Source organism: Tasmannia lanceolata, unplaced genomic scaffold (genome assembly GCF_043159265.1).
Source record: "Tasmannia lanceolata isolate RefF3 unplaced genomic scaffold, GAP_Taslan_0.1 ptg000018l, whole genome shotgun sequence".
NCBI classification, from domain to species: domain Eukaryota; kingdom Viridiplantae; phylum Streptophyta; class Magnoliopsida; order Canellales; family Winteraceae; genus Tasmannia; species Tasmannia lanceolata.
In genome coordinates, this window is record NW_027518695.1 from 20,843,687 (window position 1) to 20,915,775 (window position 72,089).

The 72,089-nt window shown below is 39.4% G+C and overlaps 2 protein-coding genes and 1 pseudogene across 2 annotated transcripts; 2 read left to right on the plus strand and 1 right to left on the minus strand.

Annotated features, from left to right (window-relative positions):
• The first annotated feature begins 5,940 nt into the window (after nt 1-5,940).
• LOC143850174 (WRKY transcription factor SUSIBA2-like) lies at nt 5,941-50,532 on the plus strand (annotated as a pseudogene).
• A 5,016-nt stretch (nt 50,533-55,548) lies between these two features.
• Nucleotides 55,549-57,241, minus strand: LOC143849370 (uncharacterized). Its single transcript, XM_077358376.1, has 2 exons — nt 56,997-57,241; nt 55,549-56,175 (listed from the first exon to the last, which is right to left on the minus strand). Exons 1-2 carry the CDS (start codon nt 57,199-57,201, stop codon nt 55,574-55,576), a joined length of 807 nt encoding a protein of 268 aa, XP_077214491.1. The 5' UTR covers nt 57,202-57,241; the 3' UTR covers nt 55,549-55,573.
• Nucleotides 57,242-66,321: 9,080 nt separating this feature from the next.
• On the plus strand, nt 66,322-68,860 carry LOC143851737 (uncharacterized). Its single transcript, XM_077361226.1, has 5 exons — nt 66,322-66,665; nt 66,808-66,946; nt 67,032-67,148; nt 67,229-67,328; nt 68,238-68,860. The coding sequence occupies exons 1-5, from the start codon at nt 66,577-66,579 to the stop codon at nt 68,300-68,302; spliced, it is 510 nt and encodes a 169-aa protein (XP_077217341.1). The 5' UTR covers nt 66,322-66,576; the 3' UTR covers nt 68,303-68,860.
• The last annotated feature ends 3,229 nt before the right edge of the window (nt 68,861-72,089 follow it).

Consider the following 72,089-nt stretch of genomic DNA (forward strand, 5'->3'; position numbering starts at 1 on the left):
ATTATGCGCTCTTACTCCCCCCCAAAGTCTTAACAGTTAAGTACATAGCTAGTGGGGTTGCAGCCGTGTGCTTTTGTCAAACAAAACCTAGGCTTGCAGGACAGCAGCCATATTTATTTATTTTTTTATCAAAACTGTTGTGGCAATTATCTTAACTACATAGGAATTAAACCATAAGTAAGAAAAGAGCTGCTCAAAACTGAACTGTATATATGTGCAATGAGTCACGCAAGAGCTGAACTACATACCAACAGGGATGCAAAATTAAATTGAGAATACACCAAGTCTATTTCAACAAGGATCAGAAACTTCTGAAATAAATAATAATAATAAAAAAATACAAATATATATATATATATATATATATATATATATATATATATATGAACTAAACCCACTAGACCCTAAGACAAGTGAACAACACTGTGTGAAACTAAATAATACTTTAAAACCTTATTCAAAAATCCAAGCAAGCAGATTAGAATGGGAACCATGAGATGGTCAATCCAAACAATAACACCATATAATTTAGGCTCTCTGACAAATACTTCGAATGGACAATTCATAATGAAAATAAGGCCTAATTCCTAAAGATGAGCGAAACAAATCCAACTGTATGACTCCAACCTTTATTTCTATGAATTAAGACCGATAGCGACTTTAACAAGAGAAGGATCAACAGAAATGTAGAAATATTTATTTCAATAAATCCTGAACATTTTAGGATTGGCAGAAAAATCATGCAGTCTAATAATTCAAACACTTACACTCTTGACATGGGGTAGAAACCATCTAATAAATTCCTGAGACAAATTTTTAAGGAAGATAATTCCAACAGGAAGCATACATGGATTTAAAGGCTACAAAAGGACAGATTACAGCATGCACCATTTTGCTAATTTCAAGATGTATACGAAACAAGACGACCTAGTGCATTTATTATCACAATCCTTCAATCAGTGGGGGGTCTACCAACAGATATATTTATTAAAACATGCTCATAGAGATAACAAGCCTAAAGAAAATATTATAAAGAATGGGATCTACTAGCAGATTATCATTGAAATTTAAAGGCTAGGATCAAAAGAAAATTTTGCCTCTATCAATTTTGTAGTTAGATGGCAAGTGATCCAATGAAACACAAACATAGCAACAACCCATTGCAAGAGAAGTAAACCATCAAATTATCATTTCAAACGACTTTTAAACTTTAAAAATGCATGGCTTATACATGTACCCATGTCTGTAATCAATTTGAATAGTAAAGGGAGTCATACACTACTCATCTTTTCTCAAATGAGAACAATCAAGAACTGAGATATCCAAATAACAACAGAGTCTTCTAAAGTGCTTTGCAAAACAAATGGTAACTCAATTGAGGAATAATAAACAGATGTATAGCAATATCCAGCCCGAGACAACTATGGGTGCTCTTAAAAACAAACAAGGATATGAAATCAAACAATTCATGCATTTTCATCCTTGACATGGAGCAATTACAATAATTAGCAGGCAACAACAAAAGCATTACTCATGAAATAGCCCAATCTCGTCAGTTTCATCATGAAAAACACAGGGATCTAAAAACAGCTGAAGAAAAATATAGTGTAAAACCCTCTAAACTACCCTCAACAGATACTCATAAATCATCACGGATTAGATCGATCACTGTGATCTATAAAACACATTACATTTCTAAGAAATCATTTAGAACAATCAAGCTTATCCAGATCCAAAGAAAACTCTTTACAAGCCTACTCAATCTAAGCCATAATACTTAGATCTGAGGTTTTGGATAGAATCAATTGTAAATTGAAGAATCAAAGAAGAAAAACAATAGATTCAAAGATTCAGAAGTAGCAAACAACAAATTCGATGTTTGATAACTCCCAAATCGCAGAGGTAATGAAGGTTAGGGCATGAAATCAACAGATCTGAGATCAAAAGTTACAAACTAGAGTTTCCGAAGAAGCATATAATAGATCTGAAATTTTTTTTGTATATATTGGTTGAGAGAATAAGAGATCTAGGGTTATAGTGCTTGAATCAAAGGTTCCTATGAAAATCCTAGGGTTTTTCTATCTTGGATCTTTGAAAATTTGAAACACATGTTAAAAATCTTAAAGAGGAGCAAAACTACCAGAAACAAATAGGAGAGAAAAAAAAATATAGCTAGCCGGAGCTCCAGTGAATCGATCGGAGATGGCAACCGTATTAGAAAATGGGAGAAAATTAAGGATTTAAAGAAACTCAAAGAAGTATGAAGAAGATTCTACCGGCAATTAATCGGAGAATGAAAGATCTACCGGAGGAATTGGCCGGAGAAGATGAGCTCGCCGATCGAATAATTGCTGGAGAAAAACAAGCAACGGATTTCCCCCAAATTTCTCTCTCTCTCTCTCTCTCTCTCTAAGCGAAAGAACAAAAAAAATAAAAAATGAGCGCCTCTTCCTTCTGATCTTTTTTATATACCCATATAATGGTTCGGATATTGGCACACCTACAATTGATAAGCGCACAGAATTTTGATGAGCGCGCGAATCAGCTCCGTCCCAGACGAGCTGATTCACCCCCCTTACTTCGGTTGATTCTCAATCGCAGATAATTCACCCCCCTTTATGATTGCAATACACTTTACTGTGACGCTCGTCTTATTTGTAATTTCTGAGCAGATTTTGCTGAAATTTTACAGAGACCTATGGGAGACCTTAAGCTACCTCAGGATTCAATTTGGGATCTCAACTCACTGATTTGACGAGGTTTCGCACAAACACTACGAACTTGAGTCCGGTCAAAATGGGGTGTCTACAAGGACGAATTGGATGATGCCCCCGTAGCACCACAAGTAAATCAAGGAAATCTTGAAGATGTGCAGACACATCTCCGTACCCTCCGTCTAGAATTTTCTAGATTTGACGGATCCGATCCAGCCGGATGGGTTTTTAGTGCTGAACAATTTCAAAGGTTCAATAAAATACCCGATGAGCGTATGGTAGATTTGGCATCGATCCACCTTACTGGGGATGCAATACCATGGTTTTGTTGGATGGAGAAGACCATGGGTGTAATGGCATGGTCACAATTCAAGCATGCTTTATGTGCTCGGTTTGGACCGCCTGGAAGCGACGATCTAGGAGGAGCACTATCAAAATTAGAACAAACGGTATCTGTTTGGGAATATCAGTCGGAGTTTGAGCGATTGGTCAACCGAACCTCACGATTACCCGAATGATTCTTAATTGAATGTTTTATTTCGGGCCTTCGTGACGATATTCGGGCCGGCGTTAAAATGTTTCAACCGATTACTCTCCAGCATGCATCCCAACTAGCCTTGTTACATGAGGAATTATCTCTAGCTAGTGGTCGATACTCGCGCCCCCCACTACCAAATCCATCGACGTCTACTTCTACGGCGGTTGCCCTCATGAAGGAAGGACCATTACCAGCAAAAAAATTAACACCTACCGAAATGCTCGAGCGGCGAAAGAAAGGGTTATGCTATAATTGCAATGAGAAGTATAGCCCACTCCATCAATGTTGAGGACAGTTGGCGATATTAGAAGGATTTGGATTTGAAAACGAGGAAGAAGAAGTAATAAAAGTAAAAGGATCTTAGTCCTTGAGGACAAGGACTCTTAAGAGGAAGGGAATGTTACGTACCCAAGATTAGTTGGAAGATCTTCTTGATTTCCTTAGTAGTAGATTTCCTTATTTCTTGCTATAGCTAGGATATTCCCCTTAATATTAGTTTCTTTTTATTATTATCTTGTTTCCTAAGTATCCTTTAGGATTTGGGAAGTTTGGATTGTTTCCTAAATAGTAGAAATGCTAATTCTATAAGTATGTAATCTCTCTCTTTTTAACATATGAAAGGAAAAGCAAGGACTGTTTTAGGAGATTTGGCCATCTCGAAGAGGCCTACATTGTTTCTTTCTCTCTTATTTTTACTTTTATCCAAGGGGTCGTATATGACATAGACTTAGATCTTATCTTCTTCATATTACTGATTTTGTTCAAATATTGAAATTCTTAGTGGCCTTTCTTCATGTCCGCATAAGCAATTTGGGGAAGGCTTTGGAAATACGTTTTTCCTTGAAACCTTATGCTAGTTTCCTCCTTCTGTGATGTTGGAGTCAGATGAGGAATCCTTCTCCGAATATGTTGGGAGGTCTTCTTTCAATTTTCTAGGAACCCTTTTAGTATGGGTTGGTTCTTTTATGCTAGGAGTTCCTTCCTCTAGCCTTTCGAGGGTCAAAATCAATTACCCATCTTGGTGAAGAACTATATGGGCCTTGTTGACCCCTTTTGTCCTCCTCAATTGAAGGAGTGTCTGTCTCATCAGTGACATAGTCTAAGGTTGTGAAGTTGTTTGCTTGGCAGTTTTGGTGCCGGTGATATATCTTTTCCAATGCTCTTTGAGATGGGCTGAGTGGTTTAGCCACTTCTCTCTCAAGATTATTTTCCTTATTTTTTTAAGTGTATCTACTGTCATAGTTTATATCTTTTTACTTCGCGCCACTCCATCTAGGGCTTGGGGATGTGGCTATAGTCCTTACAAGTGATGCTAGACTTGGGCTTCCAATCATATTCTAATGGCTCCATCTGGGTGCCTAAGGGCGTATTTATATGGATGGTATCATGTAGGATTTTTCCGATTGTGATCTCAACACAAAGTTTAGCATATTTTAGTCTTGTGCAATTTGTTATCTAGGTATCCATATAGAGGGGCCTTTCTATAGCACTAGCCAACTTGCTGAGGCCACGGGGTCCAATACTTCAAGAGGAGACCAAGGAATCGGATCCAGACTGGGATGGTACTGAGCTTTCAACCGTTCAATGGGATTGTCTGGTGTCCACCTTTGTAAGATCAATGTTGTCCCATTATAGTTGTGGTTTGGAGCTTTAAGAACTTGAACACAATCATCTGGGTTTGTAGCCAATCTGTAATGCAAATAGCTGAAGCTCTCCAAGTAGAATCCATTTACTTGATAGATGATCTCTTATGGCCTTGAAATACGCCCTTTGCCCTTTCAAATATCCCAATAAGTAATAGTTCACCCATTTTTCCTTGGTTCTCTAAAATCATCCTATTCAAAATTGATTGTCATCCTCTCCGTTGGTGCTATATACCCTGTTCGTCTGAGATTATGAAAACCGATTGTGAGGGCCAGACCGATTATTGGACTCAAATTTGAATTTTGAATCTAATTTTTAGACCAATATTCTTGTTCAAGTCCGGGTCTCATCCAAGTCGATTCCCTTTTTACCTTGATTGAGTTCTTGTCTTGAGTCCTTGTTTTGCCCTACCAAGTCAATCAAAAGTCCTTTGACTCGCCCAAGTTAATGAACCACGTCAACCATTGACTCACTTTAGACGAGCCCCTTTCACCTTGGCCGAGTTCTCGTTGAGTCTGAGTTTTGAAATACTGGGTATGAGAAACTCTAGGTTGTTACGTGAGAGAGAGAAAAAGGAAGAATAAAGGAGAGCAAGTGGAAGAAAATAAGGAGATTTACACTTTATAGTTATTAAGGTTGAAGAGAAAGGAAAATAGGATAAAGGGAGTGACAAAAACATTAGATAAATGTAGAGGATCTTGGAAGAAGAGAAGATCGAAAAACTATGTAGGAGAAAGATGGAGAGTAAATGGTTGGCTGTTGATTTTGATCAAATGGTTCTTAGACCCTGTAAAATGTGTTGTACATATGAAAATGAGATGAAAGTAGAGAAGAGAAAAGAAATCATGTTGGGAGTCTAAACTCAGTTTCTTCATTTTGTTCGAGCAGGTATGCCCGGACAACATTAAGAAACTCAGATATATATGCATATAATATATGTTCCCTCAAAGGAATGGTGTTGCCAGCAGTAAATCTCCCAAATAGCTAATGCCGACTGCTGATGCAATTTCTTGTTCTAATTGTATTTTCTTTATAATTACCTCAATGGCTAGTGAACCTACTGAAGTTATTTCTGATGAATCACGGCAGAGGCAGGTCTCAGACAGTGGGATCCAAGCATCACAATCTGATCCTAAAGGACCAAATCCTTTGATCGTCGGTGAGAAATCATCAGAAGATGGGTATAATTGGCCAAAATATGGGCAGAAATACATTAAGGGCCCGTTTGAATCCCCCTTGGATTTGGATTTGGAGGTGAATTTGGATTTCCAAAATCCATAGATTTGAAATCAAGAATTTTAAAATTCACAAATTTATAAATAATGTCGTTTGAATGACCACGTATAGATTTGGATTTCAAATCTAAATTAATTTTTTTTGTTAGGATGCTCTTTGGATTTGAATTTGAAATCTAACAAAACCAAAAGGCCCTAAAATAATTGATATAGGGGCATTTCAACCATTTTCCATGATCCAGGGATATTCTAGTCATTTTACCCTATATGGGGGTATTCTGATAATTTTTTATGTCATAAGGGTGTTTTCGTCACTTTCCATGACTCAGGGTTTTTGGTCATTTTCACCCGGTATAGGTGTATTCCGGTCATTTGGCATGACCTAAGGGTGTTCTAGTCTTTTTATCTCATGAGGGTATTTTTAGTCATTTTAGTCATTTTTTATGAGCCATAAGTCATTTTTACTTGATATAGGGGTATTTCGATAATTTTTCCTGATCTTGGGGTATTTTAGTCATTTTACCCTATATGAGGGTATTTTGATCATTTTTATGTCATAAGGGTATTTTAGTCATTTTGCATTACTCGGGGGTATTTTGTCATTTTTACGCATAGGGGTATTTCTAGTCATTGTACCTAATATGTCATATTTTTATCATTTTTATCTCATGATGGTATTTTTAGTCATTTTTATGAGACATGGGTCATTTTTACTTGATCTAGGGGTATTTTAGTAATTTTTCATGATATTGGGGTATTCTAGTCATTTTACCCTGTATGAGGTTATTTTGATCATTTTTATGTCATAAGGGTATTTTAGTCATTTTGCACGACTCGGGGTATTTTGTCATTTTTACCTAGGATAGGGGTATTTCGGCCATTTTGCCTGAGTCGGGGGTTTTCTAGTCATTTTACCTAATACAATGTATTTTGAGCAGTTTTTAATGTCATGTGGGTACTTAAGTCATTTAACACTTTTTTGATATATTTTGGTCATTTTAACCCCTTACGGGTCAGATTTAGATTTATAAATAACCTCTAGCAGAAAGGATTTATAAATCCAAAAAATTACACTTACACGAGGAATTTGTAAATCTTGTGGATTTCACTCAAATCCAAATCCAAATGTCATAACGGCTTGCCAAACGCCGAATTTGGATTTAAAAATCCAAATTCACCTCCAAATCCAAATCCAATGGGTATCCAAACGGGCCCTAAAGGAAGTGGATTTCCACAGAGCTATTACAAATGTACACATCCTAACTGCCAAGTGAAAAAGCAATTGGAACACTCACATGATGGGCAAATTACAGAGGCTTTATATAAGGATCAGCATGACCATCCTAAACCTCAACCTAGTCGTCGATTAGTGGTCGGTGCAATCCTTCAAAGAACTGATGGGTTTTCTTCTTTAATCAGTGCAGAAGGTATTGTATATTGTTCCACCGATGATGATATTTTTATGTTTGTAAATCCTATTTAAAAATGAAAATTTGGAAGATTTTCACGTGCTATTCTTTACAGAGAACCCATCAAATGCAAATGCCCAGATTGCTCACATTATTGATCCAAATGGTGCCTCTGAGCTTTCTCCTTTCTCAGTAAGTGATGATGATATGGAAGGTGCATGTGGACGATCCAACCAGATTGGTGATGATGTTGTTGATGATGATGATCCAGAGTCAAAGCGAAGGTGCCTTGATATGAATTTACTTGTATGAAGTATGAACTTTACATATAAACAGGTGCATCCATAAATGCTAACTTTTATTCTACTCTCAAATAAAATTGCATGTAGGAAGAAAGATATTGGTGGTATGGATGTTATGGTAAAGTAACCCGATGTACTGTTGTACAAACAATGAGTGAGGTCGATATCCTGGATGATGGGTTTCGTTGGAGTAAATATGGGCAGAAAGTGGTGAAATGAAATCCTAATCCTAGGTATCTGTTACTACTTGGGCTCAGACAACTAATAGGCAGAAGTGATTGCATGTCTTATTGATTTTGTCCTCTTACTCTTACCCTTTCCTGGGATGATACTTAGATCATGAGACAGGCTCACAGGCCTCCTCCATATATTGACTACAGACACGATAGTAACTCTGAACTCTTCCTTCGTCTTTATCTGTAATTTTCAGTACTTGTTGGACTGACTTTGTTTTCTTGTCTTAGATTTAGTTGCTTTATGGTAACAAGTAAAGCTCTTGCCAGTGTGCTGATCCCATTAACTATGTAGAATCTGGTCACCTAAAATGCCCTACTTAGAAGGCAACTTCTATGGTTCATAAATTATGCGGGCACGTCATTCACTGTTGTAGACACCCCATTTTGACCGTGCCCTTTACCTCCATGTTTTGTGCTTAACTTTTTCAGATCAGTGTGTTAGGACCTTAAATTACACCCTAGGCTAGCTTAGGGTCCCACCAAGGTCCCTGTAAAATTTTGTCAAGATCCGAGCGCGTTTGCCTATTAAACGAGACGAGGTAAGTGTCGTGTTGCAGGTTTATAAGGGTAGCGTTTTAGCCAGAAAAGGGGGTGCGCTGGAACCTAAAAAGCCAGTTCAAATTTGCCATAATGGGCTGTCCAGGGAGATATAGAGGTATGCGGATTAGTGTGTAACAGAATTAGTTAGGGGAGGATCTTAGGAAGCATCTTAGGTGGTTAGGATTTCTTTGATCTTAACCCTTGAATCAAAAGGTGATTTGAAGGGTTAAGATCAAAGGGAGAGAAGATATTTTTTGCAAATTTTTTCCCCCTATTTTCTACTTGGGCCGCCTCTTATAGAATAATAGTTGTCCTAAATTTGCCAAGGGGGCTGTCCTGGAAGGTTTGGGGGTGCAAATATATCATTTCTCTTTTTCTTCTTGGGCACCCCCCCTGTGTGTTAAAAGGTATTAAAAATACGCTGACGGTGGCTGTCTCAGAGGAAAAGGGGGGGTAGAATTTTTGGTGTTTTCATCTTAATAAAACCCCAATCGATTAGGGTTTTGAAGAGGAGAAAAAAAGAAAAATTCTCTCATTTGCAGAGAGAGAGAGAGAGAGAGAGGAAGAAGCTGATCACCTCCTCCACCTACAAACTCCGGCAACCTCACCGGAATCCGACTCCCCCACCTACCACCTCCATTGATTCCAGCAATCTTGCCGGAATCCGATCCAAAACCCTCTTCACCATCTAATCTCCGACCATCACCACTAGCTTCGGCCAACCCATTTCCGCCGGCCAACTCCATTAAATCTGGTCTGTCACCTTCATCCTTCTCAGCCACACTCCCAAACCCATCTCCAACCTCTACCACCATCAAACCCAAAACCCATTTTCTGGAAAAACAGAGAGGGGGAAGAGAAGACCCATCTCCACCATCATCACATCACAGCCACCATCTCTTCTCCTCCATTCGACCACCATCAAACCCATTTTGATTTTTTTCCCCATTAGCAGCCATCACCATCTTCCACCTCAGAACCCACCACCTTCTTCCATTCCCAACTCCACCAACTCCGGCCAATACTCCATCTCCGATCCCACCACCATCTTCTCCGGTGAGAAAACCCCTTTTCAACCTTCTTCCACCTCCTCTGTAACTCCGGCCGGCCATCTCCATCAAATCCGCGGCCAAAACCCTGTTCACCTCCAACCACCACCATCAACCTCCATTTATTCCGACCACCACCCTAAATCCGATCAAACCCCTCCCCATCTCCTCCACCGAGCCACCATTCTCATAAAAAACATTTCATTGTTTATCACCACCATCACAGCCACCATCAAAACCCATCTCCTACGATTCAACCCCATCTCCGACCACCCTGCTCGAGAGAGATTTGAGCAGAGAGATATTGAGAAAGAGGGAAATTGAGACAGTTGCAGAGAGGGTAATTGAGCTAGGGTTTGGATATGGAATAGGGAAGAGAAGAGAGAGAGAGAGGGTTCAGCTGGGGTTTCCAAATCCATTGAAGAGAAGGAGTCGAGATCCCATCTTGAGCATTCTGTGGTGCCGTGAAACCCCAACTCCAACCGCTCTTCAGTCTACTTTTGCACCCCAACTCTGGTGGTGTGGACCCCGATCCGGGAGCGAGGCGGCGGGGGACGAGCCCCACACGCTAAGTCTCACTGGATCATCCACGTGAATGGAGAGCTCTACCAAGGAACTCTCGAAAGAAGTGCCTCTCACAGCATGAGTGGCGATACAAAGGGAGATATCTCTCGATTCGGGGACTAGCCCAGATTCGAGGCGTACCTTAAACAAAGAAGAGTCGTCATCCAAGGAAGTGGGCCAAGGATCCCATACTATGCTCTGTTGCAACGGATAACCAGAGATATAAAAGAGGGTTCGTGCCTGGTTACGAATTCGGAAGGTCTGAAGAGCACCTCATCCGCCCAAGTGCAAGCACCTGGTCTCTTATGCCATTTGTTATTGATTTTGAAGAGTTTTGAGCGAAAGTCATATGAAATGGGAACATATATCTCTGAGAAGACGTCTACCTAATCATGCATGTCTCAGAGATGAATAATAAGCACACATAAAAGAAATGAAAGATGTGTCACCTAAGCAAAACTAGGTTATAAGTGACACATCTTTCATTTCTTTTATGTGTGCTTATTATTCATCTCTGAGACATGCATGATTAGGTAGACGTCTTCTCAGAGATATATGTTCCCATTTCATATGACTTTCGCTCAAAATTCTTCAAAATCAATAACAAATGGCATAAGAGACCAGGTGCTTGCACTTGGGCGGATGAGGTGCTCTTCAGACCTTCCGAATTCGTAACCAGGCACGAACCCTCTTTTATATCTCTGGTTATCCGTTGCAACAGAGCATAGTATGGGATCCTTGGCCCACTTCCTTGGATGGCGACTCTTCTTTGTTTAAGGTACGCCTCGAATCTGGGCTAGTCCCCGAATCGAGAGGTATCTCCCTTTGTATCGCCACTCATGCTGTGAGAGGCACTTCTTTCGAGAGTTCCTTGGTAGAGCTCTCTATTCACGTGGATGATCCAGTGAGACTTAGCGTGTGGGGCTCGTCCCCCGCCGCCTCGCTCCTGGATCGGGGTCCACAGGCTGGCGACTCCACTGGGGATATTCTTTCGAGATATTGCCTAACTCTGTTAAAATGCCATTTGTTATTAATTTTGAAGAATTTTGAACTAAAGTCATTATCAATGGGAATTTAATCGATTAGAATCCAGGGGCACCAAATAGGTGTTTAAAACAAGGGATTCACACACTGCATAGCATACATCATGTTTATTTTATTTTTTCTTTTATTGATTTTTATTATTATTGGCTCCACGGGATAGATATAATGCGTGCCTCATGGGATATCACTATCCAGATGGTACTGTTGTATCTATTACCAAGCTATGCGCCAGTGCTGCAGTCGTAAACACTCGGTGTACTTGTGTTTACAGCAGCCGGTGAGCAATGAAGCATACTGTATATAACACTCGGTGTACTTGTGTTATATACTTAAAGTATGGATCATATGCATAGTACCCGATATATTGAGTCCGGAGCTCTACTTTCATTTTACATATATTATGTACTTGGATATATTTGTTGATTTAGTAAAACCCAATTAGGATCTGCATGTGCTTATATATATATATATTGCATTCATATAAGGACGAACATATGTGTTGCTTACACATGTGGAGCCTAGAGTTAGGGCCCTTATCCTATTTTTAGACTAGGGTAGCTCATTTTATGTGGCTACAGACGCAGTCCTAGTACACTCACATGTCTGTCATGAGTCGAGACTCTCTCGACTCCACTAGATTAGAATTAGGGCTGGTGCCCCTGGTTATGGTGTATATATGTATGTACACCTATTTATTGATTATTAGATTAGGGCTTACTCCTTTGTAATGTTTCCTATCAAATCCAATCAGTCATATTATTTGAGATTTAGATATGGCCGGTAACTTCTACTTGTCGTCGTTATGGCCATGGTCTATTTCTTTTGATCATAGATTTGATTCATAACTTTGTATCATTGATCCTTATTCCATATATTTAGATTAGGGCCTATTTCTTAGTTAGGTTTTCCTTCTTAATCTAATCAATTCTTTCTATTTATCCATTCTGTGGATAATCATTAGATTATTGGCTTTTTTATCCATAATCTATCCCTTGATCTATTGTTCATAATGTTGATCCATGTTTTCCATCGTGTATTTATATTATTAGATTAGGGTTACTTCTTAGTTTGGGTTTCCTTCCTAATCTAATCAATTATCGCTATCTATTCATTTTTTTAGATTATGATCAGATCGATGACTTCTAATCATCATTCCTATGGTCACGGTCCATCCTTCGATCTTTTGGTTGCAAATCCAACCCATCTCTAAATGTCGTCATTCATGGTCAGTCCCTCACATCCCTCTGATGACCATATTCTGTTTTCCACTCATGAGCCTATCTTGCCACCATCATTTGAGTGCAAGTATCCTTGCTGGGAGTCATATACTACCGAGTTTATCCATATACCCTTATGATGACTTGTGGGGTCCCTTTGTGTGTCCATCATGCTGCCGAATTTTACCCAACGCATTTTCAGTGTGATCGCCATCTTTTGGAGTTATTGAAAAATCATGTGTTTATCTTACCATAACCATTCTTACAATTGTTATGCTGTTGGTTCTTACCTCAGGAGAGATGTGCTTGTAGTATCTCTTGTTTCAACTTGTGTATAACATTCAACGAGATTGCCTCATACTAAAGTTAGTGTTTGTCATTTCCATGACGGGAGTCAGACCTAACTGACTTCACCCATTTGTTGAACCAGTTTCCTTTCATTTCACCTAGCCAGGTCAATAGGACCTACACCAGGGTTGAACCCCTAGTTATGGACATCACGGAGGAAGGAGTGCCACCCATCACCTTTCAGTGCCAGTGCATTACTGACGAAGAAGTGTCCTGTTTTGTTAGGTTTGTCTTTCATTGAGTGTAAACCAACTTTTCTCTCTCAAAGTTGGTAAGTCTCATTGTGTCGATAGAAAAAAAAAAGAAAGTGTGTCATGTCTGTCAGTGTTCCTCATCTACAGTCAGTGTTTTATTTTCTGTCAAGCAGATGTAAAGCCTATAGAGGCATTCCAAGAATCATTAATGTACTTGGAGTTTTCAATTCAATAAAGCATTTGCTTTTGTATCTTCAATGTCTAATGATTCACTCTTAGATCTAATGTTTAAAATAACTAAAGACACCCTTCTCGGATGAGAATGCAGACGAAATTCCCCTTGAGATCTGAAACATGATCAAACGAGAGGAAGAGCGTCGAGCATAGCCACTCAAAGAAGAAATCAAAGCTGTTGATAGTGGTATTGAAATCCGAAACTCGGGAAAGATGGATTGGCAAAACTTTATCTCCTGAGGAGAGCGAGGAATTGATAAACCTATTTAGAGGGGTTTGAGGTAGTCTTGCTTGATCCTATAAGGATAAACTGGGTGAATGCCTTGTTATGATGAAAAGCAAGACTCCATCAGCTTTAGACATTTAGTCAAAAGCAAAGAATTCAAGAGAGTGAAGCATCAGACCTCAAATGAAGCTGATGAGAACATTGAGAGAAGGTTTTCAGATGCAAAGTTGTATTCATAGAACTTGATCCCTAAGAAGAGCACTCGGGTTGTACATCTTAGTGGGATTTCAAGTCATTGTATTCAGAGAGTAGGGACAATTTTTATGTCCAAAAGAAAAAGCACATCTAAAAGAAACAAGAGCATGAGAAAGACAAGAAGGAGAAGTGAAGGTGTCCCTAAGACAACTCATTTGGAATATCAAAGACCCAGATGAGGGAGTCTGTGAGACGGATTGTATATGAGAATTGTCTTCAGTATTTGGAGACTAATGATAGTTGAAGAATCTCGAACATAAAGTTCGAGATTTCCGAGATGAGAGTGGAGCACCATGGTTGAAGTCTTGCCCAAGAGTACCGCCAGACTCCTCGATGAAAAAAAAAAAATTCAAAGTCTTGAACCTTAAACATTCAAAAGCTTGTACATCAAAACACCAGGAGGCCATCCTTGGACGTTTGAGCCTTTATAGCCAAAATCCCAATGTTTAAAAAAAAAAAAAACATCCTTTTGTGAGCCCTTTGACCCAACATTTTAAAACCAAACAATTCTTTCAACCACATTATAAACCAGGGGCATTTTATGCACCCGAACTACGCGGACCTGATCCCCAACTCTTCGGGGGTACGTAGGCAACTTGATCAACTCAGGTTCAGTCAAATCCTTGGGGATAAAAGCTAAATCATCCCCCTTTCAAAATTTTGAAGCTAAAAAGCTAAACCATTCTTTGTTAAACCTAAAGCGAACTACGCGGATCTGATCCTCCATTTTTTGGGATACGTAGGTAGTCTGGCAAGACCAAATTCGATCCAAATCGTTTGAACTTCCGATATCCAACCCTTTTGAACCCGAGCCTACCTATAAAGTTCTTCTGGTGAAACGAGCAAAGGTTCAAGGCAATTGAAAAACAAAAAACAGAAAGAAATAAAAGGAATGAGAGTCTGAAGACCCACTAGGTTGAAAATCCGAAAGGGCGGCCTAGATAAAGTCATGTATTTGCTAAGTCGATAACCAAAGAAGCCGGCTTATGCAAAATGAGGGTAGCAGTCCACTGGATTGAAAACTTGAAGAGGCAATCCAGTCATAGGAGAAGACTTCCCAAAAAGTGAGCTGATAAGACATGGAAGGAGTTCCTCGATTATGGAGAACTCTGAAGTTTGAATAGTGTGAGAATTCCAGGCAAACGCTGAGGCAAATGGTTTGCTAGACCAGAAACTTGGAATGCAATAATCATGAGCTCTTACCAGAGGAAACTTGAAGAGATGAAGAAGCAATCACTACACAAGGCAGGGTCTTGGAATCCAAGTAGTGTCAGTGAGATTTACTTTGACACCTTTATAAACTAGGGGCATTGAAACTGAGCAATCCGAAGGGGGAAAATAACCATGACGGAAATCCTGATGGAGGAAATTAGTGCCTCTTGACATGGTTTTCGAAATTATTTTGAGAGCGGCTAGCCTTACCATTTAAAAATACACATCAGGTCTAAGGGTGAATCAAAAGTGAGTCAAATCCCTTGAATAATGTACATCTTCTTTGATAGAGTCTTGGAAGTCTGTTCCTCATTCTTATCCATTTTCCTTTCAAGGTCCAAAGTTGTCTGGCACTGGGAGAATGGGTGTATACTTTCCAAAGTGAAAAAAAAAATTTCTTAGAATAGACCCTGGTTTAGGTCCCAGAGAAAAGCGAGAAATATCCTGTTCAGACATGGCGAAGATGTCAAGTTTCAAGCAGTAGGTGGTGGAAAGAGTGAACCTCAAATAATAGTCAATGAAAAGAGAAATTTTCTGGCTCAACCATCATCCTATCTTTATTCCAAAGAAAGAACCCATGCAAATTCAAATTTCCTTACCTATCCTGGTTCCGTTCCCTTAAGACTCTTGTCATGGAATCACAATACACTAGAGGCATCTTTTATGACTTGCGTCATAAAAGATATCGAACGCACAAAGGCAATCAGTGCCAATATTTTCAACAAGTTGAGATAAGAGAGATACGAGCACGTCTTAAGCCAAATCTCTGAACTCTTCAAATGAGCCCTCTTTCTAAAAGAGTCAATTTCCAAAGAAAATCAATTTCCCCAGTAGAGTCTAGAATTTGTTCCCACAATTTTCAAACCTCAACATACTGCTTTTCACCTGTCAAAGAAGGGCTAATATCCAAATCCCTGCAAGTTATCTGAGTCCAATTCTCAGCAAGGAACTCGTACTCCCAATTTCCTCGGCAAGAGGCAATCAGTCAGAAAAAATCATTCGAATTCAATCAATTCTGAGCAATACCCGTTGGTTCCCAAGGCTCTTCGTGGTCTACTATTCAGGTATACCATGGACCCTTGCTTCTTGAGTGGCTCTTCGTGATCTGCCTTCTACGATGTATCATGGACCCGCTATCCTTGTCACTTCTTGGCTCTTCATAGCTTATGGCTATAGACCCTTGATTCCTGATTTTCTAACCTACCAACCACCTCAATATCTTTCTTGTGAGGCTCTTCGTGGTTTATTACCATAGACCCTCGATTCCCGTTTACCAAATTCTCCCTGAGAGCATCCACCCCGAGTGAAGAAACCATTTTCTCCCTGAGAGCATCCACCCCGAGTGAAGAAACCAAATTCTCCCTGAGAGCATCCACCCCGAGTGAAGAAACCAAATTCTCCTTGAGAGCATCCACCCCGAGTGAAGAAACCATTTTCTCCCTGAGAGCATTCACCTCGAGTGAAAATACTAAAAATTCTCCCTGGGAGCATCCACCTCGAGTGAAAATATCATATTCTCCCTGAGAGCATTCACTCCGAGTGAAGAAACCGAATTATCCCAGAAAGCATTCGCTCCAAGCGTAAAATCATCTTGTCTCCTGAAAGTATTCGCTCCAAGCGTAGAACTCAAATTCTTTCTGAAAGCATTCGCTCCAAGCGTAAAATCAATTGTTCTCTTTGAAAGCTTTCGCTCTAAGCGTAAAATCAATTTGTCTATTTTGAAAAAGCAGTCGCTCTAAGCGTAAAACCAAAATTCTTCCCGAAATCATTCGCTCCAAGCGTAGAACCAAAATTCTTTCTAAAAGTATTCGCTCCAAGCGTAGAATCCAAATTCTTCCTGAAAGCATTCGCTCAAAGCGTAGAACCCAAATTCTTCCTGAAAGCATTCGCTCCAAGCGTAAAATCAATTTTGTCTATTTGAAAGCATTCGCTCCAAGCGAAAAATCAATTTTGTCTCTTTGAAAGCATTCCCTCCAAGTGTAAAATCAATTTTGTCTCGTTGAAAGCATTCGCTCCAAGCGTAGAATCCAAATTCTTTCTGAAAGCATTCGCTCCAAGCGTAGAACCCAAATTCTTTTTGGAAGCATTCGTCCTGAGCGTAAAACCAAATTCTTTTCAAGAGCATTCGTCCTGAGCGTAAAACCAAATTCTCCTTGAGAGCATTCGTCCCGAGCGTAGAAAGAACCAAAGTCTCTCTGAGAGCATCTCTGAGAGCATCAAGCAAATAATCAAAATCCTATTCCATTCAAGACCCACGAGGCATCACTTCCTTCCACCAATTCGATCTTTCCGAAATCATTTCCTTTATTCCTCTCCAATCAATTTTGGGCCAGTCAAAATGTGTTGTCTGTTCAACTTTGACATTCGCGCGACAAGCACGCTCTGCCAAAGAGGGGCATCTGTAGACACCCCATTTTGACCGTGCCCTAATCCTTCCGATTTTGCTCAAAACCCCACCAAATCAGCGAGCTAGAGTCCCAAACTTCACCCTAAGCTAGGTTAGGGTCCCATCGGAGTCCCCGCAAAATTTCGTCGAATTCCGAGCGCGTTTGCCTAGCGAAGATATAAAGGGGCAGATTATATGTCATTTCTTTTTGGAACCCCTATTCTTGCTCGGACTACCTTAAGAGAAAAATTGACTATGAAATGCATTAGAGGGGGTTGTCCCAAGTCAAAGAGGGGGGGAGTATTAATATATCATTTCTCTTTATATAAGAATCGAAGTAAAAAAAAAAGGGGAGGATTTTCGTTTGGGTTTCTCTTGAGAAACCAAAGCAGATCTGAGAGAGGGAGCGAGAGAGAGAGGAGCTAGGGTTCCTAAGCAAGGCTCATCTTCTCCGGGCGGCTAGTACGGGAACTAGATCAGAGCCAAGTTTCAGGAGGTAATCTGTGCAGAGCATGGCATAGATGCTCCATGGAGAAGAGGATTTTTCTCATTTTCGTTTGCAGAAAGAGAGAGAGAAGGGCAAAAATCCGAAACCTTATTTCCGATCCTTCTTCTCCGCTCAAGCTCCGGTTGAGCTCAGATCCTTTTCCTCTCTAGCTTCAGAACCTCTAAACCCTGGATCTGAACCTTACCGGAGCTCCGGCCGGCATCAACATCAACAGATCTAGACTCGGGTTTCTTCTCTGGTTCTGATGGCCGATCCTCCAACGGTGCCCGGCGATCCGTCCTCGCTTTTAAACCGATCCTCTGCAAGCTCTGGCAACATCTGCAACATCCGATCATATCCTTCTTTCTTCTTCTTCTCCGGTAAGCTCGCCTCATTTTCCGGTCATCAAGCTCCGGCCATTCCTTTGTGCTGTGAATTAATTGGAGAATATCTCAGTTGCTTACGGATCTCATTTCTAACGGGAAAGATCTGAGTAAAATATCTAAGAAAGAGAGCGAGAGATCTGTAGAGAAGAAAGTTGAGGAAAAGAAGGGGTTTGATTTAGGAGATTTGATTCAGATCAAGGGTTATAATAATGAAATTGCAAGGGGAGAAGAAGGAAGCACAATCGCTTTCTTTAAGAATTTCGGTCATTTATCTTCAGCTCCGGTGACTTCGCCGGAATCCGTTGACTCCGGCAATTTCACCTATACACCTTCCATCAATTCAAACCCTAGCTCTAATCATCTTAAACTCAAGGTAGCTTTGTTTAAATCTGAGCCATTCTATTGGAGATCTCCAATTTTGAAAAGAGAAGATCATCATTTCCGGTTGGGATCCGTTTGATTTTGTCGGCTCCGGGCGAAAATTCAGAAAAGCTGAAAGAGAAGAAATCTCTGCAAATCCTCGGTCGATCTAATCAATACAGGTTCGATGATTTCTATTAGAATCAGAACATCAAGTAATTTGGATGGATACAAGAATGATGGATTCGTAGAAGTTCTAGCTGTTTAGCAAAGCCCTGAGAATCCTAACTGGTTCCAGGGAACAGCTGATGCTGTAAGACAGTATTTGTGGTTATTTGAAGAACAAAATGTTATGGAATTCCTCGTTCTTGCTGGAGATCATTTATATCGAATGGAATATGAGAGGTTTATTCAAGTACATAGAGAAACTGATGCAGATATCACTGTGGTTGCTCTGCCAATGGATGAAAAACATGCCACTGCATTTGGTCTGATGAAAATCGATGAAGAAGGTCGCATAATTGAATTTGCAGAGAAACCAAAAGGGGAGCATTTGAAAGCAATGAAGGTTGATATTACCATTTTAGGCCTTGATGATGCGAGAGCAAAAGAAATACCTTATATCGCTAGTATGGGATAAGGAGAATAACACTCTGATTTGAAGGTCGAAGGTGATCCAAACAATCCGGATTCAGGTAAGTTTAATTTTGCCTTTGTTGTTCATGAATACCTTAGAATTTATATAATCTATTAAAGATTCCAAGTAAACCAATTTACCCACGGTGTGTATAATTTTATTAGCATTTTGATATCTTCTCCAATTCAGTTTCCAATAAAAGAAAATTGTGGTTAAAATGGTAATGCCTTAGGGTATAAATTCCAGTTATTGGTCATTGCTGTTCAACCAAGATAACCGTGGCCAGTCATGTACATTTTAATGCATTTCTTAGTCATTAAGAGATTATGGTTGCTAATAATGTATGTTTGGTTGTTGTTTTATTCCTGTGTACCTTCTTTTATTCATCTATTTGCATAAGGAAATGATATTAGTTGTGTCACATTTTTCAAATGGTATATAATTAGTTGATTTTTTTTTTGGGGGAACATGGAATTTAGGATAATTTTTCTTTAGCTGCATGTTAAATGGTCCAAATGCAGCAGTTTTGAATTTAAAGTTTTTTGTTATCACTAGAACAGGTTGTTATGGTTGTCATTTATGTTGAAAATTTGTTTAGCCCTTGACATGTTTTTAATTGTCTATCCCCTTTCTCATTATGAAGGGGCGATAGCCCAAGCCCATCTTAAAGGGGAGAATTACTAAGTCTCAGTAATACCCTCTCCCTTCTCTTTCTTTCTATAGAGACTTCTTAGCCCTTTTCTTGTAGGGCGATGAAGGTGATAGCCCAAGCCCATCCTAGGAGACTTGCCCAGTCTTGCTAGTATTTTTCTCTATCTCATCTCTGTGCCTAGGAGACTTGCCTAGTCTCGTTAGCAATTTTCTCTATCCGGTGTTCTCCCAAAACCAAACGACACACAAAGAGGGGGTTTAGCAAGAGAATGAGACTGGGTAAGTCTCTTAGACACAGAGGTAGGATAGAGACTCTGAGTTATTTTCAGATATATCTCGGTTTCGAGCCCTGGCTCTGGATCATGATGTATCTCTTTCTTTTTATATCGTCACTCATGCTATGTTGTGAGGGTGACACCTGTTTCGAGAGTTCCTTGGTAGAGCTCTCCTTCACATTGTGGAGATCTAGAGGATGTAGGGACTCATTTCCTCATCATCCTCGGATCGGGTTCCACAGGCTAGCGACTCTGTTGGGGAGTTCTTGAAACATTGCCTAACTCTATAAAAATGCCATTTTTTACTAACTTTGGAGGAATTTGGGTTAAAATCATTTTAAATGGGAACCTTTTCGCTTAGAATCCAGGGGCACCAGATAAGTGCGTAATTAAAACAAGGGATTCACACACTACACATCATGCATTATCATATTTTTTATTTCTTTCATTGTTTTTCATTATTGGCACCACGGGATAGATTCAATGCGTGCCCGACTGGGATGTCATCACCCTGATGGTACTGTTGAATCTATTTCCAAGCTATGCGCCGGTGCTGTAGCCGTAGACATTGGGCGTACTTTTGTCTACAGTAGCCGATGAGCAATGAAGCATACTATGTATAACATTGGGCGTACTTTTGTTATACATATTAAGTATGGTTCATACGCATAGTGCCCGATAGATTGAGTTCGGAGCCCTACTTTGTTTTATATTATGTATATACTTACTGACTTAGTGAAACCCAACTAGGAAGTACCCATGTTTATATAAGTATATTGCATTCATATAGGGTCGAACATGTGTTGCTCACACATGTGGAGCCTAGAGTTAGGAGCCTTGACCCCTTTGTAGATTAGGGTAGTTCATTTTATATGGCTACAACACGGTTTTAGCACACTCATCAGTCTGTCTTGAGTCGAGACTTCCTTGACTCCGCGACTTCCTTGACTCCGCTAGATTAGAATTAGGGCTGGTGCCCCTGGTTAGGATATATGTGTATGTATATATACTGATTATGTAAATTAGGGTTCTCCTCTTAGTTAGAGTTCCTTATTCATTTCAATTGGTTATATCATTTTTCTGTTCAGATCTAGATCTAGTCAGTGGCTTTTGCTTGCCATTTTTTGACCGAGTTTTATCCTTTGATCTGTAGATTATAGGATTGGACCCATGACCGCTATCCTTTAGAGTTAGTTAAACCATGAGTTCACCTTACTTTGACCTTCTTGTATAGCTGTTATGCTGCCGGATTTTACCTGGAGCATTTTGAGCATGGCTGCTATTATTCAAAGTCAGGGATAAACCATGAGTTTGTTGTATCGTGATCCTTTTGTTTATTCCTATTTATCCATTTGTGGATTATCATCAGATTCTTGACTTTAGTCATAATCTATTTTTTTGATCTTTTGTACATATAATTGATTCATATTTTCCGTCATGGATTTACCCTTCTTATACCATGATCATTGATGGATTAGCTAAATCTCGCCTATCTGTCGCAAGTGCATGATTATTGCTGAGGTCTAAACTCATTTAGATTAGGGGTGTTTATCATTCCTAACTTTTTCATACCCCAAAAGAGAGCAGTCATATTCCAAAAAGACTTAAAGGGATAAATTGAAGATTCCTTGAGATCCTGTTGGGGTAGGTCATGTTATCAATACCTACCTTTCTTTGACCTTCATAGATTGACCTTCCTATTTTGTAATTCAAACATGTTCAGGATTATTCTTGTCTCTATTTGTAGAGGATATTTTATCCCCATTATCATTCATTTAACCTAGTGTTTTAACCTCCATTTCAGGATTCTAAAGAGTGCAAATCATTATTCCTAAAAAGACAATCCTAGCCAAACCTGCTTGGTCTAGACCATCTTCGGTATCTAGACTCATTTGATTCTCCCACTTCATCGAGAATACCTTTACTCTCTTTGTCTTAACTGTTTGAATTACCAGAGGTTCGTCCAATGGCTGACCCAGTTGATCCTATGATAGCCATTCAGGAGATGCTAAAAAATCTTACTCGCGACATGGCGAGCATGAAGGAGGAGATTACCCATATGAAAATTCAGAATACTGACAAGGCCCCCAATTCTAGAGGGCCAATACCCCAATCTCCTCCAGTTGCGTCTCCAGATTCGAACAGACCAACCGTTTCACCATTTGAAATCAATTTAGAAGATGAGCAATATGCTGAAGAATATTGTGTACCTGTGGTCAGTAAAGAGAAAGGGATGTATGACAAGTTAGAGAAGGAGATGTACGGCAAGTTCAGAAAGTTGGCTCAAGATGTAGAGAATATGAAATTTCAGGGACCAAAGAAGTTCGATATTTCTGAGTTTATGATACCTCCTGAGGCTATTCTGCCACCCAAATTCAAAACCCCTGACTATGATAAATATGATGGGACTGGGTGTCCTCGGGGTCATGTAGGATGGTTCATAAAGCTTTCCCAGCAACATACACTCAACCCCGAGCAGATGGCACAACTATTCCCCGTGTCCCTTGTGGGAATCGCAAAACAGTGGTTCTTGCGCTTGAAACCCGAAGAAGTCAGAACTATGGAGGCTATAGCAAACAAACTGTAAGCCCAAGGGTCTACTCTCCTATCTTGTTTTGATGATTCTAAACATAATTGATTGTGTTTTTGAATACTAATCAATTTGCTTTGAAGTGTTGTGTTTAAGATATGATTGATCATTGATGAAACCAACACACTACATGGTCATGCTTGAAGATGTACCCAACAAGAGTCAAAGGAGCTAAGTGGAGCTCACATCAGCTCTCAAGCAAGCATACAAAGATGGAAGATCAATTGAAGACCAAGACTAAAGAGAAGTTGAAAGTTGCATAGGTATCATTGTACATCTCCTCTCTTTAGATTTTCAAGTCAAGGCAAAGTGTTTTAAAAAATAGTTTTCAAAAACACTTAAGAACTTAAAATGGATTAGTGAATGGTTATGTGGTGGACCAACATGTTGGGACCCTCATAAACATTTCAAAATAATCATAGGAGTTGAGTTCCAAAAGCCAAAAATCAAACAAGCAATAAAAAGTCAAAAACTGCTGATTTTTAGGCTTCTCGGAACTCCGAGATTTTTCTCGGAGCTCCGAGCTCAGAACTCCGAGAGTTCCCTCGGAACTCCGAGAAAAGGTCCAGTAGCTTCTGGACATTTTCTCGGAACTCCGAGAAATTTCTCGGAACTCCGAGAAATGGTCCAGTAGAAATTTTATTTCTTCTGGCCATTGACTCGGAACTCCGAGAATATTTCTCTGAACTCCGAGAATTTCTCGGAGCTCCGAGAACCCCGTGACAGCTCAAAATATAGCCGTTGGGATTTGAATAAATTTGTGATTTTTGATATTTCCACCCCCAAACGGTCATATTCTTTGGAGAGGCTATATATACAACATATAGAGGATTCATTTCCTCTCTCTTGATGATTTGAAAACCTCCTTGAGCATTAAAGAAAACTTGCAATCCATTTATGCTTAAGATTTTGTTTTCTTCCCAAACTTGCCTTGCACTTGCAAATTTCTTGAGTTGGGATACTTAGAGCTTTCACTTGCAACTACCATCATTGAAGAGCAACCAAGGGTCTACAAAGAGCATCAAGCTTTCAAGAAGAAGCCAAGCTATTCAATCTTCATTTCTTGTAAAGGTGGCTAGGGCATCCTACCTTAATACCCTAGGGAGCACCGCTTAGAACTCGGCGGAGAAGGAGAGTCTTTTGTAAATGTGTAAGGGCATCCTTATTTAATATCCCTTGGAAGTGTAACCGCCTCGGAGCCGGGCATCGTGGAGGTCTCCAATAGTGGAAATCCTTAAGGACGATCTTAAGAAGAGTGGAGTAGGGCTTTGCCCGAACCACTATATATCGGTGTGTCATCTCTCATTTTTGTATTTTCATTCTTGTTTTTGGTTTGGTATATCTTTTGTTTTCAATCTTACTTGCACTAACCAAAAACCTAATTTAAAGAAGAAAAATTCTAACTAGGTTCACAAGTAATTTTCAAAAGGGATAATTTAGTGTTAAAATTCAATTCACCCCCCCTCTTGTTTATTTCAATTGATATCAGAGCCTCGTCTCTAATTTTTTTTTAAAAAAACTCTAACCGGTCTAGAGTAAAGATTCTAAAATGGCAAACCATCCTTAACACCATGAAGGTTACTCAAACACTAGGCCACCCTATTTTGATGGAACAAACTAGGTTTTTGGAAAACTAAGATGAAAATCTTTTTAACCCAAGATTATCAAATGTGGAGAGCAATTAACAATGAATACACATTACCCACAAGAAATCTAAATGATTGGACCGAAGCCGAACAACAAGCTTCAAATTATAATGCCAAAGCTATGAATTCCCTTATTTGTGCTCTATCTCCCGGAGAATTCAATAGAGTATCAAATTTGAATTCGGCTAAGGAAATTTGGGATACCTTAGAGGTCACCCATGAAGGAACCAATCAAGTCAAAGAATCTAAAATGAATCATCTTTTTCAGCAATATGAACTCTTTCAAATGACACCCGATGAAACAATTGCCGACATGTACACTAGATTCACCAATCTTGTAAATGGACTAAGGGGTCTTGGAAAATAATTTTCTAATAAAGATTTAGTGACCAAAATCCTTAGGTCCCTATGTGGACCCCGATCCGAGGACGAGTGAGGGAACGGGTCCCCCACACCCTCTGGATCATCCACGTGTGAAGGAGAGCTCTGCCAAGGAACTCTCGAAACGGATGCCACCCTCATAGCATAGCACGAGTGGCGATGTAAAAAGAAAGAGATATGTCTCGATCCGGAGCCAAGGCTCGAAACCAAGACATACCTGAAATAAACTCAGAGTCGCCATCCATGGATATGCCATGGAACCCTAAAATTAAATCCTCTGTGCAATGGATAACCAGAAATATATATGGGTTCGTGCCTGGTTACGAATGGGGAAGGTCTGAGAGCACCCCCAATTCGTCCGAGTGCAAGCACTTGGTCTCTTATGCCATTTTTAGTAACTCCAAAGAAGTTTGAATAAAAATCATGTGAAATGGGAACAATCCTCAGGAGTCGTCTACCTAAGCATGCATTTCCTGAGGATAAAGATAATAAGCACACATAAAATAAAATGAAAGATGTGTCACCTAAGCATAGTTAGGTTATGAGTGACATGCCTAATGGGTGTCTAAGTTCTGATGTGCAAACACATGGAAGCTATAGCTAAAGGTATAGGATCAGTACAATAAAGTAAGAAAATACATCAAAACATACGATGACTACACAACAAATCCTAAGACTCTAAATTATTAGCCCGAGTCCTCAGATGGTCTGGTATTCATCCAAAGAAGCCTACGTATCCCCGCCTCCACGAGAATCAAGGCAACGTAGTTCTTCGCGCCTATTCTAAACTAGGATGCCTAAGACACCTAGACCTCTATCTTAGACTCGATCTAAAAGACCGGACCAGTTATTAAAGTTTCTTGTACGATTATTTAAATTCCAGTGAATTGTGGATTTTAGGACACCCTATATGCCCTAACTAAATGCAGATTAGCCATAAGCTAATGCAGGTGGTTCCTACAACCTATGTGTAACTGGCTGTATTTCCTAAGGAAAACAAAGGGTTTGACTAACGCATCATATTCTAGTCATCAGTCGGCGATGTGAATTGCCAACTGACCGGACGAAGGTGCTCCTATAACTCGAGGACAAACCCCTAACTCTAAAACAAACACAAACAAGCACACAACAAATCAAAGACAAATTCCTAACTCTAAAACTCTCTATCCAGGACAAACTCCTAACTCTAGGGGAAGATCTTGTTGAAAACAAGGTTTTGAAGAAAAATAGTTAAAACATTTATTTACAAAGTTTGGCTGGTCCTGAGATAAGAATCTCAAGCTGCACTACGTATCTCGCGGAAGAGGATCAAGCCAACGTAGTTCGAAACGAACTCTCTTACTACACTCAGAACATTTTAAAACAATTCAAATGTATCGATATTTTTTGATTATAGGTTTCTGATATTTTCACCCTCTTGGTCAAAGACCGGAGGGAAAATACAAAAAACAACACCCTATGGCCAAATCCTAGGGCTAAAAGGGGAAACTAGGCTCTAATAATACCATTATAAGAGCAAATGAGTCAAAGACTCTCTAATAACACCGCAAAGGACAAGTGAGTCAAAGACTCTCTGAAAGAAAAGGAATATGAGTCAAAGACTCTAACAATACCAACTAAAAGGATAAATGAGTCAAGGACTCTCTAAAAGAAATGGAAACACGAGTCAAAGACTCCAATAACACCAACTAAAGGATAAATGAGTCAAAGACTCTCTAAAAGAAATGGAAACACGAGTCAAAGACTCCACTAACACCAACTAAAGAATAGACGAGTTAAAGACTCTCTAAAAGAAATAGAAACATGAGTCAAAGACTCCAATAACACCAACTAAAGAATAGACGAGTCAAAGACTCTCTAAAAGAGAAAGAAACATGAGCCAAAGACTCCACTAATACCAACTAAAGGATAGATGAGTCAAAGACTCTCTAAAAGAAAAGGAAACACGAGTTAAAGACTCCACTAACACCAACTAAAGGATAAATGAGTCAGAGACTCCCTAAAAGAAAAGGAACATGAGTCAAAGACTCCACTAACACCAACTAAAGGATAAATGAGTCAGAGACTCCCTAAAAGAAAAGGAACAAGAATTTGCACATTTGGCAGAGGTAAAACACCCAGCCGGGCCGGGCCGGACAGCTGCTTAGCCCTAGGGTGCAACAAATGTGCGCCTAGTACCCCATAAGGGTAGGAGTATGAAGCCAAGCCGAGTAGGGTGTTCTCCCAAAAACCAAACAACGCACAAAGAGGAGAACTAGCGAGAGAATGAGACCAGGCGGGTCTCCCAAACACACACAAAGATGGGCTCCAAGTAACCTTATCATTGCCCTTGCAAGGGGTAAGCAAGGCTAAGACAACTAATTGACCAAATTGGTCTCTAATTAACAGAGGTACAAATTGAGGTGCAACCTCAGAGATGATTCTACAAATGAGGCCAAGCAGGCCTTCTAAAGGCTAATTACTTACAAAGTCAAGACAGATGACTCCCTAATAATAACAATAAAGATCAAATGAGTTAAAGACTCCCCCGATAACATCACCACACAAACGAATGATTCAAAGGCTCTCTAAATGAGGCAAGGCATGCCTCCTATGGGTACATCATTTATCAAAATCAAAGCAACCTTCCTGAGGTTAAGCTAAAAATGAGGCTTGCCTCCAAAGGAGGATTTTCTAATGAGACAGAATATGCCTCATAGTACAGGTTCTAGTATCTAAAGAAGTCTAGAAGACTGCGTTAGTCCACCAAGAGAGCAGAAAAGAGCTACTAGGCAATCTCAAATTTCCATTCAATTCTTATATAAACAAATCAAGTACTAAGAACAGAAAGACTTATAACTAAAGAGTACACAACTTGTAATAATAGCAATCATAGCATGATAAACAACATTAATTAGCCCAGACCAGCCGCTATGTAGCCTAATGAAGTAAAAACAATATCAAACACTTCAAAGCCAACCACAAACCCCAATACGGGGACTCCAATGAAATCAGATGATGCTAAAGTAATCATCTGATTTCCTACACGCATAATATTTCTACAAACCGCCTTGAAATCAGACGATATTCGTGTCAAGGACATCGAATAGTGCAAATCATCTGATTTCCTTCTTCAATTAAACAATTTATTTAAAATAAAATTAATTAGCCCAGACCAGCTGCTGGGTAGCCTAATGAAATAAAAAAATGATACTAAACACTTCAAAGCCAACCACAAACCCCAATACGGGGACTCCAACGAAATCAGATGATGCCAAAGTAATCATCTGATTTCATACACATATAATATTTCTACAAACCGCCTTGAAATCAAACAGTACTCATGTCGATAACATCGAATAGAGTAGTCATCTGATTTCCTTCTTCAATTAAACAATTTATTTAAATAAAAAATAAGTATGATAAGCTTTCAAGATAGTCTCACCTGAACAGTCCATTCATCTTCAGAACCTAACTCAAAACTTAACATAAAAGAAGAATCTTAAATTTTCAACAAATTATACAAATGCATCCAATGATATTTCTGATTTTTATAAATTTTGGTGCATAACAGGGGGCATCAACTTGTGCAGATTCAAGTGCAAAAAAAACGGTGAGCCACAAAACACAAAGACGGGCTCCAAGTAACCTTATCATTGCCCAGAGAAGGGTTCTTTTAAAAAAAAAAATGGTTAAAAGAAATCCAAAAGGTTGGGTAGGCCTACTAAACAAAAGAGGGGAGCGCTACTTGGATTGAGCGAGTCCCCTAAAGATGGGCTTGGGCTATCGCCTTCATCGCCCTGGCAATGAAGAATACTAATGCCTATGGGCGTCTAAAAGACTGAGAAAGTCCACTAAATGGGAGAGGGGATTACGAGGCTGCCATACAAGGATGTTATGGGGATACTCCTACATCTTAAAGGAAAAGTTAATATTTAACATTGCCAAACCAACAACTGCTATGGAGTATCATGCCTTATTGATCATCTCAAAGTAATCATTTGAACCATTATAGCAAAACATGTCATGAGAAAAATGATTAAAGCAGAAAACAACAAGCTATTTTCACATTAGGAATAAGAATACCTAAAAAGGCGAATGCATGGACATGAAATTCAAGTGAATACTCACACCAAAGTTGACACAAATCAGCTATAACCATGCTCACATAACAGCAAGGTGCTTTACCCTTCATGAATGGAGACTAAATTTTACAAAACATGTTCCATGCAACGAGAAGAAAAGACATTTCTAAATATCCGTCCTATAGACATGTGACAAAAAATCACGATGTTATCACTTCTTACTCCTTAGTTTCGACTTGTTATTCCCACAACTTCAAACACAGGCATTCAAAACAAAAGATGCCTATCTAAATTCTCAAAGGTCTCGGTATAAAAATTATGAACAAAAGGAAATAAGGTAACCTAATTCAGACCTGAGGGGTATCTCAAAACAAATGAATGGCAGACATAATTTTCATAGTCCTATTCTCATAATCTTATTGAAAAACCATAACTGTACTTATAATAACTAAGATTTGCAATAACCTTCCTATTATTTACATGCAACAGGGGAGTCAAAATCTTATCACAATTTTTAACAGACTCTTATACTGTCAATTGAAAAGGTAGAGATAAACAAGGTTTACAAAATCAAACACCGGCTCATCACAATAACAGCAGAGATCAAGCAAACCAATCCATGAGAATCAAAGCAATGCTTGTGAAAATTTATAAAGGAGCTTTCAATCCTTCTAAGAAAAGAAATTCAGAGATCAAGCAATTATATAATCAACCCATTCTACATTCTGCACAAACAATCAACAATCATGAAAATTACCTGGCAATGCCGATTGCTTGGATCCAAAGAGATGGAGTTTAGATCTTGATTTTAACCCGCCGAAGCAAATAAAATGAATTGCGAAGGTCTCTTTTTCTCTACTACTTTTTCTTTTCTTCCTCTTGAATTGCTATGGATTTCAAATTAAATCCTCAAAGAGGATGATAGCAGAAACAAAAGATCCAAGGGATCAGATAAATTTATGAGCAAAAGATGAACATGCAGAGAAGGTAGGGTGAAGATAATGCCAATCGGTAATTTCTAGCTAGAACAATTAGAAAAAGCGATTGAAACGAGGAGATCAGGGGTTTTAAAAATGGTTTGTATGGAACATGAAGCTCAGTTGGAATTTCTGTAAAAGAAAAATTCCAGATCTGATGGAATTAGGACTAGCTCTAGATTGGAATTAGACAGATCTGCCGGAGAAGACGATCGGAGGGAAAAAGAAGATAAGAAACCTCTCCTTGTCTCTTCTCAGATCTGAGATTTCTCTCACAGACAGACTCGATGAGGGAAAAAGGATCTAGGGTAACAACGATCGGCCGGAACTTGAAGGTGGGGGAAATAATGGTGAGTTGGAGGAAGTTGGAAGAAGAAGAAGGAGAAAATCGAGGCTCGGCCGGAGGCTTGCCGGAGGTAGGTCGGAGAAGACGATCGGCGGAAAGAAAAACCCAAATCTCTCTCCTCTCGTTCTCGCTCTCTCTCTTTTTCTCGGATTTTTCACGAAAATGAACAGTGCTCATCTGCTTGATTTTTTTTTTAATATTAAAAATATCCGTGGTGATAATCGCACTCCTACTTGATGGGCGCACAAATCTGGATGAGTCGCGCCCGCCATTTTTGTCTTATTTGGCCTGGGCGCGACCATCACAGGATAATTCGCCCCTCTTCTCACACAGATACTCCCTTCAGCAGATAGTTCACCCCTCTTTTGACTTGTACTACACACCTTCTCTCGGCTCGTCCTATTTGACAGATCAGCTCGGATTTTGATGAAATTTGGCGGGGGTCTTGGTGAGACCCCAATCCATCTTATGATACAATCTGGGATCCTAGCTTGGTGATTAAATGGGGCTTTGCCCGAGCACAGCGAACCTGGGTCCGGTCAAAATGGGGTGTCTACACCCTACCTTTGTCATGGGAATCCAAAACCTCCGCAATCACGGAAGCTAAGGACATGAATACATTAAACCTAGATGAACTAATAGGGTCCTTGATCACCCATGAAATGATTTTCAAAACAAAAGCACCCGAAATTGAAACTAAAATTGAAAAAGGAAAATGAATTGCTTTTGCTTGTAATGTAGGTGAAAATGAAGATGCAAAGGAAGACATGGAAGATAAAGTTGCCCTCATAACAAGAAGGATCAAATTCTTGCAAAGGAACATGGGAGGCATGAGAAATAGAAGGACCAATCCTCCATTCAAGAAGAAAGAAGAACTTGGTGATGGATCTTCTCAACCCCGATGCTACGGTTGCAAGAAGCTTGGACACATTCGCCCGGATTGTCCACTCAACAATGAACCTACTTCAAACAACCGTTTCAAGAGAAGAGAAGGCAAGAAAGGAATGACCGCCACGTGGGATGAGGAAATTGAAAGCGAAGGCGAACAAAATGATGGCGAAGATTGCTTGATAGCAAGGAACGTGTGCTTCATGGCCTTAATAAACGACAATAACGAGGTAAACACTTTAAATGATGTCATTGTCTTAAAAGAAGTTCTAGATTCCTTACAAAATGCAAATGATGAACTTGAAATTCAATTTGATAAAATTGCATCACTTGAAAATTCTCTTGCTAACATGACAAAAGAATTTGGTTGGTTAAAGAAAGATCATGAATTTTTAGATGATAAAAATGAAAAATACAAAGTAGAAATTCATGAGTTAAATGCTTCTATCACAATTTTGAATGAAAATCGACAAGAGCTTTCTATTGAAAACAACAAGCTAAAGCATGAAAATGATAAAATATCTTTTGAATATGATGAACTAAAGAAACTATTTGAAAATTTTGAACATAGTTCATTGAAATTGGATAGGCTTGTTAACATTCAAAGAATGCCACATGATAAAAGTGGCCTTGGTCATAAATGGAATACTACAATATCCAACTATAAAACAAACTTTTAAAGGCTTCTTCTAATAGTACCAAAACTTGCTTTTATTGTGGTTTAGAAGGTCATTATAAAGTTGCTTGCATGCATGCTAAACAAGATAAAATTAAATTGAACTCTAAAGTAAAAACAAATGAACATAGCAAGATTATGAAGATTTGGGTACCCAAAGGATCTCACTTGCCTATTCATATGTAGGTATGCCTTAAAAGCCATAACAAGAAGAACACATGGTACCTTGATAGTGGATGCTCTAGACATATGACCGGAGACCTTACTCAATTCGCATCCCTATCACTCAAGGATGGTGGAGACGTTACCTTTGGAGATGATAAGAAAGGAAAAGTCAAAGGTGAAGGCACCATAGGTAACTCTACCTCTCCCATACATGATGTACTATTTGTTGATGGCTTGTCCCATAATCTTATTAGCATTAGTCAATTATGTGATAATGGGTTTGAAGTAGTCTTAAATCCCGACAAATGCATTGTTAAAAATAAGATAGATGGAAAAGTAAAATTCATAGGTTCTAGAGACAATAACAGTTACACAATTGGACTAGATGATCTTAGACTCCAAAATGTGACTTGTCTTAATGCCATTAGTGAGGATTCTTGGCTATGGCATAGGAGGTTGGGTCATGCCGGAATGGAACTCATTTCGACCCTCTCCTCAAAAGAAATTGTTAGAGGATTGCCTAAGTTCAAATACACCAAAGATCACATTTGTAGAACTTGTCAATTAGGAAAACAATTGAAGAGCTCATTTGCACCTAAAAATATGATTTCAACTTCCTACCCCTTGGAGCTACTTCATATGGATCTTTTTGGACCAATGAAGACAAGTAGCCTAGGTGGACAGAGGTACGTGTTTGTAGTTGTGGATGACTACTCACGATTTACATGGGTCATATTTCTAGCACACAAAGATGAAACTTATGAAAACTTCCTTACATTGTGCAATCAAATACAAAATGAAAAAGGTGTTGCTATCTCTTACATTAGAAGTGATCATGGAACGGAATTTGAAAATGTTCATTTTGACACTTACTGTAATGAACATGGCATAAAACATAATTTTTTCGCACCTAGAACACCTCAACAAAATAGAGTTGTAGAAAGAAAGAATCGAACTCTCCAAGAAATGGCTAGAACTATGTTGCATGAAAATGATCTCCGTAGATATTTTTGGGCGGAAGCGGTTAGCACCGCTTGCTATATCATAAACAGGGTATATTTAAGGCCAATTTCTAAGAAAATACCTTATGAGCTTTGGAAAAACTTGAAACCAAATATAAGCTATTTTAAAGTGTTTGGATGTAAATGCTTCATTTTAAACATTAAAGATAAGTTACACAAATTTGATAAGAAGTCGGATGATGGAATATTCTTAGGGTACTCTTCACATAGCAAGGCATATAGAGTATTTAATAGAAGAACCCTAGTTGTCGAAGAATCCATGCATGTGACATTTGATGAGAGAGAGCCAACACCTCAAGAAATGTCACATGATGAGGATGAACCTAATGACCATCTCGTACCTAAGTTAAGTGCTCCTCCTCATGCATCTACAAGTCATACATTACCTAGTGAGGAAGCAGAAAATGTAGATGATGACCAACCACCTAGGGATAGAAGAACATTGGTAGATCATCCTGAATCCCAAATTTTAGGTGATGCCACATCGCCAGTGAGAACTAGATCATACTATCGGAGTGTGAGTATCAATTTGGCGTTCCTATCCGAATTAGAACCTATATCCATCAAAGAAGCTGAAAAGGATGAATATTGGTTGATGGCTATGCAAGAAGAGTTAAGTCAATTCGAAAGGAACAAGGTGTGGAGGCTAGTGCCTAGACCTAGTGATCATCCAGTCATTGGCACGAGATGGGTGTATAGAAATAAATTGGATGAAAATGGAATTATCACTAGAAATAAAGCTAGGCTTGTAGCCCAAGGGTACAATCAGGAGGAGGGAATAGACTATGATGAGACATTTGCTCATGTTGCCCGTATGGAGGCTATTAGGATACTCTTGGCATATGCATCTCATAAAGGATTTAAACTATATCAAATGGATGTCAAAAGTGCCTTCCTAAATGGCTATATCCAAGAGGAAGTGTATGTTGAGCAACCTCCAGGTTTTGAAGACTTCAAACATCCAAATCATGTCTTCAGGCTTGATAAAGCTTTATATGGGTTGAAGCAAGCTCCTAGAGCTTGGTATGAGAGACTTTGCACTTTCTTGGTTGAAAAAGGATTTGAGATGGGAAAGGTGGATAAAACATTGTTTATCAAAAGAGAAAATCAAGATATCCTCCTTGTCCAGATCTATGTGGATAATACCATCTGTGGCTCAACTAATCAAAAATTGTGTGATGAATTTGCAACCTTAATGAAAAATGAATTTGAAATGAGCATGATGGGTGAGTTAACCTACTTCTTAGGACTCCAAATTAAACAATACAAAAATGGAATATTTTTAAATCAAGAAAAATATACAAAGGAGTTATTAAAGAAGTATGGCATGGATAGCAGTAAGACATCAAGAATTCCCATGAGTACTACTGCTAAGCTAGAAAAGGATGAATTTGGCAAATCTGTGGACCAGAAGATGTATAGGGGTATGATAGGTAGTTTACTCTATTTGACAGCCAGCAGACCAGACATTATGTTTACTGTCTGTCTCTGTGCTCGATTTCAATCGGATCCAAAAGAGTCTCACCTATCGGCAGTCAAGAAGATCTTCAAGTACTTAAGAGGAACACAAAGTCTAGGACTATGGTATGAAAGATCATCTTCCTTTACTCTCATCGGATATTCAGATGCAGACTTCGCCGGATGTAGAGTAGATAGGAAAAGCACTAGTGGGACTTGCCAATTCTTGGGTAAATCACTTGTTTCATGGTTTAGCAAGAAGCAAAATTCAGTAGCTTTGTCTACAACAGAAGCAGAATATGTGGCAGCTGGAGCTTGTTGTGCTCAAGTCCTATGGATGAAAAGCACATTGAAAGACTATTGCATTAAAATGAAAAATATTCTCATCCAATGTGACAACACTAGTGCTATAAGCTTAACAAAGAACCCCATACAACACTCAAGAACAAAATATATTGAGATTAGGCACCACTTTATTAGAGATCACTCACAAAAAGGGGATATTTGCTTAAAATATATCAACACTGAAGATCAATTAGTGGATATCTTTACAAAACCCCTTAGTGATGATAGGATTTGTTATATCCGAAGTGCCTTAAACATATAGAGTGCAGAACAAGTCAAAGAAATTGCCAAATAAATACTTTGTGCCTTTCACCAGCTTATCTATATAGTATTTATATATATTATCTTTGTTTTGGTAGTATCTGCATGAATGAGATGTCAAATATTAATCTTGAAAATCACTCAATTGGTACTCTTAGCCTTCTTAGTTTTCTAAGTTGGAGATGTACTTTCACTTTAATTAAAATACCTAACATTTTGACATATGTCAACATCTCGATCATGAACAGGTATATGTGCATCACTTGGTTATATATTTTTATATATTTTTGTACCATAAGCATTGATTTAGGGGGAGTACCTAACTCAATCTTTATCTACTCCTAAATTGATTTATTTTTTTACACCCTTTCTGTCGATGACAAAAGGGGGAGAAGTTTGAAATTGATTATCTATTCAATTGACTTTATGCACCATATGCGTTTAATTGTTATCATTTATCTGTGTGCATATATTGAGGGAGAGTTCCAGTATTCACTTGCCTACTATGTCACTCCACACACACCTCATAATCAATTTTGTTTGTCATCATAAAAAAGGGGGAGATTGTAAGCCCAAGGGTCTACTCTCCTATCTTGTTTTGATGATTCTAAACATAATTGATTGTGTTTTTGAATACTAATCAATTTGCTTTGAAGTGTTGTGTTTAAGATAGGATTGATCATTGATGAAACCAACACACTACATGGTCATGCTTGAAGATGTACCCAACAAGAGTCAAAGGAGCTAAGTGGAGCTCACATCATCTCTCAAGCAAGCATACAAAGATGGAAGATCAATTGAAGACCAAGACTAAAGAGAAGTTGAAAGTTGCATAGGTATCATTGTACATCTCCTCTCTTTAGATTTTCAAGTCAAGGCAAAGTGTTTTAAAAAATAGTTTTCAAAAACACTTAAGAACTTAAAATGGATTAGTGAATGGTTATGTGGTGGACCAACATGTTGGGACCCTCATAAACATTCCAAAATAATCATAGGAGTTGAGTTCCAAAAGCCAAAAATCAAACAAGCAATAAAAAGTCAAAAACTGCTGATTTTTAGGCTTCTCGGAACTCCGAGATTTTTCTCGGAGCTCCGAGCTCGGAACTCCGAGAGTTCCCTCGGAACTCCGAGAAAAGGTCCAGTAGCTTCTGGACATTTTCTCGGAACTCCGAGAAATTTCTCGGAACTCCAAGAAATGATCCAGTAGAAATTTTATTTCTTCTGGCCGTTGTCTCAGAACTCCGAGAATTTCTCGGAGCTCCGAGAATGGTTCTCGGAACTCCGAGAACCCCACGACAGCTCAAAATATAGCCGTTGGGATTTGAATAAATTTGTGATTTTTGATATTTCCACCCCCAAACGGTCATATTCTTTGGAGAGGCTATATATACAACATCTAGAGGATTCATTTTCTCTCTCTTGATGATTTGAAAACCTCCTTGAGCATTAAAGAAAACTTGCAATCCATTTGTGCTTAAGATTTTGTTTTCTTCCCAAACTTGCCTTGCACTTGCAAATTTCTTGAGTTGGGATACTTAGAGCTTTCACTTGCAACTACCATCATTGAAGAGCAATCAAAGGTCTACAAAGAGCATCAAGCTTTCAAGAAGAAGCCAAGCTATTCAATCTTCATTTCTTGTAAAGGTGGCTAGGGCATCCTACCTTAATACCCTAAGGAGCACCGCTTAGAACTCGGCGGAGAAGGAGAGTCTTTTGTAAAGGTGTAAGGGCATCCTTATTTAATATCCCTTGGAAGTGTAACCGCCTCAGAGCCGGGCATCGTGGAGGTCTCCAATAGTGGAAATCCGTAAGGACGATCTTAAGAAGAGTGGAGTAGGGCTTTGCCCGAACCACTATATATCGGTGTGTCATCTCTCATTTTTGTACTTTCATTCTTGTTTTTGGTTTGGTATATCTTTTGTTTTCAATCTTACTTGCACTAACCAAAAACCTAATGTAAAGAAGAAAAATTCTAACTAGGTTCATAAGTAATTTTCAAAAGGGATAATTTAGTGTTAAAATTCAATTCACCCCCCCTCTTGTTTATTTCACAAACTGGTCGAACAATTTTCGATGGAGGACAGAATAGAGGTTACGAAGAGGGATTTGAAGCAGTTGAAACAAGGGCCGCAGGAGACCTTTACCTCTTTTATCCGACGATGGAAAAGAAAGTTAGCGCAATTGAGTCAAGCACTCTCAGAGGCAGATCAAATCAAGTTGGTAGTAAAGAGCCTATTCTCCGAATATTTTCATTTCATGGCACCCCAGCATTACGCAAGTTTTGATCATCTGATAAAGACGGGAACCCAGACTGAAGATGCTTTGGCAAAAGGCCTGAGGGCCAAGACTTTATCTGATAACAAAGAAGGGAAAAGACCTATGGTTGAGCCAAAGGAGGTACATAATGTCAATTCTGTTAGGACTCCAGTCAAAAGAGTATTGGAAAGGGAAGAATCAGCAGAAAAGAAAATAAGAAAATTTACTCCACTTCCTTGCTCGTTATCCTACCTTCTCAGGAGATTGATCAAGGAACACAAGATCGAATTGCCTGAACAAAGAGTCCTACCTAATCATCTGCCTAAGAATTGGAGAAAGGATTTATTTTGTGCATATCATCGTGGTTCGGGTCATACGACTGATAAATGTTATACTCTGAAGCATAAAGTGCAAGATATGATCGATGAAGACGAGATCACTATTGAAGAGCCTGGTGTTCCTCAAAAGCCTTTCGATACTCATGCTGTCCCGCCACTAGCTTCGATAAATGTCATTTCTACTGAAGGACCAATCTTGGATCCTGCATCTCTCATTCACCCTATTTCTGAGACCCAACTTGTCCCATCAAGCACTCGATCTGTAGAAGAATCTGTTGAGAAGACTACATTTGTCAGAATGGAAAACTGGATGGTCAAGCTCTTTGGTCAGATGGCTATGCTAACTGAGGAAGTAAGAGAGATGAAAATTCAGATGCAGCACTTGTCCATTAAATGTGACTCTGCTCCAAAGCAACTTGTTGATATGGGTTCTATGACAGAAGAGGCCTCTGTTCAGAGTTTAATCCTTGATAGATATGTTGATTTGCATAATGGAAAAAAGCTTTGCATTGCTCCAAAGGAAGTTAGAAGTGTTAGACCTTCTCGCCAACCTTTTAAGAAGCCTCTTATTGCTCCGAGGGAGGTTAAGAATGTTGGACCTTCTCACCAACCTTTAAAGAAGCCAGTGGTAGAGGAAGAAAAGATGGGTCAAAAATGGGAAAGAGAATTCACTCAAATGCCTTGTTCTCTTATAGCCATCATGAAGAAATGGGTCAGTGAAGGTTGTTCGAGACTTCCAGATATTAAACCTGTGCCTGAACCATTCCCCAACAATTGGAGGATGGATCAATACTGTGAGTATCATAGAGACCCAGGTCACTTGACAGAGAATTGTTTAGCTTTGAAACATGCAATCCAGAACCGGATAGAGAAAGACTTTTCTGCTTTTGCTGAAATCTATGCTGTTGCGAACCAGGCGTTTGAAAGAACCATTCAACCTCCCAGAGATCCCGTCACTTGTGTCACTCCAGAGCCAGGGAATAAGTTGAAGGGAAAAGAAAAAATGTCAAAGTTTGAATATCTTGAGAATGTTCAGGCAGAGAAGGTGATGTCACCAGCAGGTTTTCAAAGACAATTTGGGCCAAGTCAACAGGACTTCAGAGGACCACCCTTTCCAAGGTTTTTGAATCAGGGTCGAACTTCTTAGCCAGCATTATCATAGAGAAAGGCGTACTACTTGTGAACTTCAGTGCCAATTCCTTGCCTCTGTTCAAGTGTTATGTTTCAAGAGTCATATGTCAAGTATCTTGTTTCAAGATTCGTCCTTTGTCAAGTTTATACCAACTCCTAGATTGAAAGTTGGTGAGTCTTATAGTGTCAATGTCAAAAAAAAAAGAAAAAAAAAAAGAAAAAAAGAAAGAGAAAAGAATGTGTGTCGTGTTTGTTAAGTCTTTAGTATTCAGAGTCAGTATTTTATTTTCTGTCAAATCAAATGTAAAGCTCATAGAGGCGTGTCTGTGAGTCATCTATGTACTTCAAAGTTTTCAATTCAATTAAGCATTTGGTTTCGTATCTTCAAATTTTTATGATTCACTCTTGGATCTAATGTTTAAACAACTAAAGATACCCTTTTCGGATGAAAATGCATACGAAATTCCCTTCGAGATCTGAAAGAAGGTCAAACAAGAGGAAGAGCGTTTAGCATAGCCACTTGAAGAAGAAATCGAAGCCATTGATAGTGGTATCGAAATCTGAAACTCGGGAAAGATGGATTGGCAAAACTTTATCTCCCGAGGAGCGCAAAGAATTGATAAACCTGTTTAGAGGGGTTTGACGTAGTCTTGCTTGATCCTATAAGGATAAACCAGGGGAATGCCCTGTCGTTGAGCAAAGCAAGACTTCATCGACTTTAGACATCCAGTTGAAGAGTAAAATTTTAAAGAGATGAGCATCAGACATCCTGTGGAGCTGATGAGATATTGAGAGAAGACTTTCAGGCAAGAAAGTTGTATCATAAATTTAAGCCCTAAAAAAAAAAGAGATTTGGGCTGTGTATTTTCATTATGATTTCGTGATGGAATATTCCATGAATGAGGACATTCTCAATGTTCAAAAGAAAGAGATCGTTTAAAAGAAATGAATGAAAAAAGAAGAAGAAAGCGACAAGGAGTTGTGGAACCTTGACCATAAATTTAAGATCTTCGAGATGGGAGTGGAGCACAGTGGTTGTAGCTTTGCCTGACATGCCGTCAGACTCCTATAAAAAATTTTAAGTATTTGAACCTTAAGTAAAAGAGCTTGTACATCGAATACATCAGGAGGCCATCCTTGGACGTTTGAACTTTTATGGCCAAAATCCCAACGTTTGAAAAATCCTTCTGTAAATCCTTTGGGCCAAAAGTAAAATTAAACCATTTCTTTTCAAACACATTATAAACCCGGGGCATTTATGCACCCGAACTACGTCCCCTAACTCTTCAGGGGTACGTAGGCAACCTGATTAATTCAGGTTCGGTCAAACCTTGGGATAAAATCCTTTTTAAAATTTTGAAGCTAAATGCTAAACCATTCTTTAAGAAACCCCAAAGTGAACTACGCGGACCTGATCCTCCATTTTTGGGGTACGTAGGTAGTCTGGCTAGACCAGATTCGGTCCAAATCGTTTGAACTAGAACATCCTACCCTTTTGAACCCAAGCTCTTCTAGAAAGTCCTTCTAGTGCAAGCGAAAGTTGATACAAGCGGTCTTTTAGACTGAAAACTTGGAGGGCAAAAGTTGTGACTTCTTTTGAAGAGAGAAATCAAGGAGACGGAGAAGCAACCTCTACACAGGGCAGGATCCTGGAATCCGAGTACTGTCGACAAGACTTACTTTGATATCCTTTTAAACTAGGGGCATTAAGACTAAGCAATCCGAAGGGGGTAATAACCATGACGGAAGTCCCGCTGAAGGAAATTAGAGCCTTTTGACTTGGTTTTCGAGAGTACTTTAAGAGTGGCTAGCCTTACCATAATAAAATAACACATTTTATCTAATGGTGAATCAAAAGTGAGTCAAGTCCCTTGAGTAATTTGAGTCTTCTTTGATTGAGTCTTTGGAAGTCTTTTTTCTTATTTTTATCCTTTTTTCTCTCAATGTCCAAAGCGTTTGGCACTGGAAGAGCGAGAGTACATCTTTTGAAATGTGAAGAGAATTCAAAGTGGATCCTGGTTAGGAATCAAAGAAGGGCAAAATACATTTTGTTCAAACTTGCCAGATACATTAAGCCTCAAGTAGTGAGCAATGAAAGAGAAATTTGTAGATTCAGCCATTGTGGATATCCTTTTGCTCATATGCCAAAGAAAGAACCCATGCAAGCTTAAACTTTCTTGCCAATCCTGGCTTTGCTCTCCTATGAATCCTGTCATGGAAGTAATCATACTAGGAGCATCTTTTATGACGCAAGTCATAAAAGATATCAAATACAAGATAATTGAGATAAATATTTTCAGCAAATAGAAGCAAGAGAAGCTTGAACACTCTCATGAATCAAATTCATCAATTGAACTCATTCTTTGAAAGAGTCAATGTTTCAAAAAATCTAGTACCAAACGGAGTTTAGAATTCACTTTTGCAATCTTCAAAATCTTAGCAGAATGCTTTTTCTTCTCTTTAAAAGAGTCAATACCTGAAAATTATCAAGTTTTTCGAGTCTGGTCTTCAGCAATGATCATACACTCCCATTTATTCTCGGCAGGAGATAGCTATGCGATCAATGAACTCGATATAAGATCGATAAACCCATCAATCATGTTTGCAAGCCCTTTGGGCCTAAAAAAAAATCTTTTTCTTTGTTAAACCCAAACAAGGGGCTTAAAAAAAATCTTTTGATTGCCAGTTGGTGAGGTGCCAAGTAGTGGCCTGTTTAATTGTTGCGTGGTGAAAAGTAATTTCGCCTTGGTATTGAATGTTTGGGCGAGAAGTAATTTCCTCAAATATTTGAATACCGAGATGATTAGCAGTGAAATGTCAAGTAGTGACTTGCTTAATCATCGCTTCGCAATGTACCGCTACCTAACGAGTTAGGAGTCAGGTATATCTGCGTGGATTTATATGAAACTGTTTGGCAGGACCATATAAATCCTGGGTGATTCGCTACCTTGAAAGAGAGGAGTCAGAGTTACCCGGATAGCTAAACAGATGGATTTTCAGCAATGGTCTGTATAGCTATCGCCGGGCGAAAAATAGTTTCCCCGTTGATTTTAAGATTGGGCGAGAAGTAGTTTCCCCTTTGAATTGGAAGATTGGACGAAAAGTAGTTTCCCCGTTGATTGAAAGATTGGGCGAGAAGTAGTTTTCCCTTTGAATTGGGAGATTGGGCGAAAAGTAGTTTCCCCGTTGAAAAGATTGGGAGAGAAGTAGTTTCCCCTTTGAATTGGAAGATTGGGCGAGAAATAGTTTTTCCGTTGATTTTAAGATTGGGCGAGAAGTAGTTTTCCCTTTGAATTGGAAGATTGGACGAAAAGTAGTTTCCCCCGTTGATTGAAAGATTTGGTGAAAAGTAGTTTTCCCGTTGATTGAAAGATTGGGCGAGAAGTAGTTTCCCCTTTGAATTGGAAGATTGGGCGAAAAGTAGTTCCCCCGTTGATTGAAAGATTGGGTGAAAAGTAGTTTCCCCGTTGATTGAAAGATTGGGCGAAAAGTAGTTTCTCCTTTGATTTAAAGATTGGGCGAAAAGTAGTTTCCCCGTTGATTGAAAGATTGGGCGAGAAGTAGTTTCCCCTTTGAATTGGAAGATTGGGCGAAAAGTAGTTTCCCCGTTGATTGAAAGATTGGGCGAGAAGTAGTTTCCCCTTTGAATTGGAAGATTGGGCGAAAAGTAGTTTCCCCGTTGATTGAAAAATTGGGCGAGAAGTAGTTTTCCCGTTGATTGAAAGATTGGGCGAGAAGTAGTTTTCCCTTTGAATTGGAAGATTGGGCGAAAAGTAGTTTCCCCATTGATTGAAAAATTGGGCGAGAAGTAGTTTCCCCGTTGATTGAAAGATTGGGCGAGAAGTAGTTTCCCCTTTGAATTGGAAGATTGGGCGAAAAGTAGTTTCCCCGTTGATTGAAAGATTGGGCGAAAAGTAGTTTCCTCTTTGATTGGAAGATTGGGCGAAAAGTAGTTTCCTCTTTGATTGGAAGATTGGGCGAAAAGTAGTTTCCCCTTGGATTGGAAGGAGTTCTTAGAGAAAAGTAGTTTCTCAATGATTTGAAGATTTTTTGAAGAGAAAAGTAGTTTCTCAAAGATAGAGTTTTGAAGAGAAAATTAGTTTCTCAATTATTTGAAGATTTTTGGAAGAGAAAAGTAGTTTCTCAATTATTTGAAGTTTTTAGAGAGAAAAGTAGTTTCTCAGGTATAAAGATTTTAGAGAGAAAAGTAGTTTCTCAAAGATGAAGTTTGTGAGAAAAGTAGTTTCTCGTGATTATGATGTTTGTCTGAAAAGTAGTTTCCTTTTGATTTTGATTGTTTGTGTGAAAAGTAGTTTCCTTTTAATTTTGAGCGCTTGTTTGAAAGCAGTTCCCCCATTGTTTTGAATACTTGAGGTGAAAAGTAGTTTCACCAGTATGATATGTTTTGTCGAGTTAAAGAGTTAGAGAGAGTCTATCTCACCCATGCTTGTAGATTTTAAGCTTTGTGGCAAGGTCATTTGTTGATTTACCCTTGTGAATATCATTTTAGAGTCAAAACCCAAAAACTTGTTTTACTTTTTTTTCGGGGCGGCCAAAATGTGTTGTCTGTTCAGCTTTGCCATTCGTGTGACAAGCACACTCTGCCAAAGAGGGGCATCTGCAGACACCCCATTTTGACCGTGCCCTTTACCTCCATGTTTTGTGCTTAACTTTTTCAGATCAGTGTGTTAGGACCTCAAATTACACCCTAGGCTAGCTTAGGGTCCCACCAAGGTCCCTGTAAAATTTTGTCAAGATTCGAGCGCGTTTGCCTGTTAAACGAGACGAGGTAAGTGTCTTGTTGCAGGTTTATAAGGGTAGCGTTTTAGCCAGAAAAGGGGGTGCGCTGGAACCTAAAAAGCCAGTTCAAATTTGCCATAATGGGCTGTCCAGGGAGACATAGAGGTATGCGGATTAGTGTGTAACAGAATTAGTTAGGGGAGGATCTTAGGAAGCTTCCTAGGTGGTTAGGATTTCTTTGATCTTAACCCTTGAATCAAAAGGTGATTTGAAGGGTTAAGATCAAAGGGAGAGAAGATATTTTTTGCAAATTTTTTTCCCCTGTTTTCTACTTGGGCTGCCTCTTATAGAATAATAGTTGTCCTAAATTTGCCAAGGGGGCTGTCCTGGAAGGTTTAGGGGTGCAAATATATCATTTCTCTTTTTCTTCTTGGGCACCCCCCTATGTGTTAAAAGGTATTAAAAATACGCTGAAGGTGGCTGTCTCAGAGGAAAAGGGGGGGTCGAATTTTTGGTGTTTTCATCTTAATAAAACCCCAATCGATTAGGGTTTTGAAGAGGAGAAAAAAAGAAAAATTCTCTCATTTGCAGAGAGAGAGAGAGAGAGGAAGAAGCCGATCACCTCCACCTACAAACTCCGGCAACCTCACCGGAATCCGACTCCCCCACCTACCACCTCCATTGATTCCGGCAATCTTGCCGGAATCCGATCCAAAACCCTCTTCACCACCTAATCTCCAACCATCACCACTAGCTCCGGCCAACCCATTTCCGCCGGCCAACTCCATTAAATCCGGTCTGTCACCCTCAAACCCATCTCCACCTTCATCCTTCTCAGCCACACTCCCAAACCCATCTCCAACCTCTACCACCATCAAACCCAAAACCCATTTTCTGGAAAAACAGAGAGGGGGAAGAGAAGACCCATCTCCACCATCATCACATCACAGCCACCATCTCTTCTCCTCCATTCGACCACCATCAAACCCATTTTGATTTTTTCCCCATTAGCAGCCATCACCATCTTCCACCTCAAAACCCACCACCTTCTTCCATTCCCAACTCCACCAACTCCGGCCAATACTCCATCTCCGATCCCACCACCATCTTCTCCGGTGAGAAAACCCCTTTTCAACCTTCTTCCACCTCCTCTGTAACTCCGGCCGGCCATCTCCATCAAATCCGCGGCCAAAACCCTGTTCACCTCCAACCACCACCATCAACCTCCATTTATTCCGACCACCACCCTAAATCCGATCAAACCCCTACCCATCTCCTCCACCGAGCCACCATTCTCATAAAAAACATTTCATTGTTTATCACCACCATCACAGCCACCATCAAAACCCATCTCCTACGATTCAACCCCATCTCCGACCACCCTGCTCGAGAGAGATTTGAGCAGAGAGATATTGAGAAAGAGGGAAATTGAGACAGTTGCAGAGAGGGTAATTGAGCTAGGGTTTGGATATGGAATAGGGAAGAGAAGAGAGAGAGAGAGAGAGAGAGAGGGTTCAGCTGGGGTTTCCAAATCCATTGAAGAGAAGGAGTCGAGATCCCATCTTGAGCATTCTGTGGTGCCGTTAAACCCCAACTCCAGCCGCTCTTCAGTCTACTTTTGCACCCCAACTCTGGTGGCAATTCATATAAAGGTACCCTCAATTCCGGTAGTTTTCTAACCTTCTAACTATCATTGGTCTGCATTTTCAAGAATGAATCGGTGATTCTGTGGTTTAGTTAATCGAGAATTTGATTTGTTATGACCGGATTTTCTGAATTTCCTTTAATGCTTGAAGCTTGAAATATTTAGGGTACCTTCGGGATGAATGTGCAGTGAAGGCTGATTAATCACTACTTATTTGCATGTCAAAGTATATTAGACATCAGTCGGAAATGATGAGGCAAGCGGCAATAAAGAAGTGATACATTAGTCCCCTTACTATTTCGTGAGCTGACTCTTGCAGTGGTATCCATGAGTGCATTATCCCTTCGTTTGTCATATTCGGTTGGATAGTTTTAATTCTCTTAATTCCCAAGAGTACCCCAACTTAGCATTTTCATCATGAAGTTCAGAAAATTGAAGTAGTCGTCCTTTGCCTCCTTTAACTGATTTCTTTGGGGCTTTGGGAAATGAATCCAGTGTGATTATTTGGATGGAGTTGTATTGTTTTCCTGAAGGTGTCTGAATCGTGCTCTTGATAATGATTTAAATATTATTTGTTAACTCCATGAGATGCAGTTATTGACCTTGCTCCCCTATCATAACAGATTTTTCTTGTTGGGATTTATTATTAGAAGTTGTAATAATTTCGGTAGCAGTTCAGTGGCGATGACGGAATGTTTCTTGAGCCAACCCCTTGCCCTTCTTATCATTTTTCCCATCTTAGGGTCTTCACAGGGTTTGAGGGGTTTCCTTTCTTTCCAGGACTATTCTTCACACGTTCCTCGGGATCCTTTTCGGGTTTCGGGATTCCTTCGATTTTGGGAACACTTCTCTTAGGTTTGGCGACAATGGAATGTTTCTTGAGCCAGCCTCTTCCCTTCCTGCCTTAGAGTTTTCGCAGGTTAAGGGATTCTCTCCTCTTAGAGTGTTTAGCCAGTTAGGACTGTTCCTAAGTGACTGATCGTTTAGTGGATCTTCTTGTAGAGTTTTTTATCAGTCTCCTTTTGTTTAGAAGTTTACCCTTTGGGTTAGAGGTTTTTCATCTCTCGTTTATTTATGGTTTTCCCTCGCAGGTTAGAACTCGTCTCTTTTGGTTACTGGCTAAGCCTCGTCAACTTTTGGTCATCTCTTTGAGATTATTTTTCTCGTATCGGAATTTTAAGTTCCCTCGTTTGTCTTCTTTCCCCCAAGGCTTTAGGGATCCTGTTTCCCTCTTTAATACCCTACCGCGATATGGTGGGTATAGAGGCTCTTCTATCGGATCCCCTTTAACCGAAAGGGTGTTAACACACTTTTAATCGTCAAGAATATAAAAGCACTTCAAAAACATTTAAAACATCAAAAACCTTTAAAAAAATCTAAAGTGTTGAGTTTTATAGCGTAGTTTAGGAGAGTTCGTTTCGAACTACGTTGGCTTGATCCTCTTCCACGAGGTACGTAGTGCAGCTTGGGATCTTCATCCCAAGTCCAGCCAAACTTTGTAAATAAATGCTTTAACCTTTTTTCTTCAAAACCTTGTTTTCAACAAGATCTTCCTCTAGAGTTAGGAGTTTGTCCTAGATAGAGAGTTTTAGAGTTAGGAGTTTGTCTTTGATTTGTTGGGTGCTTGTTTGTGTTTGTGTTAGAGTTAGGGATTTGTTACGCCTCCGTCCGGTCAGTCGGCGATTATTCACATCGCCGACTGATGACTAGGTCTAAGATGCGCTAGTGATCCCATTGTTTTCCTTATGACATGCAGCCTAGTTACACATAGGTTGTAGAAACCACCTGCATTAGTTTAGAGCTAACCTTCATTTAGTTAGGGCATATAGGGTGTCCTAAAATCTACAATCCATTGGAATTTAAATAATCGCACAAGAAGCTTTAAGAACTAGTCCGGTCTTTTAGATCGAGTTTAAGATAGATGTCTAGGTGTCTTAGGCATCATAGTTTAGAATAGGTGCGAAGAACTACGTTGCCTTGATTCTCTTGGAGGCGGGGATACGTAGGGTTCTTTGGATGAATATCAGACCATCCGAGGACTCGGGCTAAATCGTTTAGAGTCTTAGGATTTGTTGTTTTGTTATGTTGTGTGTTTTGCTATGTTTTCTTACTTTCATGCGCAGACCTTATACCTTTAGCTGTAGCATGCATGTGTTTGCCCACCAGAACTTAGACACCTATTAGGCATGTCACACATAACCTAGCTATGCTTAGGCGACACATCTTTTATTTTGTCTTATATGTGTTAAATATTTCATCCCCGAGTCATGTATGATTAGGTAGACGTCTTCTCGGGGGTATTTCGTTCCCATTTCATATGATTTTCGCCCGAAACTCTTCGAGGTTAATAATAAATGGTATAAGAGACCAAGTGCTTGCACTTGGACGAATTGGGGGTGCTCTTCCAACCTTCCCCATTCGTAATCAGGCACGGACCTTTTGTGTCTCTGGTTATCTGTTGCAGACAGAGCATTTATTTTGGTTCCATGGCGTATCCATGTTTGGCGACTCTGAGTTATTTTCAGATATATCTCGGTTTCGAGCCCTGGCTCCGGATCAGGATGTATCTCTTTCTTTTTATATCGCCACTCATGCTATATTGTGAGGGTGACACCTGTTTCGAGAGTTCCTTGGTAGAGCTCTCCTTCACATTGTGGAGATCTAGAGGATGTAGGGACTCATTTCCTCATCATCCTCGGATCGGGTTCCACAACTGTCATTATGTATGATTATGCCAGTTTCTTTGCATGACAATGACTAAATATATTCCACTACTCATGTTTCTGGTGCTTCCTTTTCTAAATCTTTCCAGTTTCCAAAAAAGTAGTCCTTTGAAATCTCGAATTTAGAGAAGTATGTCATCAATTTTGTCAACTGAAAAATCAACTTGTCCAAACTTGCCTGTGGTTCTTCCTGATTTCTAAGCAACTGAATTACTTTTTCTGGCCAAAATGAAGTTTGGAAAGGATATATCCAGTAATAGAGAAGTATTATTCATGTATCTTAGCCTGGTTATACATGTGTCTCCAGAAAATGCTTGGCTACTTATCCAGTACAAATGAATGCATATAACTTTACCTGCAATAAATGGTGAAAATGTGCATAGTCAATTCAGGTGCAAGCTTTTGGTTTGTGCATGTTTCTCTTTTAGGCACATGGCTTGTCTTTGTTTCCCTAAGCTAGTATTATCAGATGAGGCTTATTGGGGTCATAGTGTTGTTTCACCTGTCCTCTTAGAGGTGAACACGGCTACTGAACACCTGATAGGTGCATCTTTCTATTTTATATCTGATAGTAGTTAGAGTAGTTTCTTTTTTTATTTTTCACTTGTTTAGGGACTCTTTAGATACAACCATAATCAGTTATGTTTTGCAAATGAGATTACTCTAAGTTAATTTTATTTGCAAATGTGACATTAAGGTTACTTTGGAAGCCATTAACTAAGATATATATATAAATATTTTTATGACTGCCATTTATATATTAAATTATATTCAAATACGACTATGCGTAGAAGATTATTTGCAAATATATTTTAGGGGTGTCCAAAGAGCCTCTTAGGTTAAAGTTTGTTTCTTGCATATTCTGTTGTAGATGCATCTCATAACAGTGCTTGTTTTAGTGTGGGGACTTCTCATAATCCTGAAATTCATAATAGGATGTCTCAAACGTAACCTGAAGTGACTTATATAAGAAAGCATAATTTGTTTCTCTAATGAAGTCACTGGACCAGAGTTTACAGTTAAAAATTAATTTAATGCCCTATTTCAACCAGCAGCATGGATGTGAAATGATCTTATTCTTGTCATTTATGATATATATCTCACAGCATTTGAAGCCTGTGAAGTTGCAAATCTGCATAATGTAGGTCTTGATCAAGAAGTTCCTTGAAGAGGGCAGTAGAAGGTAAACGAAGACATTTTCATATTTCACACGGACTCATCTTTTCTTGTTCTTAACTGATGGATCTCAGTCAGCACATGCATCTCTAATCTCGAGCTCGTTAACATGGTGCTGTTTTTCTTTTTTCTTTTTCTTCTTATTCTGCACTAGGTACACATTCTTAGCTCCTTTTGGGTAATGACAGGCATCTAAGAAAGCTTCTTGGTTCATATGCTGCCTCCATATGGTTCTTACTATAAAAAAATTCTTTTGCTGTCATTGGACTTCAAATCAGCTCAGTGGATGCATGATTTATTGTTTTTTGCAACATTTTCCTTTCTTCTGCAACTAGCAACTCCAAAGCTTGCTTCATAATCTTCTACCTTTGAGATATGCGGGTATTCTTATCCTAGTCATGTATGCAGGAGTTATTACAAATGCACAAACGCTGGATGCCCCACTAGGAAGCACGTTGAGAGGGCATCACATGATCTGAAGGCCATTATAATCACGTATGAAGGAAAACATAACCACGACATTCCTACCTCGAGGACTAGTAGTCACACCACTCTGGTGGGTCCATGATATTAAACAAAGCCAATGCTTTAAACAGGGTTACATGTACTGACAGCACTACCAAGGCAAATTCCTCAGAACAATCAGAATGTTGTAAAGTATAAATGATCAAATAATTCTTGCGCTCTCAAACCTCTCCTCCTCCTACATGCCCTACCCCTCTCCCCACATAAGAAATTAAAATATCATGAAATTCAGGCTACCTCAAGCTGATATTCATTTTCCGACGTCTGGAAGATGATCATCCGCCGAATGGACTCTCCCCCGTTGTAGCATCGACCGGACGATCCAATCGGTGATCTAAGGTTTTGTACGGGATGAGTCTTCCATATTGAAGGAGAAGAAGATAACAGTTCAAGCAATGGCTAATGGGCGGGGAGGGGAGGTGGATTGGCAGTGCCTACTTTGTCGCTACCATAATTTTGGATGGCGGATTAGATGTAGAAGGTGTCCGATTGTGCGCCTCTTTGGGTTCACTTTTATGGCATCCCATTGCACGCCTGGGCTATTTCAACGGTGGAGGCATTAGGGGGCCTTTTTAGTAAGGTTGTAGAAACCAAGATGGAGGGCAACCACCAGATTTGTATGAGTTATGTCTCGGCCAAGATTATAGCCCCCCGCTGGCTTTTTCCTAATTCCTGCGTTAAGCTCAAAATTTTATGCCAGACCTATACCATTGGGGTTGATCTTTTGAAGGAAAATCCTTCTTCGCTGACGGATCGATCTCCGGCGAGTAAAAGGCCTTTGCCTGATGAGCCGTTGGGCCCCGTATGGGATTCAAATTTTAAATCTAACCAATTAAATCCTCATGTCGGGATGCCTAAGAATGTGTCGTTGGTCTGCTTTGAAAAAGGTGTGATGGGACCTGAAGAGAGAAATGCTGACCATTCTGGTCTGATGGTGAGTCCCGAGAAATATAAGCCTAAATACCCTGCCCTTAGGCGGAAAACTGCTTTGTTGGCTGCACCTTTCACTAATACCAATACGTTGTCTTCACCCTAGAGCCAGGAAGAGTTTTGACTATCGTGCCCCTGGCGGTTCTTACAATGGCTTAAATCCCCTAGCCAGGGGGTCAAGATCACAAGAAAATTTCCTTATGAATATACTGGGGAATATCTTGGTTTTACAACCAGGATCAAGGAAGATAAACAGCAGATTGTTGAAGCTCCTAAAATTTTATTCCAAGTCTGGTTGGATAGGTCCCTTCTGTAGCTAACTCAGTAGCCGTGGATCCTGGGGTTGAAGGAGATTATAGTGATTAAAGCGTTTATGGATGCATTGATTAACTTACCTTCTTCGATAGCTGGGAAGTTGTCTTTTCAGCCTCCTAGTGTTCTCTTCTAGGAGCGGAGGCTTCAAGGTCTTGGGTTTGGTATTAAAAGGTACCCCCAATCTCATATTTTGAAGACTCTCAAGCCTAAAGATAGATCTCTTCTTCCTGGCTACCATTAACAAGGAGGAATGGCATCTCCTGATGATTCACGAGAATCCTCATCTTGCTCTAGAAGACGGCTTCTCAGGATAGAGCCTCAAGCCGGGCCGTTCACTAGGTATAGACTCTGTGGGATTATTCTGTTAAAGGACAACCATTTATTCAGGCACTCTCTCTTTAGGATACTTGGGTTCGGAGAAAGGGTTGGGTGGTGGCAAAAATGGGATAAGAATAAGGCGGTGGGTATCCGGCGGGTGGAAGAAAAGCCTACGACCAGCGAACCTCCGGAAGTCCTGAACATGATTCCAGAGGTTTTTCTCCTTTACTTGCCAGTGTCCCAGATACAGCATAGCATGGAGGAGGTTCTTTCAGTTTTAACGACTTGCCCAGAAGCTCTAACTGAATGACTATTTAGTTGGTGATGACAAGTCTGTTTTGATGAATGCCTTGTCTCCTCCCTGGCTTTGAAAAGATGAGAGCGGGACCTCAAGAAATAAAGGGTAGTGGAGGAAGAATTCGAAAGGAAAGTGAAATAGTTGCTCGACAAGGTGGCAGTGTATGGTAGTGTAGACTTCACTGTAGTAGTTGACCTTGAAGATTTTTGGTTTGTTACGGGCTTAGGAGCATGCTGCTCGCCTCCCTTATTTGATTCTATGTAATGAAAGTAGGGACCCCTGGTCCCCAATGTAATTTTCATAGTATCAATCAAATTGTCAATTTAAAAGAATAATGATCAAAATAACACCATCTCTAACAGCTTAAGCTTTTGGAGTAATTGGTTTTTTCACGTGGTATCAGAGCTATTGCCTCACGGTAGGTCCTGGGTTCAAAACCCAACAACTCCTCGATATTAAAAATTCACGTGTACAGCCAACCAAAAAAAGAGGGGCTACACGAGGGGCGTGTTGAAGTATAAATAATTATATAACACCATCTGTAACAACTTAAGCTTTTGGAGTAACTGGTTGTTTCACACATAGAGAGCGATGTGATTAGCCATGAAATTGGTGTTGGGGTCAGCTTAAGTTATGAAAATAGATCAAAAGATACGCATCAAAGACTAGACAATCACCAGAATTTCCTGTTGTGGTTAGGTGATTCAAGCAACTCCAATTGCAGCATATTATCGAAGTTTCAAAGATGGCACAGATCATTGTGTGTCTAGACAAGACCAGGGAGAGAACTTTAGGTTCAACACTCCACCTTTAAACCATTCGTCTCACTCTTTTCGGCAAAAGAACGGTGGTTTGGTACTGGGTCCTTAAGATTGATACCTACAGGTTGAATAAAAAACCAGTATAACAGCTTGCATTCTATGACTGCAAGGTGATCGGCGTTGTTCTTCGCATTTGTTGAAAACTAGTCATTGGTCTTCTGTGGGCAAGGCGGGAATCTCATGTTGTAATATAATTCAGTTAGGAACACACGCTCCTTTCCTGTGTGTTCTGTGAGAGCTTTGTTGCTTCATCCTGTAACTGTCCTTTGAAATAAGCTCTTTCCATGTTTGAAAGCCATTTCTTGACAATGTAAACAGATGGATTGTGTACAAATTATCTCCTGAAATTAATGAAGGCAAGATGTTTTGATTTCCAAAGACAATTCTCTACATATTTTAGATCATTTAAGTAGAATCTGGTGGGAAAGAATCCCTCTTTGTACCATTAAAAAAGAAAAAAAAAAAGAATCCCTCTTTGCAGATCATCAGCAGTGCTTCACATTCAAACCTTCTCTGCAATAGTCACAAAAATTATTTGATGTTACTCTTATTTGTAAATGTGACATTAAGGCCTCTTCGTAAGCCATAAGTTGTTTAGTTTATAAAACCATCATAATCATTATGTGCAAATTATCTATTATGTATATATGTAAATTTTCTGTTATTTATTGAATACCTGATAAACACAAATTTCTTTACAGATATTATATAAGGGCCCGTTTGGATACCTCATGCATTTGTATTTTGATTTGGATTTGAGTTTTGGATACAAAATACATCAACCATCTTCATGATCATGTTTAGAGAGAGAGAGAGAGGGGAGGGGGGGGGGGAGGAAGGAAGGAAGGGATGTCTCTCTGCCGTCGGAGCAACGTGGAGGAGCAGCGACAGGGAAGGAAGTTGCCACAAACATTGATTTCCAAATCTGTCTCGCAGAACAGATTTGAAAATCGGAATTTTTTACACTGTTGTATCTGATTTAAAAATCTAAGGATCTGATCTAGCTCAAAATATCAACTAAATCCAAGTCTAAATCTTGTAGGTATCCGAACGTGACCTAAGTGTAAACTCTCTACAACAATTAAATTCCTTACAATTGTAAATTTCTTTGCGCTATTAAGTATCTTACACAACAAACAACAATAATATATTGAAGGGATTTATATCTTAATTATTTAGAACCTTATAAATGTAAATTTTTCTTTATCTGTTAAATTCTTATAAATGTAAATTTCTTTATAGTTATTGTATAGATGTAAATTCTCTACAACTATTAAATATCTTATAAATTTATATTTCTGTTAGCTATTAAAAAATCATGTTGAAGGAATTTATATATTATTACATACTATATTATAATGCAGTTTACATATATTCTACACATGGCAGCGAAATCTCATATAAAGAAGAAAACTTAGCTATATAAAAATAAAATGAAGAAAACTAATGGCAAGTTCAACAAGGCTTCTCATTCTCCCCCGACTAAACGGGATGTTGAGAATCTCTCGGAGAGAGTCAGAGTCGGAAAAGGAGAAGATGAGAGGTATTAAGGCAGATGATCAAAAGGAGAAGGGAGAGATATAAAGGCAGATAGTCAATTAATCACCATGTGTTACATAACTAGGATGGTGATAAGTTAGATGTTTGTTATTTGATAGGATCGTTTCATGAAGGTAGGATAAGAGTTATTGTGTTAGTTTTTTGGAGTTGTAGGGCTATTTACAATAACAGTTGTTGATAAGCAAGTCTTAGTTGGTCCAGTCTTAATGGGTTTTATAGGATTGGGTCTCTGGTTGGAAAGTGCTTTAATAACTTATAATCAACCAATTTTCAAAGGATTGAAAAATTTAATTTCAAACCTAAAACTGTTTCTCCCACCAACCGAAGGGCCTAGCCAGTAGTGCCCAGCAAAAGTGCTGTGGCAACATGCTTTTGAAGACGCAATGAGAGATGAGGCCATTTGTGACTCGATGGGGCCACAATGCCGATGCAAGCAGAACATGGCCTGGGGGGGCACCTGGGATTGGCCCTTCCCTCGAAGTGGGTCGAGAGGCTGATCTTCCTTCTAAGAAGATCAATCACGTTACGAACTGATATTGATACGTAACACACCGATGACCGAAAAAGGAGATGAGAGACACAAAGTGAGAGCTGACCTTGGCCTGTATGATGCAATGGTGGATCTATTATTGGAACTCAGTGACTGATCTGCTAGAGAGAGAGAGAGGAAAGAGGGTTTGAGAGAGAGAGAGAGAGAGAGAGAAAGAGAGAGTGGGTATTACCGTCCTTGATGTGAATTAGAACATAGGTTTATTTTTTATTTTTTGTTGCTGCCCCCTTATAAGTAGGCCTACACTAGAATTACAGTAATAACAAAGAAATGAACTTGGGCTTATTTTTTTTATTTTTGTACCAGCCCCAAGTAGGTGTTCATTCGGTTATAACCAAACCAAATAGACCGAAATTGGATAACCGAAATAATTTCGGTTATCAAATTTCAATAACCGAAACCGAACCGAAATTTTCAAAAACCGCACAAAAACCGAACTGATTAAAAATTTGGTTATTCGGTTATAACCATGGTTTTAAATTTCGACCGAAATCCAAAATTTCGGATTTCGGTGGAGACCGACACCAAAATCAATAAAAACCGACATGGTCATTTATTTTGGCCGAAATTTCGATTTTGCCCGAAATTTAAACCAAAAAAACCATTTTATTATTATTTTAATATTTTACCGAAATTTCAACTGAAATTTAATATTGAATAAAATACCATTTTGTTTGTGGTACCGGATTTTGACCAAAATTTCAAAATTTCGGTCGAAATTTCGCAATTCCAGAGTCCGAAACCGGTACCGAAACCAAAATTTTAAACCATGGTTATAACCGAATAACCGAATAGTGGGAGAAAAAGAGGAAAAAAAGCACAATCTCAGTTCGGATCGGAGGGCTAGGATCATCCTATCGAAATAATTTGTTGAGAACAACCTAATTAAGTTGTGATCAATCAAATGGACGGTTTAGATCATCCTACGGAGTGACCATATAGCACTTTTTTTGGGAAAATAATGGTTTTTATCCATAATTTCGGTTATTCGGTTAACCGAATTTTTTTTTTGAGAAAACCAAACCCGAATAACCGAATTTCCCAAAAAAAAAATAACAGAAACAGAACCGAAAGGGAAAAAAACCGAACCGAACTGACCAAACCAATTCGGTTCGGTTCGGTTATTCGGTTTTAACCGAATAATGAACACCCCTACCAAGTAGTACTACACTAGAATTACAATAATAACAAAGAAAAGCTCTCTCTCTCTCTCTCTCTAGAGTGACAATAATAACAAAGAAAACCTCTCTCTCTCTCTCTCTCTCTCTCTCTCTCTCTCTCTCTCTCATGAACATACAATAACAAAGCAAGGAAGAACAGCATTAGGATTCCTCACAAACAAATGCTTAAATTCAGCATAAAACTCTCCACTACTCCCAACTTCCCCAAGGCCTTCCTCACACCCTCCTTCAACCTTAGCAACCACCTTCCCTGCTATCACCCTACAAACCACCACAGCCCTCTTTACATTCCCCTCCTCCTTCACAACCTCCTCGCAATCCAACATGTCACTACTTGCCCTCAATAGAATCCCATCTCTCTTCTCGTCCTCGGCTTCGGACCCCGATCGGATTATCCGACACACGCCGCACCTGAGATCCTGACAGAGTTCCGACACCTTGGCCGTCTTCCACGAACAACTCATTGTTGTGACATAAAATCTTAAGAGCTCGTTACCATCAACGGCGCTTCGTGAGTGCTGCTTATCTAGAATTTGCGCTCTTCTCTTCACCATCTCTCTATATTCCTCAAATCTTTCCACGGTCTCGGGCGGGTTCTTCACCTTCAAGACTTTTTCGATTTTCTTGATCCATTCTCCTGGCCTCATCAACGCTGCATGGAAGATCATCTCCACGATATTTCTAGATATGTCTCCAGCGTCGAGCTCTATGTACATATTATAAAAGAATTTGGTCAGATTATATAACTAAATTCGATGTATAAATGATTGGGATTGTATAATTATAATGCTTCATTGTGGCTCTGTTGAAGTATAAATGATAAAATAATGCCAACTCTAACAACTTCAGCTTTTGGGGTAATTGATTGTTTCACATGTTACCTCATAGCAGGTCTTGGGTTCAAAACCCAACAACTCCTTAATATTAAAAATCCACATGTAAGGCCTACTCAAAACAGGGGCCACACGTGAGGGGGAGAGTGTGGTATAAATGATTAAACAATGCCAACTCTAACAGCTTAAGCTTTTGGAGTAATTGGTTGTTTCACATGGTTAAGCATAACTATATTATATATCCAAATAAATCAGCATGCATAACTATACTATATACGGTGAAATTATATGGTGTTCGCATATTGCTACTTGTAATATATGGGGCACGACATAGGTGCTGCCCTTGATATTTGATCCAATGACAGCCTCTGAAAAAGTCAGCTGTCATTGGATCAGATATCGAGTGTGGCTCTATATAAAGCAAAGTCCCATCCTACTTCCTAGGTGGGCAATTAAAATAAAAATTATTAGGTTTTACATTCTTTAGATGGACGACCAACAATGTAATCCAAGACATTGATCTTACAAGCCACCATTTATAGATGATCCAGCCGTTGATAAAGCCAAACGATCCACAATCAAAGGGATGAAAATTGCACCCAAGTGGAAGCCAACCAAATCAACGGTACTGATCGTCACACATGTGATCTATGGTTTTGCCATTAACAAAAGAGAGTAGGAATGTTCATCTTACCACAAAAGCGTTCCCCGCCGTTGATCTTCCGCAAAAAAATGACTTCTTCGTCCGATTGATCTTCCCTTTCTAGCAACCAATCTCTCGCGGACATCACCTTTCCAATCCCACTTTTCCTCCCCTTCACTTTTTCCGGCAGGTAAACTTCCGGCGTTCTCGCCCTACAGTTCATGACCTTCTTCATTGATAACCAAACTGCATGCATCTCTCTCTCTCTCTCTCTCTCTCTCTCTCTCGTTTGGTTGGTTATCTATAACAAAAAAAGCCATGATTAGTAAAGACTATACACTGAAGTCCAGGTGTATAACAATGCATACACATTTGAGCGCAGAAAGAAGCAAAGATATAGCAAAAACTAAGCAGTTACTAAGCACTTTTCTATATTCTATAAGGAAATCACGGATCCGAACGAGTACCAATCAATGCTGGCCATAGCTCGGGGAGGGGGTGTACCAAATTATGTTAAGTGCTTTATAGTTTATATAACATTTTCTCTTACTAGTGATTTAATTTACATGGTTCACTTATCAATATAGTAGTTTCAATTGATTACCGTAGAAAGAATAGGACGATCGATCTCCGGGTGATGAATGAATTTCGAGCTCCCTCTGCTGAGCCAATAGATATGAGAACCCTATAGACAATCTATGGAGCTTTATCAAATGTTATGCAGTGAGATAGTGTTGAAATAGCTTTCACGGAGAAAAATGTTCACCGGAGTAGAGGTAGAGAACGTAGCGGGGCCTTTGATTCCATAGTAGGAAGAGGTGAAAGACAACAGATGAATAAATGGGATTTTGTATGTTTGTTGCAGGGCATTTAAGGGAGGTGTTGGATCTCGACAGATGCCAAAGTGTACGAGAAAGGCATAGTTGGTGAGAGTAAGACAGGAATAAAAAAACCTAACGTATGCTTACTTAGGATTCCTTTGTCTTTTAGATAAATTTATTCATGGAAGGAGAGGGACAGCCCAAATTGTCTGGTTAATCTCGACCATACGTACGTTATCAATGGTTGGCGACTAGACTCAATCACTTGGTGGGTCCCAGTGCTATAGTCACATCAATTGCGATGCGTCTAAACCATTTGGAGGCCTAAACCATTTGGTGGCCTAGAATATGATGGTCACAACAAATCCAACCGTAGATTTACAAATGGCTCGTTGAGTGTTTAGGATTGTTTGATGATCGGTACAAATTTTGTATGATGACCCTAAAGATATGGTGGGGAATATTCAATGAACGGTCTAGATCATTGGCTTGTTGCCACTAGTGAAAGTGAGATTCAATCATAGATGGTAGAAGTGCAACTGAGGCCGGGTTGAGGCCAGCCCAAGCTATTGGATTATTTTTCGAAATTCCGAGAAAATTTTCGGAGTTCCGAGAAAAATTCCAGTACAAAAAAACATATTCTCAGAATTCCGATAATGCACTTGTTGGGAAAAATTGGAAAAATTTGCAAGTCATTTATGAAAAATTTGCAAGTCAAATTGCAAGTAATTTAAAAACAAAGATTGATTGTGCCTGGAATATTTATCCAGGAACCCGGGCGGCACCTTAAAATTTTGTTAATATAGAAAATTATTAGAGGAGGACATAGAACCTTGCCTCTAATACTTTACCGATTTTGAAGGATACCTAGGATTAGTGCACCATCTATGAGAAATGGAAGTTGCCTACCATTCCTTAACCAGTTTCTTATTGTTGGGATCCAGGTAGAACTCACCCTTTAACTCTAGCAATTAAGGGGAGGGTGCCCAAGTCCTTATAAGCCTATCCACATCCATTCACTTTTCCGATGGGGATTCTTTGCTTTCGCATGGAATCCCCAACAATCTCCTCCTCCACGCGACGGTAGCATGATGGGGATTCTTTGCTTTCGCATGGAACCCCCAACAATCTCCTCCTCCACGCGACGGTAGCATGGGAACTACAAGATTTTATCCAAGGGAATTTCACTATGCTCGAAGGTACACCGGGGTTACCGAGATATTCCCTAGAGGATTTTTTCCATCCTCGGAGACACACTGGGGTTACCACGCCCTGGCTCTGATGCCACTTTGTTGGGAATCAGGTAGGACTCACCCTTAAAAGCTAGCCATTAAGGAGGTATAAGCCGATCCACATCCATTCACTTTTTCGATGTGGGATTCTTTGCTTTCGTGTGGACAAAATGATTATAAAAGTAGAGATTTCCATATTCTTTGCTTCCCGATGGAAATGCTACGGACAAAATGAATATCAAATTTATGACCTTCTATAGATGTTGGGTTATTAAAAATTATGAAAGCGGAGATTTAACGACTATAGCCAGTCTCTAAGATACTCCTTGTTATGGAAATCTCTGTACTTCACTGTTTAGTTACTGTCATGATAGTGAGAGTTGTTTTCCAGCGTATCAAGTTTCTAGTCAGAGATTGTTTGAATAACGCAGTGATTGAGGGGGATTCTCTCTATGTCATTCGTTGGCTTAATGATTCGGCTACTCACCCTTGGAGGTTCGATCATCTTTTTTGACGAGATAGGTGATTGGACGCGTTCTTCATCTTTTCTCGTCAGGCATATTCGTAGGTCTGCTAATTCGATGGCTGATGCTCTAGCAAGAGATTGTGTCTTCCTGGAGGAGTTTGTGCTATTCGATTCTCTTCCACCCTAATGTTTTGTTTCTAGATTGTTCTTGTTCCTTTTTATCGTTTGTTTTTCTCATTTTTTTGTATCCTGACCATCTCGGTCTCCTTTTAATGAAATTGGCTACCATTCCAAAAAAAAAAAAAAAAAGTTACTGTCATGATAGCAGCACATAGTTCTAAATGGCTAGGAGAATCTTTCACCGAGAAAAATCATTTTTTAAGGTCTCCTCTGCATCATCGTCCATCGCATCAAAATTTATGGGTTGTACATGATAAATAATGGCCAGTGAATTAACAAAAGAATAAACCCATCTACTGATTGTGTACTCAACCAAAGTCTGATTACTGATGAAAACCATGACACACTGCCCAAATTAAGTTCTAATACTCTCTTTGATATACAAATGTAATGAAATACTTGCGGCACAAATTAAGATATAATCTTCGGCAAGAAATATGCACAATGACGCCTTGGATTCTTAGTTGTTGCCTGCTATACTTGATTGAATGCTTATTGACCTAAACAGAATTCATCTGCCATTAGTTCTTCACGACGGTAGTGCCAAAATTTGATAGCAAGAAACAAATGGGAAGTTGCAGACTGGAGCAAGAGTGATAAAGGACATATAACATGTAACCCATATTTGTGGCCAAAGATGTAGCCTAAAGACTTCGTCAGTCTTTAATTGAATGACAATTACTGTGCATTGAATCAATTCAAGCAGAAATCTGATGGGAGGGGAAGATGCATATCAACAATTTGAATGATGCTGAGAAAGGCCGAAAGATGCATATCATTATGAGTGATTTAAATGATGCTAAGTGTGAGAAAAGCAAGCAAACTATGTGCGGTAAAAGATCTTACTCAATCATATAATAACAACAACAGAATAATATATAAAATATAAGAAAAGAAAAAGAAGGTGCAACATGCTGCCCGGAATATGTTGGTCCCTTGTTGCAATAAGGTTTGCTATGTCAGGTAGAAAATCTCCATCAACCAAAAGAATGATAACAACAGCAACAATAATAATAATGCGATAAAATACAAGAAAAGAAAAAGAAAGCTCAACATGCTGCCCAGAATTTGCTGGTTGCTTGTTGCACTAAGGTACACAGGCATGAGTCAGGTAATAGTATTGTGTAGAATTGTAAATATGATAATGGGGTGAAAACAGAGAAGAGAAGAGAGAAATAGTGTGTGGATGGGTTCTGAACTCAGTTTCATCATAACCTCATCATAACTTTACACACCATTCTCAACCTTTTCATGGAAAAGTGATAATCAATCTCAATGTGCTTTATCCTGGCATTGAAAACTGGGGTTGAAATAGCTTGATCGCACTTTGGTTGTCACATCAGTGTAAATGAAGTTCCTGCAAGAGATTCCCCAACGAAGTGAGCTCTGTTGTAATGGAGGCCATAGCTCTATATTCTGCATCTACACTGGATCTGGCAATTGTCATGTTTCTTATTGCTCTAGGAGGTTACACAATCATTCACTAAAATGCAATACCCTGTAACTGACCCTTGTGTGTTTGAATATCTCTGCCAATCAACATCTTAATATCCATACACTCTGATTGCCTTATTGTGATGCGCTCTTTAAAATAGTCCATGATCTAGCATTCCTCTACTCTTCCTCACGATACATTTGGTTATATGTGTTGGAAAAAATTGAGTGTACTGTTGTTGATAGAAAACAGAAACTTGTTGCTTCAAGGTGTGATATCACTTTCCTTAAGACAAGATTCGCCCCCACTAGTAGTGTGCAAAGGGGATCCGTGAATTGTCTCCAAGATACAATGAAGCCTAGTAGGGAAGCCCTGCTAATGTTTGATGACGCGTAGCACTAGCGGAATCAAACCCGAAATGCCCTTCCGAAATTTCAAGCCTTAGAGAAATTTCTAGATACTGTTTTTGCAGAAAAACAATATCTAGAACAGTAAACAAAAGAAAAACAGTATATAGAAATACTTGGGGATTTTGTAGGAGTGTAGAAGAGAGTGTAAAGTCTGTCAGAATTGCCAATTCATTTTTCTATATGAAATGACTGAATTCTGCACATTTTGTAGACCACCTGGTGTCTTTTCAGTGTGAAAACACCTCTACAAGGCACCTTTCCAGAATGTTTGAAATCTGACCGTTAGATCGCACCCATTGATATTGAACGGTCCTGATCGATCCTAGAGGTGACTGTTGGTTTGAGTAAAACCTCTCTCCAACCCAGTCATCGTTAGATCAACCATCTATGATGTGGATCTCACCCCCTTGGCACTTGACCGTTGGGGGAAGGGACACAACCCATTTGATCACACTCTTTGACCGTTGGAGTTATGGGCCCGTTGGGCCGACCATTAGGCCCGAACCGAAGCCCAACCCAACCGAACCATTCGGCTTGATGGGCCTACGAACCATTTGACCCACCCATCTGACCGGTCCACCTTCATCTTGATCCAACGGTGCAGATCAAATCTGAAAAAATTTAAGGCTCCAATCGCTCCTCGCTCCTCGCGACGTTGCGTACGTGCGAAGTGCGCCTAAAAAAGCGTCACTATGCGCCCCATAGCCCATTGCCCACGCCGCGAGCGCGCGTGTGCGAACGGTGCGTTGCACCGTCCCGTGGGTCCAACCATGGGTTCAACTCAATGTGCAATCAACAAGTATTAGAAAAGTGTAGTGCTTTATAAGCCCTTCTCTTTCCTTTCTCTCATCCGGTACGGGACTATCTTTTCAACTACACTTCTACATCCTTTTGTAAAAGCAAATCTTTCCAAGAAAACATTTTCTTTTTCCCAAACGCTTTTGATAAAACATTTTCCAAAACACTAAAACATGCAAAATACATGATTTTGAAAATCCAAAATCACTAACAATCCCCCACCATTTTCAAAATCAAAGAAAATTTTCTCATCAGGCTTCGAAATCTTTTGCATAGATGAAGGTATCTCTCGATTTGAACCTTCACTTAGTGAGGACATATCAAAGTTAACCAGAATTGCATAGTAGACGTATCTTTGAACTAGCTATTCTATTTGGTTAACCAGATACGTCTCACACACAAGATTTCACCTCTTTGGGCAATTTCTAAAACCGACACATGTACCATAGGATGATCTGAGCCGTCCATTTGATGGGCCACAATGTAAATAGTTTGTGCCCCAAAAATATTTCCGTAGGGTGATCACAATCCTACAATCTATAGAGGCTGCTTAAGATGTAGTTTCTATTTAGATCGGAGGGCTAGGATCAGCCTACGGAAATGATATTTTGGGATGCAACCTATTTACGTTTATGGCGGGCGGGGCCTACGTTGTTCAAAGATGAGCCCACCATTCCACCAAGATTTCTGTTGGGCCCACCAACTGTTCCTGTTGTGTGTGTGTGTGGAGAGAGAGAGAGAGAGAGAGAGAGAGAGAGAGGTCAAACGGTGGGAAAGTGACATATACGTTAGATCCTAACGTTTAATGTTAGGAAGCGCCCGGAAAAAAATGGGGAAAAAGTATCGGGTTCCCTCTCGCCCTAACCATTCCCTTTTCTTCTCTCCAAAATCTAGTGAAGGAATTTTCATCTGAAAAAACAGCAGTCAAAATATCAGCTGGTATTTATTTTCAATCCATTTTCTCAATTCTTCTCTATTCTTTCTCTGTAGTTTTTTTTCCCCTGCATTTGATTCGAGTTTCCATTGCAGTTCTCAAATTCTATCTTCGCCTCCTTTGATTGTGCTGTATGGTGGGTCTTTTTCATTTCATTTGGGGGATTATTAACAACTATGTTACTTTTGTTTTCATTTTCTTTACTTTTTTTGTTTATGCATTATGATCATGTTCAAATGCTTTTTCCCTATGTTTTTTTTCGAATGGTAGCAAGCTATAATATTAAGGAAGGGGGAAAAAAAACCCCACGAATGAGGTGGTCGATGCAACCGAAGAGAACAATCAAAGATGAAATCAAACAGCTCCAAACTCTCCTTGGATACCCCCTCATTGGCTACCCTATCGGCACCACCATTGACTGACCTCTTGACATGGTTGAATGAATACTTGAGTCCCCCACTCGATCATTGATCGTGTAAAAAAAAGGGGACAAATCTCCATTGATCCAAACATACTCTCTTCAGAAGAATGATGCCCTAATGCGGTGCTCTCTAACCTCCATTTCAGTGGAATCAATGATCCCTATGGGTCCTAAGAACGCTCATCTCATTGACCTATCTCGTCTCTGAGATCCCGGGTTTCCCCAACTAGAACCATCGAAGTTGAGCTTTATGCAACCCGAGGCAAGTGGCTTCCATTCCTACGATATCAAGCTCCCCTGCTCTGAACTAAAGCAAATCTCCTTCCACCCGTTCCATAGATCGAATGCAGACACAAACTTGAAGCATGGAATGGTCTTCACCCATGAGATAGTTAGGGGGGTCACTTTCAAGAGTAGGAAGTAGGCAATCTTCACGGAACCTCTAAATATTCGAGCATTCCTCTCTTTCCAATATACCCATGTAGGCAATCTTCACGGAACCTCAAAATATTCGAGCATTCCTCTCTTTCCAATATACCCATGTTGTTGCTAGCAATGATACATTCCACATCATCTTTCCTTTTTTTCTTCAGGGTACCAACGACCAATAGTCCAAGAGGTCAATGAGCTTGGATGGGAACACCCAAGACATACTAAATCTACCCAAGATTCTATTTTACATCTCCCTAAGATTCTATTTTACATCTCCCTGGTCACTTTACAATGTATGAACCTGTGATCTACCCTCTCCCCGACCTCAATGCAAAAGGCACAATGGTCTATAATTGGCATATGATGGTCACGCAGGTGATCCACCGTCTGTATCCTGTCAAGCAAAGTGGTCCAAATGAATGCACATATCCTGTGTGACGCCTGGAATGCCCACACTTTGGCTACTCGTGAAGGCACAGGGCTAGGCACAAGCCGATGATAGAATGATTTTACAGTGAACTCCCTAGAAGAATTCTAGATCCAAGCTCTCTATCCTTGCTGTCCTCTTGATATGGCACCCTTCTAGCATCTCAATCAACTTGGCCATCCCTATGTACCTCTCTATCAAAGAAATTTCTTCTGAAGTTCATCTTTCATGAGACTCTGCCGCCTCCACTCAAAGCATTCTTTCACTAAAGTCTCCTTGTTCTCTGCCACTACTAATAAGTCAAGTAAAAGCTCCTTCAAAGATGACTGATCACACTACTTGTCGAGCCAGAACCTTATTTGATCCCCTGAATACACTCTTAACCGAATCCCTTCAGAATTTTTTTCGACTTTGTCTTATTATATCCTTAGAAGCATGGACCTTCTCTCGGGGTGCCGCTCCTATCTCGGAACCTCGATTTGGCGCTCCTTAAGAAGGAGCTTCCAGGGAGCGCGGCCCCAGAGAGATGAGAACCGCTCTAATGACGCTCCCAGCCTATTTCTTTTACTCTATAAGTCCCACCATCATCAAACTCCTCCAACTCTTCAAAGTATTTCATTAGAGCAAGCACAAAGGCTTGTGCATCTTCAGAGGGCACGAGGAACAAGTGCACACAAATGAAGATGGTGAAGATGGTTAGAAATTAGCTTTTAGATGTACTTAAATTTTGAAAGATACGTATGAAAATGGTTAGAAACTATTATTTTTTGATGTACTTGAATTTTGAAAGATATATAAAGAAAATATTGCATGCATGCTCCCATGACGCTCCCAAACTTAGACTCTTCTAGACCCCCCGCTTCCCCACCCCCGCTTCGTGCTTTTATATCCCTCCAAACTGTCACCCTGTGCCAACAACTTCGGCAAGGTTGGGGGAGGGAAGTGTTCTTTAGAATATTGGGCATAAAGGACACATAGGAGGTGAATCAGGTTGAAAGTTGCCAAAAGGTGGCAAAATTCTCTCGAAATCAATTCACTTGAGTAGTCGCCAAGTTGCCAAAAAGTGGTGAAATGCTCTCGAAACCAAGAGAGTCTGTATTGCCGTAGCATTGACTGCAGTACGGTAGCAATTCTAGTTGATTTCAATTATTAGAACTAGTTCACTAACCCATAGTTTATTGAGAAACATGTATTATTGTTTGAGGATTGGTTTGGGGGCTTGCGCGACACATGTATTATTGTTTGAGGATTGGTTTGGTGGCTTGCACGACACATGTATTATTGTTTGAGGATTGGTTTGGTGGCTTGCGCGACCTCCAGAAATTGTGCTTTTCATGTGCATAGTGATGGATCAAGTGGTGTGTCCCACATGGGGCCGCCCGTGGGTAAGAATCTCAGCTAACCAAATGATCCTACGTATCGATATCAGTGGGCTGAAAATGGGTCGAACATAACTGGTTAATAGTTCATGTTGAATAGAAGAACAACATTGAGCAAATGCTTCTTGCAGTGCCAGTCACAGCTACCACTGTCCGAATTGGCATTTTATAGAGATTTCTCTGATGAAACTTGACATTCCACATCAAATATTTGGTGGGAAGTAAACACATGGAAAACTATGACACCCTACTTCTATTCCATTGCTGTGTTATAGTTTTGAAAAGCATTTATATGTAAGACAGCTATCATGATAATTAGAGCTATGCAAATTTCAATTTTTACATTTTTGCATGATATTTTATTAATTTTCTTCTGTGATCTACATAGTACCATGACTTTTAAATTCTCATCTTTATTCCATTTGTCTTAAATTCAGGCTTGCAACTTCAGCTTTTCTTATAGTGATGCTTTGTTTGGGTACTTCGTTTGCCGTGACTTCATCTTCTCTTGGATCACAACGGCCAGGTGCCTATTGTCTTGAAATGTACCTATTTTAAAGAACCCTGCCACGATTATCCGCTCTTCTTTGTGGTGCACAACCATTTAAATCGATCACATGATGGCTTATGTAATGTGGAGTTTGAAAGACCAAGACGGACAGCATATATTTCACTAATCATCTCAGTCTTATTACAATGGCTTCTGAATTGGCATATTATGGGTTTATCCTGCTCTACCTTCATGGTCTTGTTCTCTCCTGCCTCTCTCTCACTCATGAAAATATGTTAGTTTCTTAACTCAAAAAATCTGTAGCATTTATTAGTACTTATTGTGTAAGTGCTTATTGTGTATCTCTAGTAAGTGCTTATTGTATATTATTTTGTACTGGTAATTAGAAAGATGTTTTCTACTTAATGATGTCACAGTATCAATGTCAAAGTACTAAATGTTGGGGAGGAGCTATGGAAGGAAACTTTCCCATTACAAATGGGTCGTCGCCTTTATCAACTACATGGATTCAAAGCATCCACGTGGTATGAAGTGAAGATATCATCTCCAGCTTCCGTATGTATCATTTTTTTATTCGATCATTCTTTTTTTTTCCTCATATTTTCTTTATGAAAGCTTACTCAAGGCTATCGAACAATAGATACCAGTTAGCTTTTCAATTCAACTGAAGCGAGACAGATCCGAACTTTGGTTGAACATGAATCGCAGATTGCTCAATACCGAGAAATTGATTTTCAAGGCTGATAGTCATGACCTGGTTAGTATTCATGTCCAATTTATATATTTTGTTATATTTAGCAAGATTTTATTGCCTTGTTCTTAATAATCTTCTTGCAGCACTCTGATCACAGTGAGATGTATGTTCTCATAACTGTGGAGCCTGCTGGGATTGTTGCAAAGCCCGTACGTGAAAGAGAGTTTTTCATATTCAATATTGGTAAGCCGCAATTATTTATTTACTAGTGGTTCAGCATCTGCAAGTGGGTCTTCTGCATAAGAACACATATATGCTCTACTTGCACATAACCCCACATATTTAGGCCGTCATAAGATGAATAAGTGAAAGTGGAAATACAGTGTGAAAGGGGGTTTTATTCTTTTTCATGCATGAGTAACAGTTATTGTCAACGACATAACACGCTAACTAGACCTATGTCACAAATATCTCTGATATTTTCAAAATGGGAAGTGATATATCCGCCCCTTTTGATTACATGGGACACCCAGGGCCATTGTACATGGCAATCAGCCTCATTGAGTCGTTCTGACGTGAAGTACATCAGTCCCTCTGCAGTAATTGATACACTGCTGCTGGGTGTCCCAAGCAGGGTTGCCGGAGTAGGAATCGAAACGGGAATCGAAAGCGGGAATCGAAGGCTCCCAGGGAAGAATCCTATTTCCTTGGTCCCAAGTAATCAAAAGGGGTGGATACATCACTTCCCTTTCAAAATAAAGCGATTTTATCGCGGCATTTTGATAAAATGACAAAATCTCAAAATAATTCCGAGAATTTAAAAAATACAACGGTATTTTCATTTACCGTGATAATATCACCATAATATCACAATATTTTTATAATATTTTATATTTTATATTTTTTTCTTAATTTATAAATTTATAAAAATTTTATTTTCTCATTTTTTCCCCGATATAAACCCGAAAAAAAAATAAAAAATCATTAATCTATCCCAACATTTTCCCTTGCCGAGAAATTCCCGAGAACGATATTTGTGACACAGGACGAGACTAACTGAATTCACTAGCAACAATAGTTTATTATACATGGTAATATGGTTATTTGTGACACGTATTAATTGATTCACATCCATTTTTGTTTTTCCAACAGGTGTATGGACAGTATCAATGATCTTTATATTGTGGGGAGGGGGCAGGGGACGGTGTCACCATTGACAACTGGGATGACAGACTGGAGTGAGTGCCCGGAGCTCGGGGCGATAGGGGATCTGTTGGCGTCCTCAATTTTTCTCTGCAACAGTGTCAGTGCTGGTGATACAACAGTACGTTGGGGCAGTTCCGAATGATGTACTGGGCACGCCTGATAGCCCCTCGCAATAGATAGCGCAGTACCTTAATAACAACAATGCTCGCCGGATGCCGCACAGAGGACAAGGATCCTACTTTGGCTAGCTCTTTCTCTCTCTCATTTTTGCAAATAGCTTACAATTTTTGGTGTTCAGCAATTTAGAGCTGAAACAATGATCATGGGTGTATGTTTTTGTTTCCCCATAATTTTTCTTTTTCTTTATCAACAGTGTTCAGTGTTATTTTCCTTTTGTCTTGCTTTCTAGTATATGTTTTCTTCTATTTTTGTTTTAAAGCGAATTTAAGTACAATGAACATTAGAAGGTAATCAAATTTCCTTATAAGAGACTTGATCTCGATAATAGAGAACTTCTTGATCTGCATTCCCTTTTTGTTGTGGATTGGGAGCGCCATGGGACCGGTTTCCATCTCTTCAGGACCGCGCTCCCGGGAAGCTCCTTCCTAAGGAGAGCCGAATCGACGTTCCAAGCCAGGAGCGGCACCCCGAGGGAAGATTCCTGCTTCTATTTGCACTGTATGATTGTTGCATTGGTGAGACGCCTTGTCCCCTTGAATGTAACCTAATTACTGCTTAATAAAGCTATTATCTTTCAAAAAAGAAAGAAAAAATCTACCATCAAGAAACAACAATCTGGATATCTGAGTGAAAGCTTCTAAATATAACCATATTACCATGTATAATAAACTATTGTTGCTAGTAAATTCAGTTAGTCTCGTCCTGTGTCACAAATATCGTTCTCGGGAATTTCTCGGCAAGGGAAAATGTTGGGATAGATTAATGATTTTTCATTTTTTTTCGGGTTTATATCGGGGAAAAAATGATAAAATAATTTTTTTATAAATTTATAAATTAAGAAAAAAAATATAAAATATAAAATATTATAAAAATATTGTGATATTATGGTGATATTACCACGGTAAATGAAAATACCATTGTATTTTTTAAATTCTCTGAATTATTTTGAGATTTTGTCGTTTTATCAAAATGCCGCGATAAAATTGCTTTATTTTGAAAGGGAAGTGATGTATCCGCTCCTTTTGATAACTTGGGACCATAACAGGATTTTCCCTGGGAGCCTTCGATTCCCGCTTTCGTTTCCCGTTTCGATTCCCGCTCTGGCAACCCTGCTTGGGACACCCAGCAGCAGTGTATCAATTACTGCAGAGGGGCTGATGTACTTCACGTCAGAACGACTCAATGAGGCTGATTGCCATGTACAATGGCCCTGGGTGTCCAATGTAATCAAAAGGGGCGGATATATCACTTCCCATTTTGAAAATATCAGAGATATTTGTGACATAGGTCTAGTTAGCGTGTTATGTCATTGACAATAACTGTTACTCATGCATGAAAAAGAATAAAACCCCCTTTCACACTGTATTTCCACTTTCACTTATTCATCTTCATGACGGCCTAAATATGTGCGGTTATGTGCAAGTAGAGCATATATGTGTTCTTATGCAGAAGACCCACTTGCAGATGCTGAACCACTAGTAAATAAATAATTGCGGCTTACCAATATTGAATATGACAAACTCTCTTTCACGTATGGGCTTTGCAACAATCCCAGCAGGCTCCACAGTTACGAGAACATACATCTCACTGTGATCAGAGTGCTGCAAGAAGATTATTAAGAACAAGGCAATAAAATCTTGCTAAATATAACAAAATATATAAATTGGACATGAATACTAACCAGGTCATGACTATCAGCCTTGAAAATCAATTTCTCAGTATTGAGCAATCTGCGATTCATGTTCAACCAAAGTTCGGATCTGTCTCGCTTCAGTTGTATTGAAAAGCTAACTGGTATCTATTGTTCGATAGCCTTGAGTAAGCTTTCATAAAGAAAATATGAGGAAAAAAAAAATTATCGAATAAAAAAATGATACATACGGAAGCTGGAGATGATATCTTCACTTCATACCACGTGGATGCTTTGAATCCATGTAGTTGATAAAGGCGACGACCCATTTGTAATGGGAAAGTTTCCTTCCATAGCTCCTCCCCAACATTCAGTACTTTGACATCGATACTGTGACATCATTAAGTAGAAAACATCTTTCTAATTACCAGTACAAAATAATACACAATAAGCACTTACTAGAGATACACAATAAGCACTTACACAATAAGTACTAATAAAGGCTACAGATTTTTTGAGTTAAGAAACTAACATATTTTCATGAGTGAGAGAGAGACAGGAGAGAACAAGACCATGAAGGTAGAGCAGGATAAACCCATAATATGCCAATTCAGAAGCCATTGTAGTAAGACTGAGATGATTAGTGAAACATATGCTGTCCGTCTTGGTCTTTCAAACTCCACATTACATAAGCCATCATGTGATCGATTTAAATGGTTGTGCACCACAAAGAAGAGTGGATAATCGTGGCAGGGTTCTTTAAAATAGGTACATTTCAAGACAATAGGCACCTGGCCGTTGTGATCCAAGAGAAGATGATGTCACGGCAAACGAAGTACCCAAACAAAGCATCACTATAAGAAAAGCTGAAGTTGCAAGCCTGAATTTAAGACAAATGGAATAAAGATGAGAACTTAAAAGTCATGGTACTATGTAGATCACAGAAGAAAATTAATAAAATATCATGCAAAAATGTAAAAATTGAAATTTGCATAGCTCTAATTATCATGATAGCTGTCTTACATATAAATGCTTTTCAAAACTATAACACATCAATGGAATAGAAGTAGGGTGTCATAGTTTTCCATGTGTTTACTTCCCACCAAATATTTGATGTGGAATGTCAAGTTTCATCAGAGAAATCTCTATAAAATGCCAATTCGGACAGTGGCAGCTGTGACTGGCACTACAAGAAGCATTTGCTCAATGTTGTTCTTCTATTCAACATGAACTATTAACCAGTTATGTTCGACCCATTTTCAGCCCACTGATATCGATACGTAGGATCATTTGGTTAGCTGAGATTCTTACCCACGGGCGGCCCCATGTGGGACACACCACTTGATCCATCAATATGCACATAAAAAGCACAATTTCTGGAGTTCGGACAGTGGCAGCTGTGACTGGCACTGCAAGAAGCATTTGCTCAATGTTGTTCTTCTATTCAACATGAACTATTAACCAGTTATGTTCGACCCATTTTCAGCCCACTGATATCGATACGTAGGATCATTTGGTTAGCTGAGATTCTTACCCACGGGCGGCCCCATGTGGGACACACCACTTGATCCATCAATATGCACATAAAAAGCACAATTTCTGGAGTTCGGACAGTGGCAGCTGTGACTGGCACTGCAAGAAGCATTTGCTCAATGTTGTTCTTCTATTCAACATGAACTATTAACCAGTTATGTTCGACCCATTTTCAGCCCACTGATATCGATACGTAGGATCATTTGGTTAGCTGAGATTCTTACCCACGGGCGGCCCCATGTGGAGGTCGCGCAAGCCACAAAACCAATCCTCAAACAATAATACATGTTTCTCAATAAACTATGGGTTAGTGAACTAGTTCTAATAATTGAAATCAACTAGAATTGCTACCGTACTGCAGTCAATGCTACGGCAATACAGACTCTCTTGGTTTCGAGAGCATTTCACCACTTTTTAGCAACTTGGCGACTACTCAAGTGAATTGATTTCGAGAG

Bases quoted from the DNA above. Each gene is read 5' to 3' on its own strand.
- LOC143849370 (XM_077358376.1), bottom strand. From the start codon at position 57,201: ATGCATGCAGTTTGGTTATCAATGAAGAAGGTCATGAACTGTAGGGCG. The intron at 56,176-56,996 runs GTAAGATGAACA...ATATGTACATAG, and splicing joins CGGCGGGGAACGCTTTTGTG to AGCTCGACGCTGGAGACATA.
- LOC143851737 (XM_077361226.1), top strand. From the start codon at position 66,577: ATGGCTTCTGAATTGGCATATTATGGGTTTATCCTGCTCTACCTTCAT. The intron at 66,947-67,031 runs GTATGTATCATT...ATCGAACAATAG, and splicing joins AGATATCATCTCCAGCTTCC to ATACCAGTTAGCTTTTCAAT. The intron at 67,149-67,228 runs GTTAGTATTCAT...ATCTTCTTGCAG, and splicing joins AGGCTGATAGTCATGACCTG to CACTCTGATCACAGTGAGAT.